The sequence below is a fragment of the Dasypus novemcinctus genome, chromosome 1 (genome assembly GCF_030445035.2).
Source record: "Dasypus novemcinctus isolate mDasNov1 chromosome 1, mDasNov1.1.hap2, whole genome shotgun sequence".
Classification (NCBI taxonomy): Eukaryota; Metazoa; Chordata; class Mammalia; order Cingulata; family Dasypodidae; genus Dasypus; species Dasypus novemcinctus.
The window spans coordinates 67104284-67167762 of record NC_080673.1 but is presented as its reverse complement, the minus strand read 5'-3'; the positions used below and the strand labels follow the sequence as shown (position 1 = coordinate 67167762).

General features: G+C 35.3%; 1 long non-coding RNA gene across 1 annotated transcript; it reads left to right on the top strand.

Annotated features, from left to right (window-relative positions):
- Positions 1 to 21457: 21457 nt before the first annotated feature.
- On the top strand, positions 21458 to 29883 carry LOC139439384 (uncharacterized). Its single transcript, XR_011649305.1, has 3 exons — positions 21458 to 21505; positions 26163 to 26343; positions 29822 to 29883. It is a non-coding gene; the product is annotated as an uncharacterized lncRNA (long non-coding RNA).
- Positions 29884 to 63479: the final 33596 nt, after the last annotated feature.

Sequence of the window (63479 nt, the reverse complement as noted above, 5' to 3'; positions counted from 1 at the left end):
TCAGTGTTACTTTGTATAGACATAGGACTTTTGAAATTAGCAAAGAGACAGTCTTAACAAATAATCACAATGCAACATGCCTTAGTCTGGGTCCTTCTAACGGCTCCTGATGTTTCTTCTGGCCCCTAAACATGTAGAACACCCAGCTCTTTCTAGCTCTCTCCTAAATTTCTATCTCTCCCAATCCGGTCCACCCCACCTCCAAAATTTCATTTAGCCCTCATCACAGTAAAAAAATTTTGCTTTTTGTATGCTGATTTTACTAGGCATTGACTCAACTACCTGATTAAAGTAATTAACATGACAAATTTTTTAACTCAAGTTTAGAGGTGGCATTTGATTTTGAGAGGAGTATAATGAATCTTATAATTGGAGATATATGTGGGGAGCTTAATTTTGTTGACTCATTCCTTGAGCACTAGCCAGTTTCTGATAATTTCTTGTCCTGATTTTGCTATACAGGAGCAAAATTTATGGAATTGACTATTATAACTATTTTTTATTCACAACTATCATTTTTGCATGTAAGAAATAATAAAAAGAGTCACCCTAGATCTAGAACACATATGTGTCAAGAATATAGGAAACCAGAAGTCAGGCTTCTATAAAAAGCGAGGCATACCCATACAAATTTCACCTTTATTATATCCCATATAATGGGATCCATGGATAAATTTTATCTCTCATATTTGTAAATCTAATATATAATTTAAAAAAGAAATAGTAGAAAGTATTGCTGAATGATATTTCACTATATACTTTGCATGAACTATTATTTAAAAAAATAACATATAGTTACATTGTTGGCTAGCATGAGAGCTTTTTGTGTTCTACTTTTACTTTGCACTCCTAAAGAATTTACAGAGAATGCAGAATATAGTAAAAACTCAGTTTTGTTCTGGAAACCTATCACCTGGAATATCTGATTAAGTAGTATTTCTGACTCAATAGTACACTGAAAACCCATGTTTGTAATAATGCCCTAAGGCACTGTAGGATCAGTAAGTACCTGGACAACAACTTTTGAAGACAAAATAGCTATAAATCGAACACGTTTGAGCATTCCAGGAAGTAAAAATTATACTAGAGAATCAGATGCTTATGAATGAGCATTTTTAAAATATCCTGAAAAAAAGAAAGACATAATTAATGACAAATAGTATGCTTTGGTATACATAGGAGAAACATCAAGTAAGTGTCCTGTATTTCCACAATAGTTTTTACTTTTCCTTTTACTCCTGACCATGTGCAAGTTACTTCATAAAAATATCTAATATTATTTTTCAGGCACAATGCTGATAATTTTATGTATAATTTTGAGAGCAAGCTCATGAGTAGATATTCTCAGAATTCTTATTTTTCTGACTGGGGAAACTAAGACCTCCAGTGATTAAGTGTCTGGTCCAAGAACATACAGCCAAGAAGCAGTGGATTTGAACCCAGACAATTCGATTTTGGATACCAGGCACTTGGCTACCATGTCTTGGTTACTGTGATGGCTAGTTTCATGTGTCACCTTGGCTAGGTTATGATGTCAATTACTTTGGTCAAGGACTGGACTGCTTTTTAAGATGAGGGTAAATCAAAATGGAATTGCATCTATAATCAGTTGATCACATCTATGGTCAACAAAGGAAATTGTCCTCAGCAAAGTGGGGAGTCTCCTCATCTAATTAGTTGGAGGTCTTAAAAGTCAGAACTGAGGATTTAAGAGGTCAGAAGAGGAATTTTTACCTTAACTTCAGCATTGGTTCTGGCCAGAATTTCCAATGAGCTAGTTTTCTCTCCAGAATTTGAGTTAAGAATTTCGGCATCATCTTTATTGGAGTTTCCAGCTTGTGGCCTGCCCTACAGAGCTCTTAGTTGCCTGTTCCTGCAGTAATGTGAGTCTGTTCTTTATAATTAATAATATGTATGTGTGTGGGTATGTGTGTGGGTATGCATATCTATCTATCTATCTATCTATCTATCTATCTATCTATCTATCTATATCTATCTATCTATCTATCTCCTGTTGGTTATGTTTCTCTGGAGAACCCTGTCTAATATAATTATGCATCTACAAAATGGAGAAATTGAACCAAGATCTTTTCCTCCCTTATTCTATATAAACAACATGGGGCCCTGGGGCATATTTCCAGGGAATATGAATTTGTTTATCTTGTCATAGAGTGTCTCCTCAGTGGGTGGAGACCCACACAATACACAAGAAAATATTAAACTCCCATCCTGGGAGTTCAAATAGAGGGGCAAGAATATCTTGAATATACAGGCAGTGCCCAAGAAAAGAAAACAGACCAATATGTCAAGCCATCAATATTAGCACAAGTAACTATGAACATTGTTCTTGAAAAACTGAAACTTAGTGGTTGCCATTGGTTCTGAAGGGAGGGGGAGAGAAGAATGGGTGGAATATAGGGCATTTTGGGGACACTGGAATTGTTCTGTATGATCTTGCTTTTATGGATACAGGCCATGATACATTTTATCAGAACCTACAAAAGTGTATGGTGCAAAATGTAAGTGATAATGTTAACCATTCACCATGGTTAGTGGCAATGCCTTGATATTTGTTCATCCATTGCAACAAATATATCATACTCATGTAAGATATTATTATGGGGGAGGATGGTAGAGGAGGTATATAGGAATCCCCTATATTTTCTGTGTGACTTTATTGTAAGCTAAAGCTTCTTGGAAAATAAAGTAGAAAAAAAATAAGAAAATGGAGGAACATACAGAAAAATTGCCAATATACGTAAAAGATAACAGATCTTATGGTGATAAGAGGTACAATGCAAAAAAATTATATTATTTTATTTCATTATTTTTTGGCTTTGATTTTGAAGAGGTTTTAGATTACAAAATGGTTGCAACTGTGGCAGGGGAGGATTACTGGTACAGGATGTCAGTGGTGGGGGGATATGTGGAGAGGGTTGTACCCAGGGCATGCTCTATAGAATATTAATGTGTTCATGTGGTCTTGAGGTATTGTCTCAGTGGGTGGAGACCCACACAATAACCAACAGAAAATTGAATTCCCATCCTTGGAAGTCCTGCTACATTCTCTAGTAAAGTGGCAAGAATCTTTAGAGTACATGGACAGTGTAGCAAAGGAGAACAGACCAATATGCCAGGCCCTTGATATTGATGCTTGTACTTGTGAAATTGAAACATAGCCTAGGAATAAATATTGCCTAAGAGTTACCTCCTGAAAGCCTCCTGTTGCTCAAATGTAGCTTTTCTCTAAGCCAAACTCAGCATATACTCTCAATACCTACCCCTCCAGAACCTCCCCTGGCATAGGACATGACTCCCAGGGATAAGCCTTCCTGTAACTGAAGGATCATTACCAAGCACCAACTAGCAATGCATTTGGAAAAAGACCTTGACCAAAAGGGGGGAAATATTAAATACGAATGAGTTTTTATCGCTAAGGGATTTCACAGTGAGTCAGGTGGTTGTTCCAGAAGTTACGCCAATGCACGTCTCAGAAGCATCTCGCTGACTTCCATAGTAAACAGTGCCTCAAGCAGGGGTGCCCCTGAGACCTCAAAAGACATCTAGACACTGTAGGTAAGGCAAACGCCCCCAGGAAATAAGCACCCTGTCAGTGGGCCTTACCTTGCAATATATGATAACTTATCTCCCCAAAGTATCAGAGTTAGATTCATTTATAATTTTCCTAGACATGGTTCTTCTGCCCCTTTTATTTGAACCCATAATTAGCACTTTATCTATTAAACAGGGAAGAGAGAGGGAAGAATAGGTTTAACATGAGTCATTTTTGGTACATTGGAATTGTTCTACATGACATTGCAATGACAGAAACAGGCCATTATACATTTTGTCAAAACCTATGAAATCGTGCAGTGCAAAGTGTAAACCATAATGTAAACTACAGACTATGATTAGTAGCAATACTTCAGTATGTGTTTATCCATTGTAACAAAGGTACCACACTAATGAAAGATGTTGTTAATGGGGAAAAGTGGGGGAGGGGGAAGGGAGAAGATACATGGCAATCCTCTATATTTTTGATGTAACATCTATGTAATCTAAAGCATCTTTAAAAATAAAGAAAAAAAAATATCATGAGGGAAAAAAGTTCACAAACTCTTCACTCTTATGTGATACTCCCACAGAGAAAACAAGCATTCAAGCGACCCTATTCATAAGCCACTTGCTAAGGGAGACACATTCACTTTTTCCCCATGGTACCATATATGGCAGCAAAGTCACAAGTGTAAATTGTCATTGCAGTAAGTGTACTTTGGTGGTGCCCTGGTGAGCAATATCAGTGCTGTCTCTTAGGATTTATCATGATTAGGTAATGAATCATAATGTAGAAGACTATTATAGAGGAAGAGAACACAGGCTGCATCATTAGTAAATGCTTTTATTAACTTGGGTGTTTTCAAAGATCAAAAGACAAACTTCAGAAGATGTGGAAACCTTGGCATCCAGACTTCACACCACTGAATAACTCGCAATAACTATAATAGCCTTTTATTCTATGTATCAGATACTGCTGAATTTAGCTGTAATTTATTCTAAATTATCTCCTTATAGTCGTCAACTTGTGCAGAAAACCTAAAAATTGTGAATGGTTCTGCTTCCCTGGCCTTAATATTTTACTTTTTGCAACAATGACTATCCTTTTTTTCTCTTAAGGGGAGTATCTTACTTCAAAAATAATGAAGTAGAGTCATCTTTATCAGTGATTTTCAAACTGGATTACAAATCCATTATTGAGATCTGTATATTAGAACCGGCAATTAATTGCATAGAATTGAAAATATCAGAATGAATCAAGTAAATATTGTTTCAATTTTACCTTTTTGTATCTTGTCACAAATTTATATTGTTTGCAGAAAACAAACTTTAAACACTTTTGTTTGTAATATTATCTTTTGGATAATTCACTAATATGCTAGTAACTGGAGAAGATTTGGAGGGGTAGCTCACTACTCAAGTGTATCTAAAGCAGCTTTAAGGCTAGGGAAGTGAGAAATCTGGCTTTTTTCCTTTACTCTTACATTTGACTTTATAAATTAAGAATAAAGTAGATTATATATAGAGAGATGAATTGCATATATAGACTCTCAAATTTTAAATAGATTCATTGGAAGAAGACCCTTTTTCACAGTATATAGCTCCTTCTTTAATCTATCAGTTAAGAAGTTTTGGCTACAAGTAAGAGTAAACTCAACTCAAACCTGTTTAAACTATAAAGGAGATATGGTAGACTTCTGGAAGAGTTTGATCTAGAGACTGATGATTTCATTGTGTCATCAGATCTCTGGCTCTGTTCATGCTTATTTACTTCCCATCTTGTGGGTTATCTTAATCCATATATAAAAAATGACTGTGTACAAGTACAAAATAACTTTCTTTCATGTATATAAAATGACTTTGTTTGTTACATATTTCATAAATATAAACCACAGAATCCAGTGCCATTCTAGATATTGGCCTCATGTTTTAGAAACCTTTGGTCTGTAGAGTTTTTTGCAGTCTCTATTTTGATAACTGCATCACCATGCTTTCATATGTTCATCTGTCCCCTACATTTCCTGTAAATTAGATCTAGAAGCTTGGTCACATTCAAGTTCAATTTTTGGTAAGAATATTTGTGTTTTTCTACAAAGAGGCACATAATATATGCTTCTTTCCTTTTTTTGTGATGTTAGGAGCCTACATCCTTGAATTCATTGGGAATTGTAAAATATTGGTATTCCAATTTGGTCATTATGTCTATATTTCTTTACTGGAATAATTTTGTAAATAAAAATTTTCCTCATTCAACTATTTGGATATGATAAAGCACTGATTTTATAGGAAAGGCAGAAAACATGTTTGATTCTTTTTATTTAGCAGTTTTCAGAATAATTGGTTCTCAAACTCCAAAGAGGACCACTGAGATTTTTTTAAGCTCATTATGAATTAATAGTTTTAAAAATATTTGATTTTTATATATCTATTGTATTTTTCTTATTGATGCCCATGGCCCATGGGATCCTCTTTAAGTTGGCTTTGTCTTTAATGATTTATATCCTATTTTTTGCTAAGGTAAGATATTCCAGGTTCATCTTACACATTGCTTACTGTAGACAAAGAGCTAGTCATTTCTCTAGTAAATCTTTGTTTGCCTTAGTGGCAAATGATATTTAGAGACAACTATTTTTACTCTAAGTTTGTTAGTGTAAGTTAGTGTTAGTAAGACTGTTAATGGGTTGAGCGTTTTTTTAAAGCCTTTTAAAGAGAAAACCTATCGTGATTTCATTTTGATACTTTCTATTTAACCTCATTCATCTTACATCTGTTTCCTTTCTATATGGCCCAAAATACTGATTTTCAATGATTTCAGCATAATTTTTCTCTTGCTTTACTTGCAATATACACACAATAGACTCAAAATAATTTAACACACTATCACCAACAATGTGATTACTGAAAAGAGTTTAAAGAGTATATATTTGCAATTTTTTTTTGAACTTAGAGTATATCCAACCAAGTATATATAGCTAGATTATGTTTTAAAGACACTTGAAAATAGTTCTGTTTGTGTATAAAACCACCAAATTCAATACAGAACTGGGCTCATTGGTTTCATTTCTCTTTTAATTTTTAGAGCAATTTTAAAATTTTAAATAATTTAAAATATTTGCAAGGTTCCAGATTAAATTCTTTAAGTCAAAGAATACTCAAATAAGTCTGGCTTCCATTCTAGTTTCCTCTAACTCATTATCTTCCTCCCCTGTAGATAACCATTAAAAATTATAGTTCATACTTCCATTTTTAAATATAGGCAAATATATATAAACGATCTTATCCCCATCTTCCTTCTTAGATATTAATATCAGGCTTCATGAGCTAACAAAGTACTGGATTGTCAAATTAGAATTACATGAATTAGGGAGTTTACCCAGCATCAAGCTTTACTGATAATTTTGAGGTTATAAAGTTTCAGGTGAAACTGGGAGAGGCCTTGTACAGCCTGTGTGACTACCTCGAATCTTCCTTTCAGCTTTGGACATCCTCTGTAACACCAAGTAACACACAGGGTCTTTTTTTTTTAAGATTTATTTTTTATTCATTTTTCTCCAGTTCCCTGCTGTGCCCTCCACTCGTCCCCAGTTGTCTGCTCTCTGTGTCCATTTGCTGTGTGTTCTTCTGTACCCACTTGTATTCTTGTCAGCGGCACCCAGAATCATCACACAGCTCAGGAGGCCCTGGGTTTGAAGCTTGGACCTCCCATGTGGTAGGTGGATGCCCTATCCTTTGGGTTACATCCGCTTCGCCAGATGAGGTCTTTAAATGAGGTTTGTAGTTGACCTTATATAGTGGGGGGTATTTAGGTTATGAAACATCTCCTCTTTAAACCCAGATAGGGTTTATGTAACATTTCCTCAGGTACCAGGCCTTATAAATCCATCCATTTTAGGGACAATCCTGCTAAGAGCATTCTATAGATAAGAACACTCCTGCTAGCAAACATCTTTAACCTAAGGAAGTCAGTATCAGCATGTTTACAAGGCGATTACACTGGGGCACCTGCCTTTTATCTTTTGCAAAGAATGTTCCTGTGGTAATCAAAGAGAAATAGATCACAGGCCAGCAGCTTTAATTCCTTTATCCCTAGTCCGCGTTCTGACCTTTGTCAATATCTCTTTGCCACAAATTTCTCAGATATATTTTCATTATTTGTCTTTCAACATTTTCTAAGATATTTTAATACAAATGAATAAGCCTATAAACTTTTGACCACCAATATATGAACCTATTTAATAGGGAGTAAGAATTCCCTCAACAAAGCATTTTAGTGATCATACTTCTTCATAGATCTTTTGATAGTCTTTTACCAACTCAGTTACTCTTTTTTCTTATCTTTACCCACAGTTATTTGAAACTTTTTATAATGTATTGATTGAGGCATTTAACTAAGTAAATTTTTCCAAGTCAAAATTTACTTCCATTTTGTAATCATGGGTGAGATAGCCAGGAGTTGTAACTTTAAAAAAATCAAGACTTAGGCCAGAACCTGCTTATTAAGATTTCTTCCTCTCTCATAACTAAAATTTTTTCCTTAGCTTGTTTTACAGGCAGTCAAACTTAGTCACAGGTTAGAAACTGAAGTATGCACTGAAATATAGCTTCTTGATGATCTCTGGGACTATAGGAACAAAAATAACCCTCCTTGGAACCAAAATTATAGGAATAAAAGACATTGGAAGCAAATGAAATCCTGCTTTTAGTAGGATTGTCACTAATGAAATGCAAGGAGTCCCTCAACAAGGAAGGTCTGATGCACAGGCATATTTTTACCATATATGGTCAATTCTATAACAACTGATCAGGATATGCCAACCTGAAAATCCATCACTGTCCCTATCTCCCTTTGTTTCCATCCTATAAAACTCTAAATCTCAGACTGGGGAGAGAGACTTGAGCTTCCCTCCTGTCTCCTTGCTGTTCAACTTCACAATAAACTTTTCTCAAAATCCTTGTGTCACAGTATTGACTCCTGTGTGCATCAGGCAGTAAGTCCTCCGCATGGTAATATTTCTTGGTCAATCAGTTTCTATAGGTATAACATCAATTGGGGGCTTTAATTCAACTTCCTAAAATATTTTCTCATCTTAGGGAATCATTATTTACATGTGTTATTTTTATCAATTATGCAAGAAACTTAAAAATCCTTTGTGACACCATATAGTTGTTGAAGAGAGATTAATGTTTGGCACACCTTATATTGGGTAATATTACAGTACCGTTCCAACAGAAGTAGACTCTTCCCACATACCACATAGTCACAATCATTGGGGTGGTAAATAAAGATTCCATTAGGTTTATTCCACATATTACAGTACAACTTTGTAAAGGTTTCCTTATGTAACATCTACCCCTGTAACAAAGACATGGTGGTGTTCCTGTATCTGAACTACATACCAGTGGTTTCAAGAACTCAGGTACCTAAATCAAGAATCTGATTAAGCTATGAGCCTTAGCATCCAATACCATATCTGAGCTGGGAAGATTTTTTGGTGATCATTCATATGACCCACTTTAGTTCTTCTTCTAAATTTGCAAGGGGATTTCCATAATTGAACGCCATATATAGGGATATTCTTTATTGTTCAATCATCTCAGACCCATTTATCATTAGCTTTGGCCCAAAGTCTGTACAGTAAATATCCAAATGATCTTCCAAGATCAGGAACCTAAGATCATTGCTAAATAAGCAGTTTTTCTGCCAGGTTTGCAGACTTGCCTGTTCTTCCTTTCCTCTGGGTTTTGCCCTATCAGCAAGGCATATGACTGTCAATTTTCTAAGAGTAATGTGGCCTTCCAGCTAGAAACTCCCATCAGTGAACCAGGCAGCTTCTTTATCTTGGCTGGACTTGGACCAAAAGCAATGTGGGGAGGGGAGACTTCTCGAAAGAATCTGTTGTTGGCTATATGAGTGCTTGTGTATGCAGAGAGCTCCCCTTGAACTTCCTTATAGCATTTCTCTTGATCAGTGACCTTTGCTGTGCTACTCTTTCCCTACTCAATGTCTCTCTGACACCATCCAAGACATGATTGACACATTTAGCCTCAGAATTACTTAATGTTTTTCTGTGGTAGGGTTAGTTTTGCTCAACTCCCAGTAACAAGCTAGCAATTGCCTTTCCAATGGGCTAAAATGAGCAGTTGCCTGAGTTAGCTTTGAGGTTGAAGACCCAAGAGGCCTTTGTTGAGTAGTCTATTTGATTTTTCCCAAAGACTTCTGTCTGTATATGTTCTGGGAGGCAGATACTAAGTATAATCTGAGTAGTTGGATCATGATGTCTTAGTGGGTCTCCTTAGGCCACCATCTTTGGGCAAATCCTTTAATGCTTTTTTCTGCTTCGGTCCTCCACTTATAATAGGATTTATTTTTGAAAATTTTGTTATAGGGGATAACAGTATTCTTGAAAGAGCAATGCGATTTTGCCAATCCCAAATAGCCTTGCTCTCTCTGAAATTCTTGCTTTTTTGCCAGGGTCTGTAAGAAACGATAACATTTCTCACAATGTGAGGAATGGCTCTGGTTGCTCCCAGGAATTTCTCACATTGTTTTGGACTTGAATTTAGCTGGATTTATCAGCACCCTCTGTTTCCTAAAGGTGATGATGGTCCTTAATTCCTCTTGAACTTCTTCCTCTGAGGAAGTAAGTGGCGTGATTGCATCAGTGTAGTGCACTAACTCTCTCTTAACGGTTCTGTCCAAGTCCTGTCTCACTAAATTATGATAATATGTCAAGAAATGCAACTATCTCTATGGCAATACCATAAATGTATACTGATTTCCATTCCATGAAAATGAAAACTCTTCCTGGCTGGAGTCTGAAATTGGTATGGAAAAGAAGACCTATGAAGGCATAGCAAGCCTCCATGGTCTCTTATACTTCTCATATAGTTTTCATATTATTAACTATATCTAAGCAATCAGAATAACCACCTTGTTTGATCCCTGACTGTGTATTGTTTACCTTTAGAAACCATCTGCCTTATATAGAATCTAGAAAGACTGTTAAAAAGGGAGTTATTTGGAATCAAAACTCCCACCTCAATCATTTCCATTATTAGAACAGTGATCTATTGTTGCCCTTTTGGAATTCTATATTGCCTAATTTTTACTACTGAGGAGGTTTTAGACAATTCCAAAGTTTCCCATTTAGTATGGCCAATCAAAATTGAGTGAAGAGTGGACTTAGGCAATAATCTCCATGAAAAGTACAAAGACAATATATCCATGTTTCCAGCTACAGGACTTAACACCAAAGGAGCTATATTTTAGTCAATAAACATAATTGCATTGGTTTTGTGACATTTTCCAAGGATCCAGGCTCCACAAATCTTCATCCAGGTTTTTTCACCATAAGCAATCTTAAACCAACTAAATACATCCAGCTAAAAGCATTCCTGAGGTCTTCTGCTAGCAAATATCATTAGTTTGCTTGTCATAAACTGATTTAAAAGGAAATTTGACTGATTCACCTTCTTTCTTTCACAAGACATCCTCAAGTAAAAGAAGATAAGAGATTGCTGATCTGCTGCTTAATCATTGACTTCCCAAAATCTTTTGTGTTTTTGCCAGTCTATCTTTCCATATATCCCTAAGAAAGATATTGCTGGGTCAAAGGGAAAATGCATATACAATTTTACTAGTTAGTACAAAATTACCCACTCTAGGGATATTTGAATTGCCACCAGCATAGTACAACTATTTCTGTTTTCCCATAGCCTTTTAATAGTGCACATTATCACACTTTTGAGATTTTGCTATTCTGATAGGTGAGAAATTGTATGTGAAACAATTTACATTTACCTTTTTTTAAGCTTCTCAGTTGTTATCTTAGTTATATTATCACAAGAATTTGACATTATTGGTCCTTCCTGCCTGGAAGCATTTCCCTCACTTGGCCCTTGGAAATCACTTTCTCAGTCCTTCTAATTCTTCTTGGCTAGTTCCTTCCCTTTTCAAACTTTAAAAATGGAATTCCTTAAGGCTCAATCATCAGACTTCTTCTTTCTATATATTTACTCCCTTGGTTACCTCAGTCAATATTATGGTTTTAAATACAATGTATGTGCTAATAATTCCAAAATGTTTATCTTAATCCCCCTGATGTCTGCTTGAAGATATACACTTCTTGATCATGCCACTAAGTTGTCTAATGAGCATCTTTTACTTACATGTCCAAGATAAACTGTTTTCAGCAACCACAGCTGATCCTCCCACAGTCTTTCCTATCTTAGAAAATGACAAGTCTTTTTGCAGCTTAGGACCAACATTTCTCTAGCTCAACCCAAACCAAATACATCAGCAAATCCCACCTCCAGTTTTGAAATAAATCCAGAATCTCATCAGTTCTTAACTTCCCTGCTAACATCACTCTCTCTCAAACCACTATCATCCTCCCTGGATTATTGCAATATTCTTTAAACTGGTCTCCCTGCTTTTTCCCTTATCCTGCTCCTCCCCCAGAACATTATCCTCTACCCAGAAGCCAGAATCTATTTTTTAAAATGAACATTAGTCAGGTAAAATTCACATAAAATAAAACATTTCCTTTTTAAATTGTACAATTTGATTATTCTAAAATTTCCCTTCTGCATGTCTGTCTGCTGTCAATTACTGCTCCCAGGCCCAGCCCCAGGCAACAACTGATTTATTTACTGTCCCTATAGTTTTGCCTTTTCTAGAAATTTCATATAATTGCAATCATAGAATATGATTCCAGTTTGTGTGTGTGTGTCTAGATTTCTGTCACTATCATAATGTTTTTGAAGTTTACTCCTGTTGTTGCATGAGTCAGAATTTTGTTCCTTTTTATTGCTCAGTGGTGTTTCATTATTTGGATACATCACTATTTATCAACTCACCTGTTGGTGGACTTTTGGGTTGCCTCCATTTTCTGATTAGTACACATAAAGCTGCTATGAACTTTAAAGTCAAGTCTTTTTGCTAAGATAAACTTTCATTTCTCTTCAGTAGATATCAAAGAGCAAAATTACTGTCATATGTTGACTATATGCTTAGATTTTAAGAAAATGGCAAATTATTTTGCAAAGCGGTTTTACCACTCCATGGTCCCAACAAACAGGAAAGTTCTAATTGATTGACCTTCTCATCAACCCTTAGTACTGACAGTCTTTTTCATTTTAGACCTTCCGGTGTGGTTCCGGTGAAAAGCTCAATGTGCTTTTCATTTGTATTTTTCAGCTGACCAATGATTTTCAAACATCTTTTCATATGCTTATTGGCCATTCATATATTTTCTTTTGTGACATGTCTGTTCAAATATTTTGCCCATTTCTTATTTCTCCTTATAATTTAGTCCTTGGTCAGATACATACATACTGAAAATATTTTCTCCAAGTGTATGTTTTGGCTTACCTTTTCATTTTCTGAAATGTGTCTTTCAAAAAGTAGATGTTTGTAGCTTCTACTCTTTGAGCCCCCAGACATTCTGTTACTAGAATGTATTCTTTTACTCTTCTACCACAATACATTATTTTTATTTTTGCTTAAACCAATCAATTATATTTTAAATATATTTAAGCATGAGAGAAAATGTTTTCTATATCAGCCCACATATTTACCATTTCTAGCACTCTTCATTTCTTTGGGATTCAAGTTTCTTTTATCTGGTATCATTTTTCTTCTGTCTGAAGAAGTTTCTTTAACATTTACTATAGTACCAGATGCATTAGGAGGAATTCTCTTAGCTTTTGCTTGTCTGAAGAAGTCTTCGTTTTATTTTAATTTTTGAAAGATTGTTTCACTGAGAATGGAATTCTAGTTTACTTTTCTTCTTTCAAAGTTGTAAAGATATAATTCCATTACCTTCTGACTTGCACAGTTTCTGATGACGTATACTATATTCTTATCTTTTTTTCTTTGTAATGTGTCTTTTTAAAAATTGATCACTTTGTGGTTTTCCTTTTATCGCTGGACTTTGGTTTGTTTGTGATGTGTCATTATATGAATTTTCTGGTGTATATGCTACCTGGGGGGTGGTCATTGAGCTTCTTGGATCTGTAATTTCATAGATTTAATTGGATTTGAAAAGCTTTCGGCTGTCATTTTTTAAAAAGTATTTTTCTGTGTTCCTCTCTCGTCAATTAAGAACACTTGGCTTTGTCACAGGCATCATTGAAATTTCTGTTTGTTTATTTTCCTTTTTTTTTTCTTTCTTCTCTGTTATTTATTTTGGAGAGCTACTATTTCTGTGTTTATATTTACCAATCTGTTCATTTTCACTGACTAATCTACTGTCAATCCCATGAATAACCTTAGGTTAACCCAAGGTTAAGTTTTCTTCTCAGATATTATATTAGTTACCTATTGCTGTATTTTGGATGCTAAGTGGAAGTTCTTTGGGTGAGGGGATGCAAATACAGATGACCACCCTGCCAAGAATGCATGAAAGGAGAACTCTGTAGATCAAAGCCTGGAGGAGAAGGGAGAATGAGGGCAGCAGAGGGGGCCAGGCCTTACCTAACATAGGCCCCCATACAAGGATCAGTGGAGGGTAGTAGAAGAACACATGTGGGTTCTGGGCACTTGCCTTTATTGTGACCTGTGGATACTGGGTCTTGGCAGTTTTAAACTACATGGTGTGAAAAGCAGAAGTGGCAAGAGCTGTTTGGAGAAGTTGAGGGTGACTCTTATCCTCCAAACCAAATGGAGATATAAGCCCTGCTAGTTGGAGCTACATCCAGGACACGGTTAACTGAGGTGGTTACTCAAAAGGGGAATTTATGACTAAGCTGGGCAAGATGATGAGGCACCAACTATAATTTATTTTATTTTATTACAGCCCACTCTGTGGTGCTTTGAGCTCATTTTTCAAGATGCCTATGATCTGAGTAGTCGAGATATTTATTTAAGTTGAGATATTCAAGGACATATTTAAGCTGTTCATTAGGGTTCAAATGGTCAATTTAAATAAGGGCACCATAATCATAATTAAAACCAGTCTCTTCAAGTAGTGGAGCTTAGTCATGAAGAAAGATCCCAGGAAGCCTTGAAGGTAGTGAAGGTTTGAGGGGAATTATACATTTAAACAAAGGGGTTGAAGATACTATTAATAAAGTGCATCAGTTGTTGCATCTTTTGTAAATTATATTGGCCTTGCCCTGAGTTGTTGATGTATATGTAATAAGCCATGCCAGTCATAGACACCCTCCTTCCTCCTTAGCAGATGATCCAACGCTAGTCTGTTGTCATGGACCACTTAAGGTAGGGAGCTGTGTTGTTGTTGTGTTGTTGCATGGCCAGGGTCTGCCGCACCAGTTGCATATGCTGGGCTGTCGTAGCTGACAACTGTTGGTTGGTCTAGAAGATATCTGTTTGTTGTTGTAGGGACATAGCTTACGAATTTGCAGGCTTTAAGGTACTGAATAGGCTCACTGGGCAGACAACTAGTAGTCCCTGCAGGATGTAATTCCAAGTCTAAATCCTAGGGATGCAAGCAGTGCCGTAGGTCCTCTAGTAAACTCCTGTGGAGGATTTGAAGTCCTCTCCAGCAATAAGGTAATGGGTTGGGTTGATGTCATCTGAGGTGGTGATTGCTGGGGGCCAACCTGGAGTGGCTATCCCTCTCAAGAAGCAATCCACAAAGGATGGGGAATTTTGTCTTGGGCTTTTAAATACAATTGGACAACTCTAGTCATGATATCTATGTAGGTTTTATTTTTTAAAAATGGTTGTTGTCACAGAGCTCAATGACTTTTAGGGGATTGTCCAGGATGTTCTGCAATTTCTACTTTCTGATGGCTCTGGTAGTGAGTTCCTGGGTCATCAGCCATGCTCAGTGGCATGCTAGTTGTAGATGCTTGAGGAGTGACTTTCATTAAGCAATCTCTTCTGTCCCATTCCTAGATACATTTTTGGGATTAGCTGCATATTGTTTGAACATTCCTAGGCCTACAGGTGAGGCCTTGTGAGTCAGTAAGTAAAGCAGGAAGAATATTAAAACTCAGAGCCAGGGTGAACATTGACATTGCACTGGGGTCAAGGACTGGCTTGTAGGGTGGCCACTTGCCTCATGACAGGCAGACCTGGTGTTGTTTCTCCCTTGCTGAGAGATTGTATAACGCTTTCTCTCAAGGCTTGCTCTATTACATGTTTGCCAGCCAGAGGGTTGTGCCTTTTGTGGGTAATGGGCCCTCATAGCATAGTAAGAGGTCATTTTTTAAAATGTAACTGGCATCCACCAGAAGTAGCTTTTCCTCACCTCTAAAGATGACCCAGACTGTTCATTACTTGGTTTGGGTGCTATAATCTCTACTTTCTGGTGACTCCAGCAGTGATTTCCTGGGCATTTCTGCTTTAGGTCTGCAACACAAGAATTAAGAAGTTCAGAAACAGACCACAAAATCTGGCTATGTTCTGGTTAACAGGGAAGTAGTTATCACTCTCTATTTTTCAGTTTCTTCACACGGGGTGGACAAATGTAAATTAGTGTACCAGTAATTTGCCCAAACGTGAAAAATGAATTAATGAAATCCTTTTCCTTATTTATACATGCATATTGATTAGATCCTCTCCAGCCATCAGTGTTCTTTTGTCAGTTATCAAATTCCATAGATTTCTCTATGCAAATCTTTCATACTGTACTTTTTATTTTTGCACTGCCTTGTTTAGTGACTCACCAACTAAATTGTAAACTCCTTAGGGACAGGATTTGTGCTTAATTTGCCATTTCCCCTCTACAGGGTAGGCAGGGTGATTTGCAACCACTAGACCCTAAAAGTTATCTTGAATGAATGAAAATAATTTAAATAATGAAGGTCTCTTTCCAATTTTAATGCAGAAGATGTAAAAAATGGTACACTAATGGCTAGAAGCTGATTGCAAGGGTTGCTGAAAATGCTCTCTGTAGATTTATGTAAATATTGAGAAGATAAACACAAAGTTTCACACCATTAATAATGTTCTTGTGAAATTTTTTAAAGAAAAAACAAATTACAAAGAAGTAAGCATTGTATTGACTGTAAGTAGCCTTCTTAGAGATAGGCTAGTGCAATATTTGTCTGTCCACATTGGTCTTGCCATATATTTGTCACATTTATCTGTCACCAATATCAATAAATGCATACAACCAAGGACAGTAAATACTATTAATCATAAAATTTCTGGTAAATAATGAAACTTAATGTCTGAACCTTGATAAGATATATTAAAGTATAAATGGCTTAGAACATGCATTTTTGTTTTAAGCTTTTAAAAATGAAGGCAGTCCTGATTCTAACACTTACTGCAGCATGCTGTGGAGGTGCTGTATGCCACTCTTTACCAAACAGGTATTCGGCTCATATTTGTCATTTTTTTTCAGCCTCTAGGGAAGTGACCATTTGTTAGAGAGAACCATAGTTCTTCCTGTTTTATGAAAATTCTGCTTACGATTTTTTTTATTTTTCACCATGTGTTTATAGTTAAAAGTAGTGTAGTAAACTTTCTATTAGATATTATGGAGAAATGGAATATATTGGTAAATAAATATTTCTAATTGTTAGTGTTTGACATAAATTAACCAAGTTTTATTGTGAAAGGATGCATTTAAATGGTGGTTGTCGAAGTAAGCAATAGAGATATCAACCTTTTCTAGGAGCAGCTGTAGAAATCCTGAAAAAGAATTGCATTTCAAAAGATGAGTAACAAAGCTGGCTGCCAGAGACCCTTTTGCTAGTACGAGCAGAACAATTTGGAACTCTTGAAGAATAGGCAGTACAGTGCCTTGTGCTTCGAGTCATGTAGATGGGTGTAGAAGTAGAGAGATTTGAAATGCTCTAAATAAGTTCTAAATTGATGTCCAGGAGTTTGAGTCAAAACTATAATAAATCTATTACTTCTGATCTTAGAACCCTGTGTAGACTCAGGAAAAAAAAAAAAAAGTAAATGTGTGACAAAGAAAGAAAACCTTTTACTTAGAAACCTAAAATATTTTATAAAGTTGTCATGTATCTTTATGGTCTTGGGAATCCTTCAGAAATATTTTTCAAGAATCAGAGCCTGCATGTTAAAGGCAAGGAGCTAATAATTACAAGTTAACTTCAGAAGAGTAAACAAGAGCGAGTAAGCATATTATGACAAAAAGTCCCTTTTTTTTTTTCCTCATCAAGTATAAAGAATAAAATTTCAAACCTTCCAGAAGGGCTTAGTAATGTATGTGTTCTATCCAGGTATATGAATATGGCTCTGTTCTCTACAAATTTACATAAATTTTTACAGAAAATTTTACCATATTATAGCCTCATTCTAATTCAGCTTTACATGAGGATAGGAAAATTGAGTGCTATAGAATGGCCCTCTCTGCTCCCTTTTTTCAACTCTGGGCTCATGGCTTCATACAAAATATAGGCTGCAATATTTCTGGCAATTCATATCTTCTATTCATTACTTATTAAATGTTTTTGATGACTATTTTAGCTTCGTATTTTTGTCCTTTAATAAATGTTTTTTTTTTCTTTTTATTTACTCACTTTCATCTTTTGTTTTAAATTATATATTTTAAAGTTACCCTGTTTTAATTTTAAGCTTTTCGGATATTATTTGCTAAGAAATTCCAAAACTTAAAAAAAAAAACTTTTAACAAAACTGTAATTACCTGTTTTTTTCTTCTTTTTAAAGATTTATTTCTTATTTATTCTCCCTCCCTACGCCCCCCCCCCCCCCCCCGCCTGCTCTCTGCATCACCTGCTACATGCTCGTCTGTGTCTCTTGTACCCCCTGGGAGTGGGAGAGAGGCAATCCCTCTCCTGCGCCACCCCAGCTCCCCTGCTCTGCTACATTTTCTCACCTTCTCACCTCTGTGTCCCCTGCTGCATCATCTCACTGTGCCAGCTCCCAGCACTCCTGCTTAGGGTGGCTTTCTCCCCAGCGCAAGATGACTCTTCCCCATGAGGCCACATTCTCGCATGAACCAGCATTCTGTGTGGGCCAGCTCGCCGTGTGGGCCAGCCTGCCCCCACCAGTAGGCCCCAGGCATTGAACCCTGGACCTCCTATATGGTAGGCTGGATCCCAATTGCTTGAGCCATATCCATTTCCCATAATTGCCTGTTGACTACCCAAAGACTTGAAGACTTGAAAATTGTTTCATCAAAATTACCACACCTATTACAAAAATAATTCATGGTAAGGAAATATTTGAACCAAAGGGATCACTCTTAAAAATATTTCACAAACATGTTTTAAATAAATGTTATGAGGTAGCCATCACATTATATTCAGGATAATGTGTTACAAATTGCTCAGTATATATTAGGTACCCAGTAGATGATTATGCTCTTTATCTAGCAAGCACTTGCTTCCCAGCTACTTTATATGCATTTTCCCATTCAATTCCTCAAAACAACTGTATCATGTGATCATGTGGGTATTATCATTACCCCTGTTTTATTTGAGGCTCAAAGAAGTTCATAACTTGCCCAAGGTCATAGAGCTGATAAATGACAGTGCTGGGACTTAAACTCCAAGAAATACACTATGGCATTCACTCTCATTACTTATTACCATATAACTTCTCCCCTTCACTCTGATGTAAGATTGGTATCTCCAAAATAATGAATAAAATGTTAATGCCAATGACTCTGTATGTTGTTCGCCTGAAATTGGCTTCTTGGGAACTGAACTTGTTCATAATAAGCTAGGAAATTTTTAAATAACAAGGTGTCTAGGTTTACTGAAACTAATTGTAACACTATAATGGAAGCCCACATAATTCAGTTGCCTATTTTGTGGGGACATATGATGGTAAAGTAAAGGAAATGGCTATTACCAGTCTAGGTTCTTCCACAGGTGCCAGTGGTCCTGCTGGGGCACCAGATTCCATCCTCATCCTGGCTCTTGCTGGCACGATACTGGAAACAGATGTTTGAGTCAATTTAGTTATTGCTGGGAAACCTGAGTAGTGACAGTGACTCCTGCAATATCCCAGTGAGTTGGCACCATTTGCCTGGCTCTATCCTGGGAATTTGGTCACAAGAATACTGGAACATGGAACCACCTTCTGCCCCCTTTCCCTAGGTGGGGATCTTAATGTTCTAATTTCTTTGCCTCACCCTATCCTTTATAGCACTCCTCTCTATGCCCACAAAGCAGAAGATAAAAACTTTAGCCTGCTCCCATATAGGTGGAAGGTGTCTAAGAGGAAGGAAGGAACCAATAGCAAATCCTATTATACTCCAATTGATACTGGGCATCAAGAGTATTGTTTTAGTTTACGAAAGCCTGCCGAGGCAGGTACCAGAAATGGGTTGTCTTTTACAGTGGAGATTTATTAACTTACAAACTTACAGTTCCAAGGCTGAGAAAAATGTCCAAATCAAGGCATCGGGTGAAGCTCTCTCCCTGAAGACAGCTGTGGGCAAGCCTGGACTCTGCACATGGCGTTGTCTGCTGGTCTCTGCCTTATTCTCTGGGCTCTGTGCTTTCAGCTTCTGGCTGCTCTGTCTGTGACTTTCTCTCTCCACTTCTGTGGGTTCTTTTCTGTTCCCGTATCTTTTCTCATTTGGTCTCTGTGGCTTTTTTTCTTGGTATATCCACGCCATTTATAAAAGACTCCGGTAAGAGGATTAAGACCACCCTAGGCTACCTGGAGTAATCTAATCAAAAGCCCTTATCTGAAGTGATCTAATCAAAAGGTCCCACCTACAATAGGTTCACACCTACAGGAATGGATTAATTTAAGAACATAATTTTCTGGCCTCACAAAAGCCTTAAACTACCACAGGTATTATAGCAGGACTTTTTTCTTCTTGAAAATTAGGAAACACACAAAAATTTATCTTCTTTTAATAAAAATTTGGATTTTAAAATATTCATGAAGAGTTTACACTTACATTCCCCCCCCCATAGTCTTGATATATTTAATAGCTTTGACAGCCCTTACATTATCATGCACATTGTTAACTGGTTCACTTGACTAGGGGAAGGGGAAAGTTTGCTGTCTTTGGGAACTTTCTATTTTTGCATAACTCACATTTAACTTTTAAAACATTAATTACATTTGCAGTGAGTCAAACAGAAAGTGTTAGAAGGGCAGTCAACCTCATGTATTAAGGATAAGCTTGTGGCCTTTGAGAGTGCAGAGAATATACAATTATACTGTGCATTGCATATTTTTTTCATTAGTGTCTTTAAAGCAATTCAAACAACGCAGAGGAACTTATTTTACCTCCTTTAAGTTTTGCATCTTACCTTCTCTAGCTGACCCCCTACCACAGGTGTTGAAGTTTTTCAATGTCCATTATTGCAGAAGTACTGTAACTGATAATTCCAATGCAATAATCAATTTCAATGACTCTCATTTGTGAGCTCTCTTGAAACTTATAACAGCTCAGCTCTGCCCTATTATCGAGGAAGAAATGAAATTCTAAATAGTTATCCAACAGTTTGGTAAAGACATATAGCTATCTATACCCAAGAAAATCCATTCCAATTTAGTGCAGGGGTGATATATACCTATATATTCGTAGCAAATGTCTTTGTTAAGATATGCAAATACACATGAGAATTAAAGTAACTTTGGCAGTTCTCCAAGCTGAACATTGCCAATTTTGTAAAATTATGTTTTATAATTATCATGTACTTATAATTAAACCTTAAGTGTTGTACTCTCACTATCAGTAATTTCCTGAAATAGTATTTAGAACCATTTGATCATGGTATTTTTCTAGGACAAGTTTCTTACTGCTTTTTGCCACTAGATGGAAGAAGCAGGTTAACAAAATGATATTTTTGGTGTTCATTTGTCTCTATCTAGAAACAACCACAAAATTGTGTTTAAAATAATGACAGTCTCAGCATTCTTTTATTTATCTATTGTTAATGCAGCATTTTTCATGTGACCCCTACATCAAAGAAGTATTTTTTGAAGAGGTTAATTTTCTTTCCATTATTTTAAAGGACTGAAATTTTCAAAAGTAACCAAGAAAGAAAAGAATTACTGGCTGGAAGAAGAGAGGTAAGAATTATGTAAAAAATGTTGATAGCAGGTGTGTCACAAAGTAATTCTTAGCATGCATTATTGTCCAAAGAAGTCCCCATGCCCTATCCATTCAATAATTGCTTCATGCTACACATATATACTAAGCATGGGAATATTCAAGCAGTAAACTGGGTGCTGTGAGACAAGAGATGACTTGAGTACAGTTGCTGTTAACAAGATTTTTACAATATAAAAGAGAGAAAATGGTGAGGTAAGCCAAATATATTTCTACATACTTTTAGAATAAGGTTGAAATGTATAAATACCAGAATTATAGACGCAATATTTTGGATGTACAGGGTAGATGGGGAGGATGGTGTGACATCACTTTCATCTAAGGAGAACAGGGAAGGCTTCATGAAGAAACTGGCATTAGAATGGGTCCTTGAAGAGGCAGAGGGAGACAATGATATTCCATTAATAGGGGCAGGAACAGCAAAGGCACAGAGGCAGGAAATTCCAAGCTTTAAGATGGTTAAATATAAGAAATTTTTTTCAAAAGTTATTTAAAAGTTTGAATACTTAGACATTGCAGTTTGTGTTTTTTAAGCACATGACCAATGTATGACACAGGCTCACAAGGTAATGTACCATAGGGAAGGGGAGAAGGCATTCTGGGAAAGCGTGCCTGCTCTTCAAGTGAGATCCTGTGAGATGAAAGAACCTGAAAATGGGAGTGCCAGCAGCCATCCGATCGAGGTTTAGAGGCAGGCTTTTTGTGCATGTAGCTTTGTAAGTTGATAGGACTCCGTAAGAGAATTACACATGCTGCCTGGGAAGGCTGTGTTCTGCTGCTTCCACCCACCTTCACCACTGTTGAGCACGTTAAAAAGGAGACCAAGGCGGTAAATGGCAGCATTTGACTCCAAGGAACCAATATTTAACCTTTAAGACAACACATAATACTACCTACTTCATACCTAGCAGTCCACGCACATGAATGATCAAAGAATTCTAATCCAGTTGCTGAAGGCAATGAGCTTGAACCCTGATATTATGAGTGCTATAAAATTATCCAGCTTTTAAATCCAACTACAGAATTTGATTTTATGACCTTCTGTGGAACTGTAGCTACAGGTTAACTAAAGGTTATGAAGTAATATTTCCTTTTTATAGTCCCAAATTCACTGCCTTGTGATTTCAGAGATCACCTTGCTCTATACTGGGACAAGCTTGATATTATTATAGTTTTGTAAAACTCAGTGATGACGTATAACTTTTTCTTTTCCTAATTCAGATTCTTATATTCCTATAAGAAGGTTTATATCTAGCTCATCACTTTTCTAATTGCTGGAAATATATGTAGGAGTCTTTATGTAATTTTAAACCTTAATTTCCAACTTTGTTCTATACCTTAATTCTAAGTAAGATGCAACTGAAATTTAAAATTAAATATTATTTTACATCTTAATGGGGTAAAAATGCTATGCATTAAATACTATTTAAATTTGATATATGTATGATGCTTGCTACAAAGGATTGCTAATTTACCTAGAAATATTTATATATGTAATTTTAAATGAAAAAATTCAGATTATAAACATCTTTTTATTCTGTAAAGCAACTTTGTACCAATAGCTACATATATTTCTATTTTACTGAATTCAAAATGATAACTACAGTGATTTTAATAAGCACATAAAATGGTATTAGTCAAGTTTGGATCTTGCCAGATAAAACCAATAATTATATTTTGTTGATCTTTCCTATACCTTTAATTACATCAGCTTGATTTGATATCTTTTCTGCCCATCTACAATTAAAATCTTTTAAAAACCATAACTCAGTAGTAGTAGGAGATCTGAAAAAATATAATTTCAAATGTATTTATCAGAAGAATAAAAGCCACAGAAGCTGGCATGGATCATTGGCTTTCTTTTAGGGCTATCTATATAGGCAAGGCAGAGAACAGAGGCAATTATTTGAAAAAAAAACACCAAAACTGGGAGAAATTTTTAAACCCTGTAATTGAAGAAACGATATAGAAAGGAGTGTTATCCAGATTGTGTATTTACATCGATTCTATTGATTTCACATAATTGCTCACCTCTTTTTGCCTTTAGAGATACAAGTAGGAAATCTAGAAAATACAATTCTCTGATTGTGATAAAACTCAGTCCTATTTTAAATGCAGCTTGGTTTCCATTAATATCATTTGAAGATCATTGGTGATTTTCCTACAGAGAGTTTTTAAAGGAAGAAAGATGTCAGGAACAGGTTACACAGCTAAGCAAAACAAGTTTGTTAAAAGAACATTCTCAGTTCTTTGATTGACTTTTATAAATTTATTTTTTTCCAGTTTGGAGAAATTTAGTTCTCCCCTTCAGGGGTCATAACATTTTAGTTGAATAATACATCTATTATCACAGGTGGTATAATATTCCTCTGACAAAAAGAAAAAAGTCATTAGGTGAATTCTGTTCTACTTAGTGCTGGTATCAAAAGGGAATTTCACAAATTAACAGAAAGCAGACTTTAAACAGTTGAGAATTTGGTCATTATCAGGCTCTTCTAGGAAGGGGTTGACATCATAATTACCTCAGCTGTTGAACATTATTGTGCCTAAAATGTTGCATATGTTTAATTTTCCATTAAAGCTTTACTTTACATTCGAAGTGGATTTTTAAAATTGGGAAACTTTCTTAAGATGTTCCAGTCCAGAAAACGTTTTTAAGCCAAACTAACTTTTTAAATGGTGTGGTGCTTGTCCATACATAAACGTTTTATTTTATACCACAAATGAGAATTTTCTTATTGATGCTTGATATTTCTAAATTATGTTACAGAACTACTGAAATTCCCTACAAAAATGACAATTTCAACACTTTGAATTTTTACTAAAGGCGGTGTTGTAATTGAAATGTACAAATTACCAGAGGAATGCCTTTGGCCTTTGGAGGTATTAGAAAAAACAGTCTATTTATATAGAGAGAAAAAAAACCTCAGCATAATACATTTTAAAAAATTGTTCTCTTTTTCTAAGTAAAAGTAGCTCAAAACTAGACATAATTTGAGAATACTTAGGAGCAAAAGAACAATCATACCATTGACTATACAGAATTTAAAACTTGCATGCAAATGAATTTCATTTGCTTTTAGGATTGTGTAATTTTCTAACTGGCGGTTTAATCCTGTAGCCTTTAATGTTTAATGTTGGCTGTAAATATTGCTTCTCTTTCCTTCAGTCGGAATCACTTAGGTTATTTTCTTTACATAATGTGAAATGAATAATTGAGAAGGCTTGAGTGTATCTAGCACTAGGAGATTCAAGGAGTATTATGTTATAGAGAAGGAATAACGAATTCCCTTGTTGAATTGAGTTCAATTCTATTCAAGATCCTTTTCTCTTTCTGACATTTCTTAAGAATGAAATGAAGATGATAACTTTGAAAATATAAGCTTACCAACCTAGTAAGGGAAAATTGGGATAGAAAAATAAAATTTGAGTAAGACTATCAAATTTCTTAGAGTAATTTTGTTCTTCTATACATCTTCTGGAGTGATTTTTCTTAAACAAACCTTGCCAGTAAATTCCCTGCTTAAAACCTTTCAGTGGGTCACAGCTTTCAATACTCAGCTCAGTTGTCACTTCTGTGAAGTCTTTGCTGGCACTTTCTATTCTTCAAATTCCCCCATCAGAACTAGAGTCTTCTTGCTCATGTTCCCTACTTCTACTAAACCATTTTATTTTACTTTTTTTTTTCATGTGTTGTCCACACTTCTGTGTTTTCCTCTAGATTGTAAGTCACCTGAGGACAGGGAATATGTCTTGTCTTTGTATCTCCTTCATCTAGTACACAACATGGCAGATGTTTATTACACAGTAAATGTTTGTTGTGTTAATTAATTAGCACTTATAAGTATTTAATGACTACTTAAGTATGAACAACACTCTAATACACTTTGGGGGAATACATAGTAGTCAACAACTAGAATGGATATGAAAAATAAATGCTGACAAATTGATGTCATTGTTTTTATCTCCCCCAAATCTTGAAATTAAATTAGGCAAAATAAATATCTATAAGATAGTTATACTCAGCATATACATTTTCCTTTCCTGGGTAGCTCAAATCTCAGAAGGCGTTTTCTGAGTACTCCATCTCATAGTTATCTCTGTATTACTATTACTTTTCTGTGTTAACCAGACAAGTTTCTAATTGCTTCATTGTACTGATTGTGAGTTTGTAATTTTTGTTTTGTCTTTCTTTCTAACCATAAAGATTATATATACTTTTAGGCCAGGGATTATATCTTCTACTTCCTTTGAATTTTCTCTGCAGGACCTAGTGAGAAGCTGTACACATAATATGCATTCAAAATTTATTTGTGGAATGAATAAAAATGGAATTTGTTCTTTCAATATTGTAAATACTACATAAATATTTTGTGTCATAGGGCACAAAAAGAAATTCCTTAAACTATTTTTTTGCACAGATTTTGCTATGGGTGAGTACTACATTAAAAACACCTTATTGCACTTCCCAGAATACCTTAGAATGTAATGGAGTATTTATTGCGCTGGGAGATTAATAAACAATATATTTGAGCTTAATTTGATCAAGACCAGAAGAGCTGGAAACACATTGCTTTACTTATATCATGACATTGACTTTCTGTCTCATTTTCATAGTTAGAATATAAAATATCCACAACATGGGATAGTATACCAGTGATGCACAGCCCTATAACTCTCAAATTTAAACCCGGGACTGAAAGCTTGCTGATGGAAGTGAGTGCTCCTTTCTTTGATGACCCCCCAGCACCACCAGGGCCTGAAGGACTACCTTTTGATGGACTGTGGGAGTATGAAGGTGAGAGGTTTTCTCTTTCAACTGCCAGAGCTCAGTACAGACGTTATGATATATGCCAACACTCTCTTACGGTATCTGTTGCTCTACTCAATGTCCTATACCTCATGCAACTCAACTGGAATATCTGGAAGTTGCTTGACATGGAAAGCTGAGGTAAAAAAACCTGTGAACTACAATTGAGATTTTGAGAACTTTTAAGTGGGGTGAACAGGCTATATCTTTTAGGCATTTAAAAAAATCATCTTTGAAATGGTATTAAGTAGCAATTCATAGTGGCATGTTAGTTTAAGTAATCAATATAGATATTTATTTTATTTTAGGTGTTGAGTGGTATTTATAAAGCGTGCATCATCAGATTTAGATTAACATTGTTTTCTAAGTTCTAAAACTAAGTTAAAATGGAAGCTATTTAAATTTTATAATAGCATTCAGGTATTTATTTTTTAAAATTAGCTATATATTTTGATTAAAGATTTTATATCTAAAGTGTTTTTCTGTAATTTATAGATTTTATTAATCAAGTTAGGAAAATAAGGTGACCTTTTCAAGGAATCTTAGTATATTCAGACCAAACAAGTCTGAGGGATCCAATTGTTCAGTCTGCCTTTATATATACCTGCATCTACAATTGAGACCTGTTGATTCCAGATCCACAGCCTTTCAAAGTATAGTTATTGTTAAAAATTTTAATTCCTTAAGTTACTAGAATTTAGTCAGGAGAAATTCTCTCTCCAGAATCTCTCATGAAATCATATTTGCAACCTCTATGTGGACTTGAAAATCTGAATATTCTTTCTTTACATCAAACTTTATATACCCAATCTTGAATTCCTCCTACAAGACCACTTTTATACCTGACTTTCTCATTTCTATCAAGTTATTCTCCAAGTTATTAGCCTTGATATAATGGGTATTATCAATGATCTTTCCTTCCTCCCCCCAAACTTACACCCTCCCTAAACAATTGTCAGATTCTGTTGATTCTTCCTTGGGAATGTCCTTTGAATTTGTCCCTTTGTTTTCTCCCTGAGGACATTTCGTATTACCTGAGGATAGTCTAGACCACTAAAATATGTGATCAAATGTTGATTCTATGTATACTATAGACAATGACCTGGGTGTTTGTTCTAAAACATCACTTTGATTAAATCATCCAATTTTTCCAAGAAGATTAGTAGCTCCATTTTGCCTCTTTGGTTAAAGTTTGACTGATATTCAAGGCCTTTAACTGGCTGCTTCCCAAGCTATGTCCTATTATAGTCCTTCCAGAAGCAGGTCTGTTCATTTTCACTTAAATGATTTGAACATCTGTACACAAAACATTTTCTTTCCTTTCTGCCTACCTAAATTTGCCCTTTGGACCTGCCTAAAATGTCACCTCTTCTGTGAAGCCTTCTGTGATAACTGCAGTTCACAATGATTACTGTAGCTTTTGAACTCCTGTAATACATATTAGCTGTACCACTCATCTGGAAATTTATTACATATTGCTTTGTGACATTCACATGAATTTACTGCTGTTTAAACTTTTAGTTTAAACTTTTAGGCACTGTCCTATTTCCGTTGAAGGGAAACAACTTCTTGAAGGCAACAACATGTATTTTCTGCTCCCTGAGTAACTGTGGCAATATTTTATGTCTAGACATGTGAGTGGATTTATGGTGAAACTAATGACACTTGTGCTTCAAGGTCCCTTACTTGCATTGGTCCCTTCTAAAACCTGTGTCTAATTCTATTTTCATAATTTATATTCCTCTTTTTTCAGACTGTGTCACCCAATTTGTATAAGCTTATGGCCTCACAAAACCTGGATCCACTCATGAATGGGAATAATACTAATAGTTAATATTTATTGCATGTTTCCTGTTGAGGCACTCTTCTCTGTAGTATTTCTGTTTAGCTACAAGTAGAAGGAATTTCCTTCCCTCACTGACCCCAACCCCAGTATAATTAATTATATTAATTTCCTGATTTATAATAACAAAAAATAGAGAAATCTAACAGAAGCAATAACACACAAAGCAGAAGATAATAGAGGATATCTCAGTGCAACTTCCTTTGGCCTTCAAGGTCCTTGAAATTACAGTCCCGTTGGAGCTGAGTACTGACAGCTGGGAAAAACTAAATGACTTATTATGCCCTGGCCCTGTGTGGTTGGGACTCATATTATCATCCAAGGAATTCTTATTCTAGCATAATAATATATTCTTAACCTGAAATCTTTACAGGCGTCTGAATTCTCCTGGTCCTTAAATCGAGCTGCATCAGGTCACAGCCTCAAAGGGGTATGGTGGTGAGGCAGAGGCCGGGGAGATGGGGACACAAAAAACAATGCACAGGATGCCTTGACCAGAATTGCTGTCTCCAGCTGGATGGCATTCTGACAAGTGCTTTGCAAGTATTATTCCGTTTGAGCCTCACTGTGTTTCTAAGTGGTAGGATGGTTACTATCCCCCATTCTCCCACCTTTTTTTTTTAACAAACAAGGAAGCAGAGGCTCAGAGGTATTCATTATCTTGCCTAAGATCACACAGTGGGTAAGGAATGACCCCTAGTACTCCAAACCAGATTGTAGGATTTTAGAGAACTCTCAGCTACTGTGCTAGGCTCTGTCTGGGACATAAAAGAAAATTCCTTACTAGAGTGATTACAGTAGAAGGATTAGTTTGTATTATCCTTTTTAAAAATTATTATTTGAAATATCCTTTTTATTTATTTATTATTTTCCTCAAGTCTATTAATTGACATTAGTTTTGCAAAATATGCTGAGAAAAATATAGTTCTATGGTGAAATGAAACATTGTTAAGATTATCTGTCCCTTGGAAAGTTATATTAATAACTCAAAAATCCTTCAGAAGAGAAGTCTATTTAATTTTATTATTAATCCAACATATCACAACCACAATTTAACCATATTAAAGTTTTATTGCATAACAGTAATATTAATGCTAATACAACAATAGCTATTGCCATTTATTGAGTGCCTACTATGTGCCAGATTCTGTTGTAAGTACTTTTTATATACTCTTATGAGATGATATCATGTTCATCTCTACTTCACAGATTAGGAAACTGAGGTATAAATTAAGGAATTTGCCCGAGGTCACCAAGTAAGTGGTATAGCCATAATTTGAACTCAACTTGTCTTAATCTGGAGTACTCACTTTTAATTGCGATCCTAAACTACCTTCCACATTTACTGTAGAAATTCCACTGAATAGTAATGTTACCAGGAAATTACTTTGTAAACAACTGGAAGAGAATACTGTCAGTGGACAGATGATCACTGGCTTTCACAAGGTCCTGCGGGTGTTATATTATGTTGCTTAAAATAATTTGTAATAATGTTGAATACAAATCTTTCATTTAATAAGGGTACTGGTCTTCCCTTTTTTAGAGTGTGACCCTTTACAAATGTTTGCTTTCCTAACTCTTTCTCAATTAAATCTCAATATGATCATTGTTATTTGCTTGCAGTTGTTGAATCATTTTTTTTGAACCACAAGACTAAACAGTACCTTGAGGTGGAACTTTGCCCGTAAGTTCTCTTTTTTTAAAGATTTATTTTTTATTTATTTCTCTCCCTTTCCCTGCAACCCCCCCCCCCCCCAGTTGTCTGCTCTCTGTGTCCATTTGCTGTGTGTTCTTCTGTGTCTGCTTATATTCTTGTCAGCGGCACCCAGAATCTGTGTCTTGTTTTTTTGCGTCATCTTCTTGTGTCAGCTCTCCATGTGTGCAGCACCATCCCTGGGCAGGCTGCATTTTTTTCACACTGGGCTGCTCTCCTTATGGAGCGCACTCCTTGTACGTGGGGCTCCCCTACGCGGGGGACACCCCTGCGTGGCCAGGCACTGCTTGCATGCATCAGCACTGTGCGTGGGCCAGCTCCACACGGGTCAAGGAGTCCCGGGGTTTGAACCTTGGACCTCCCATGTGGTAGGCAGATGCCCTATCCTTTGGGCCAAATCCGCTTCCCTGTAAGTTCTGCTTTAATGCATATAAAAAGTTGCTCATGGCTTTAGGCTAGCTTTCCAAATAGTTTTTAAAATCATTAAATTCTCAAGCATTCTGTTTGGTTTGAAGAATATGCATGAGTCCCAGTCACATTTCATATTGTAGCTATCACACCAAGTTAGACGCATTAAAGTAGACTGAGTATATATTTCCTCCAAAATGCAAACTCACACAGAAGATGGAAAGTATGACGATTCCTTAAGACTGCCACACTTCTGATTTAGGTCCATCATGGCTGGTGCCTTTTCATGAAATTAGTTTCATGCATCTCAAAACTGTAGAGAGCTTTTAGTACAGCTTTGATACTCAATATTTTTAGGAATTTATGACCCTAACTCATCTCAATCAAATGAGTTTTATACATACACAGACACACTCACACACACACACCTTATGTTTATATGCTTTGTCTATGAATCAACAAACATACAAATGTTAGAAGAGAACTTTTTAATAAAGTTAGCTCTGAGCTCCAAAGCCTTTGTGTAAAACTTTAGAATTTCTGTGATCTGTTCAGCTCTGTCCAGGGGACTACTTGGACTTTCTATACAAAATCTATATAAAGATGTAAACCCTTTTAGCTCTCATCAAGTTGTAACATTTCCTCTGGTATTTGATGGAAAAACAATATTGATATCTGTAAAGATGCCTAGTCAAGCATAATGACTTGGAGATGCATTGCATAGCTATAGCTTTAAAGAAATAATTCTTTAGTAGTCATTTTGACAGTTAAATATAATTTCGCTGCATTTTAAAAGCAGCTACTATGTTCTGACAATTTGAAGCACTGTAAATTGTGCCCACTGAAAATGCTTGAGAGGACTTTTCTCTATGGCAATCATCTAAGTATATTCTTTATCTTTTCAAATTAGTCTCAACCACAGACTTCTCTCTCTTCCTTTTGGTAAAACTTGTTCCTTGACGTGTTTATTCATTTTATTCTCACAAGACTTCCTGTGTGATTTTCTTAGATGCAAAAAAATTAGTAAATTCAATTAATCAGTTGTAGCTGAGTCACTGAACCTATAATTTTTAAAAATCACATTTTTTTCTCCATTTTATTCTTTGATGACAAGAAGACGTCATGTACATTGTAAAACATTTGGAAAATAACAATACACACATTAAAAATCATCTGTAATATTACTATCCAGATAAAATCACTATTTATCTTTGGATGTGTGCCCAGATGTCTCAATTAGACTTCTCAATGACTGAAAATGGCCAACAGATACAGTTTTCCTTTTTTCCTTTTAGTGTGCAGAGCTTTTTAAAATTTGAATTTGAATGCTTATACCCAGAGTGGTCCTTGTAGATACAAGGCAGGCCTGGTCCTATACCCGTTTGGCATGAACCCTTTGGTATCACAGTCTAGCATTTTTTGAGCATATTATCGTATTGTAGAAAAAGAGCAGGAGCAATCAGTATTAGAGTCTTTCAGCCTCAAGTCCCAAGTTCCCCGTCAGATAATTTGATTTCCATTGCATTCCTCTCCATTAACAGAAAAGGGCAAGTGACAAAGAGAACCACCCTGCTATTCTGGTTTTGTCACCACTAATATTGATAAAATGCTTCTTCAGTTTGCATGTGTGCATCTGAACTGTTGTACATCTATCTGCCAGTTTGATCCTTATTTTTTAGTTGAAGCAAAGTATGAGGTGATAAAATGAGCCAACCAATGAGGCATTTTAAGTACTGTACTGTTATTGCCAAATTATATTGATGTGATCCAGATCTGCTTTTTGCAAAATAATTTGTTTTAGATACCAACAATGACCAACACTAATACAATGCTTACTCTTTTTCCACATTTCAAATTTTTAAACGATGCAATAACCCATTTTACATAAGAGGAAACATGTATCTCTGTTGAGCACTTTTCCGTGGTCTCAGAGCTAGTAAGTGGCAGAGCCTAAATCTGAATCCAGGCAGTTTGGCTTCAGAGTCCTTGCTCTTTAATTACCCTCTTATACTGTCTCTGTTGGAACTTGCTCTTAATTATGCTAACTTTCGTTGCTGAGATAATGTCCTCAAAATATATTCGTTGTTTTCTTCACTAATTAATTGCATGGAAATTCATATCTCAGAGAGGAGAACTGATATAATGAGTGAAACCCAAATGTTTTGCATTTTTAATCATGTAAATGTATAAAATATTAAACACAGAAAACAAAACTAGGGTCCATAGTTGAAAATCTCAAATATTCATAATACTTGAAATATTTTTATTTATAAACTTATACTGTACCTCTAGATATTTTGTGACTGAGTAAAACTGAAAGTCTACTGTATTCATCAGCATTCTTGTAACTATAAGTGCAAGAATACAACCAATGGAAATTGAGCAAAACCAGAATTGTTGGCTCAGGAACTTGAGAAGATCAGAGGTGGACTAGGTGGTCTCGAGCTTGGCTCAACCCAAAGACTGTTGTGTCAGCAGGCATTTCTCTCTACACTGCTTCCTTCTCACACCTGTACACTCTACCCCCACTCTCTCCTGCATCCCTTCCACATTTCTGAGTGTCTGTCTTAATGTATTCTTTCCTTCTGTAGAGACAGGCTTCCTTCATGCAATGGTCATGAGTGGGGTGATTCAGGCAGTTGAAAATTTGTGCCCATCCTAGCTTAAAGGAAACAGGCCTCTTTCCAGTTCAATAACAGAGGAAACCAGGGAAGGACTATCATTGGGCCTGCTTAGGTAAACAGAGCCTCTTCTTAGACTAATCACTTGTGGCCACAGGAATGGAATGCTAGGGCCCTTGATAAAACTGAGTCACTTGTCCATCGGGGTCTGTGACACTGTAACTGGCAGCTATTCCAGTATCACGTATTTGGAAGGTCAAGGAGCAGATTCGTCAAAGGTAGTGGGGATGTCTAGAAAAAAAGGAGAAAGAAAAGCTGTCAGAGAGAAATGATTGGTGCCCGTTATTCTTTTTCACCTGCAAAGTATTTTATAATCCTTAAATATAAATCTTTATGGGCTATTCAAGTTCTTCATTTTTTCTTTCTTGTTTTCCATCTTGGACCTTACCGTTTTATTTTTCTCAAGAAGTAAATGGAAAAATTATTAAACATGCCTGCCTTACACCAGGAACTACCAAAATATGTTGTTGGGAAATAAGGTTGAAATTTTTGGTATTTAAATTTCTTCTGTTAAAAACTTTTGTTTTGCATGGTCCCAGAGATTAAAAATTAAGGGTTTGTCATTTTTGGTTCTTATATTTCTTATGTGTTAAGGCTTCTTTGAGTGCCTAATACATATGCTTAATTAATACACCCTATTTCTTGCCAATTTGAAGATATTGTTATTTAGATGATATATAAAGGTAAACATTTTAATGTAACTAGTTATTGTCTAGATTATATAACTGATCTTGTCTTCCCAAGGCAGGATCCAGGAAAGAACTAGATTATCTTGATAGAAGTTCTACTTTATTGTTTCTTAATATAGCATTCTTCCATGCAGAAGAATGCTTCATTCGTATTCTTGAAATAAATGTCTGCCATAAAGAAAATTAAATGACTTTTCTATAAAAATATATCTTGATTATTGAGTTATTCATTCAAAACTTTTTTGTAGTTGTTGTTTGACGCCTGCTATGCTTGGCACTGTTCTAAGTACTGGAGATAAGGCAATGAAAAAAAAAGAGGCAAAAAGTCCTTTTCTCATTGAACTTTTATTCAATGATTTTATAGTACATGGATTATAGTATGAATGTTTGTGTAGTAATATCATTTTATAACTATTGTGTAATTGACTTATGGATACAATTTATTAAGGACTTACTACACGGCAGTCTGTGCTAGGCGCTTTATGTATATTATCTTATTCAATCTTCACCTGGGAAGGAAGCGTTATTATTTTGCCCATTTTACAGATGAAGAAACTGAGGTATAAAGAAGGTTCTAAAATACTTGCCATACAAAATATCAGAGCAGGGTTTCAAACACAGAGTTGTCTGATTTGGAAGCCCATACTCTAAACCATGCAGCTGTGTTGCTTCCACTGTGCCCAGGTCATCAGCAGGTCAAAAAATATGCTTGCTAAATAAAAGTATTTCTGAGCCCCATTTAAAACAATGCCACTGTGCTAGGCCCTAGAGAAGATCCAAAAATAAGTATGACATAGGCATTTACCTTATTTGCTTTAATTAAACACTATATAAACTGGAAGGAACCACTGCCTGAGAAGTTTGTAAGTGGCAGAATATAGGGCAGACATAAATATCAGTATGGCAAAAGTCAACAGATATCACATTATAAGTAGGATAGTAAATTACTGCATGATTATAGCATGAATCAATCGAGGAGTCTAAAAATGTTGTTATAAATGATTATGAAAAGGATTTTCAATTCCAGTGAAATTAATTTTGAAAGCATGAGACATAATTTTATTTGTAGATTCTGAATTTAGTGATTGCCCTCTAGATTTTCAAATGTATTTTGTTAGAAAGATGTGGTTAATTGTTTTTCAACCAGTAGGTTAATTTTTTCAACCACTGGCATTGTTTAAGAAATTCTAATTAAAGGAATTTTTTTTTTCTAATTACTAAGGCATATTTCCCAGTAATCTATATCCTAGTTATAAATTAGTTCATTCTAAAAGTTGCCTTTTCATTATTCCTTCCTTTTGCCTCACTCCTTCTGACCTATTATCCTGCCTTCCAACATTTTCTCCTTCTTCTCAACTTTCTTTTCCCTAAAAAGCACAGAACTGTAAAATATTAGGGCTGGAGGAGACTTTAAGGGCCATCTATGAAAATTTTTATTCAGTTCAGCCATCTCTCCTTCCATCTCCTTGGATTATTCAGCTTTTTTTGGAAAGGAAAATCTCATTGGGAAGCTCAATATCTTCTAAAAAATGACATTGATAGAAAGTACTTTCCTATATTTAATTGAAATTGCTAGATATTGTTCCTAGGTTTGCTTTTTAGATTAATGAAACAAGTATTATTTCTCAATTATGTGATAAGATTGGCCAAAACCTAATCATAGAGCCACATCCAGCTGCAAAGGGAAGCTGGGAAATGTCATCTCTAGCCAAGCCAACATTGGCCAGCTAAAACATACTGGTTTCTATTATTAAAAAGTTGCAGGGAAAAATAGATCTTAATGAAGTAGTGCTACCTACAGAAAACAGGAAAACAATCTGAAAATAAAAGTCAAAGGAAGATATTGGAAATTTGAGATCAAATAATACTAAATTGAGTGTCATGGTTTTTGTACATTATTATAAATAAACTTAAATGTGATAAATTATATTATTAAATGAAATCAAATCAACCTATATTGGGAGTTACTTGGAGAGGCTCCCTTTCCAAGAACTGGCAGTGACTTTTTAGAAAATAAAATGCGCGAAGGACGAACAGAGACCAGAAAGTGGAGCATCCCTGGTGAGTTGAAATTTGAGCAACATATAATTATATAATGGTCCTGGTTTGGTAGGAATAGTTTATTAAAAATGGACATGCATACAATGCTAGCAAATGTATATTCGTTTCCTGCTTTGTAATACCCTCCACTATAATGAAAAACTTTAAATGTCAACCAATAATAGTACCTTCCCACTTGAAAATCCCCTAATTGCCTGTAATGGCCACTGTAACGTGCTCCCCATTTTGAGAGTCTCACTCCCACAGTTTGAGATCTCCCAGTTTGAGCAGTTTCTCTTTCCTTAAACCTGCAATTTTGATTATTTTAGTGACTTTGTTTCTTTTTGATAATATACAATTTAAAGAAGTAAAATTAAAATTCTCAATTTAATTTCCTCATGTTACAGATTTTGAACACTATTAATTTATTTTAATATTTTTAAAGCACCATTATTGGTAATCTTACTTCTTAAGAGAAATCTCTGAGATGTTCATTCATTTACTATTCTGATGAAGTGGTTTGGTTGCTGACCTTGTAAATATGACATTGTGCAGGTGTGTACTTTAGGCTGCAGTTGAAATGCACAGTCTTTGCCTGTGAAAGGCAGTACATTGTGGGTGGTGTAAATGCTGCTACATTGTCATCTCTCTATCTTGTGAGCAGAATGCTTTGGCTTATTATGTAGAGTGTTGGACATTATTAACATGAATCCAAACAGCTGTTCTTGAAATTGATTTTCTTTCACCAGGTAATTAACTTCCCCTGTTAACAGAAATAGAACCAAAAATTTAGGTGAAGTTTAGATTTATGAACAATGTTTAAACACACCTTTAATAGTGGCTTTTTAAAAAGTTGAAGTGATGTGTATCATCTCCACAAAGGGAAAAAGACAAACCACTTTCTTTTAAGTGTGTAAATGCATCTACTCTCTGTCCCACCTTTTACTTGTTTTTAGCTTCGATCAATTAAATAGCCTGCAGTTTCCCAGAAAGAGCTTTTAGAAAATCATGACTATGATTAGATAAAAAAAATTTATTTGATGATATTTTAATTTGCAAATGTCTGAGCTAGTGGTTGATTTTCAACTCTCTTATGATAATCCTTTTGTTTGGATAGGCATGGACAGCACCTAGTCCTCTTGCTTGCCAATGGTGATGCATTTGCAGTGAGTAATGCAAATCTTTTATTTAATCATTTGACCTTTGTTTTACCATGACTGTATGAATTTTAAAATGCAGGTTTAAATGTTTTTGGAAACTTGAATACTTATATATTTCTAGTAATTTGGGAACTTATATAATGGAATTTGTTTTTAACCTCTTGTGCAGTTTGAAATTATTTTATGAATACCAAAAAGAGAAAGATTATGTTTTAAAACTAATTTATTACTATGAGTATAGTCTTTGGTTGCATGAAATTCAGTTGAGGGTCCTTTGATTAGATTACTTGGTAAGATTGCTTTAGGGCTTTTGATTGGACTTTGTCGGTGACTCAGGTTGAATCTCTGCCCCCTTGTTGGGTCTGATACAAACCCAGAGAGAGGGGAGAGACAGACAGACATAGGAAAAGGAAGCTGCCATATTTGCCACATGAGAGAGGACTAGAGTTTCACTTAAGCACAATGCCTCTAAGAGTCTGGACCCACGGAAAGGCCAGAGTGAAAGTCTGAGTCTGTGGCCATCTTGCTTTGCCACGTGCCCAGACAGCAGGATCAACAGTAGCTGACTTTGGTTTCAAAGCAAACCTCAGTTTGCTCAGTTTGCCTCAGTTTGGACTTTTCACAGCCTTGGAAATGTAAGCTTTACCCCAAATAAATCCCCTTGGTAAAAGCCAACCCATTTCTATTAATTTGCATCAGCAGCATTTTAGCAACTAAAATACCTTTGTTTCTTCTCCAAAATTGGGAAAGGAAGCAAAATAAGAGAATTGAAGAGCGTGAATCACTCCACCACCAACACCTGACATTGTGACACATTTGTTACTAATGATGAAAGAACATTGTGATAATACTGCTATGATCTCTAGTTCATAGCTTGTTTGTTGTGTTTTTCTCACAAACCATCCTATTATTAACACCATGTATTAATATTATGTGTTTGTTATAGTATGTTTTTGTTATGAGAGAACGTTCTTATATTCGTACTGTTAACCACAGTCCATCAACCTTGGAGTTCACTGTATTACATGATTCCCTGCCTTATTCAGTCTATCCAAAGTGTATACTCTGTGGCTCTCAATTTCATCACAGAGTTGGGCTGTCATCAGCTCAGTCCATTTGAAGCTCATTTTAAAGAAGTGAACCACTGATTTGGATTGTTTGTAGGTCACTAATAATACCTATTTTACATGTGCCTTTGCACATTGGAGTATTAATGATAACTACTCTTCTGGGAACTGCATTTTGACTCAGCATCCTGGAAGGAATAACAGAGAACAGAGAACAGTGTGTACTTGATTGGAAATCTTATATAAACTTAGGACATGTTCAACAATGCAGAAGCAGTAATTTAAAAATAAATTGAATGTGAAATATTTTAAACTGATTGAAAAGTACAGAAAATAATATGAAAGCTATTATTTAGATTAAACTTTTACCACCTAGACTTAAAATAAAAATAAATAAAACATATATACAGAGTTAAAACCCTACCTCCTGTTTTTTTTTCCTTCCCTCTTTCCTTTTTAATTTTGTCAACTTCCACTATTCTGATGTTTGTCTTATTTTCATAGTATCTTATGCTTTTCCCACATATGTGTAGCTATAAATATATGGCTGTTTTGTATATTTTTAAAGCTTTTGAAATGGTATCATATTCTTAATAAATTGGGAGAGACATTAACTAATATGTTTTTATAAACGACATAATCTAGGGTGCGTACACATGCACATGGCAAAGATCATATATTTTTAAAATTTGCATTTTTATCCATTTATTATGCTTTTGAAGTTTACATATTTGATACATGATATCTAATTTGTTCATTTTAATTGCTGTATTCTATTCTAATGTAGGAAATTCATGTGGTTCCTCAAAGTTCATTAGGTTGTTTCCATAGACTTCTTAAAAAGTTTCATTATTTTTTCAAATTATTAAAAGAAATTTACACAATTTAAGAATCAACTGAAGGGCTTGTGTTTAAATGCGGCATTCCCTTGTTCTAGTCCTCCTCACTCCTGTCATTTCCCAGACATAACATCTTTCAAGAGTTTTTGCTGTCTCTTTTACTTATTTTCATATTTCTGAGTAATTTACACATACTGGTATTTCTTAATTTATCAATTTTTAAATCTTATCTATTAACTTCCTGTTATTGTGGCTAAGGATTTAGCTCTCTTTTCTCATCATGTTCCCTCCCTACCATCCTTTCAGGAGCGTCACATCACAATGTTTGGTTATCAGTGTTTCTGTTATGACTTTGTAAGTATTGTTCAGTACAGAGTCAAGCAGTGTGCTCAATAACATTTCTTTTCTTACACAACTTTTTTCTGACATTAATTATGGCCTGTGACAGTTTGAATTTTGTGATTCCCAGAAAAAGATTATGTTCTTAAACTAATGCATTCCTATGGATATGGGGCCTTTTGATTGGATTAAATTTGGTTGAGGGGTATTTGATTAGATTACTTGATAAGATCAATTTAAGGCTTTTTGATAGGGCTTCATCGGTGAGCTTGGGTTACCCTCCCTTTGCTGGGTTTAATATAAATGGAGTTACAGAGAAAGATACTACCACTTTTGACCTGGCTATGTGAGAAAGGGCTCGAGGAGCGCTAGCCGTCAACATATAAGCCAGAGTCCCCAAGAGGTTTAGCTTACTGAGCAGCTCAAGAGGAGACAAGCCCTGCCATATGCCTGATTGCCACATGGCGAGATACCAGGATTACCATTAGCTGACTATGAGGAGAAAGCATCTCTGATGGTGCTTTGATGTGGACATTTCACAGTCTTGGAACTGTAAACTTTTACCCTAAATAAAAACTCAATTATAAAAGTTAACTCATTTCTGGTACTTTGCCTCAACAGATCTGTGGCAAACTAAGACAATGCCTTGGTTTTTTCATTTGCCTATGATTAACTTTTTCCCAGATGTTCCCATGGATCTGTCATACTCGTTATAATTTTTTGCAATACTCAAATCCAGCTCCAAATGTCAGTTTCATTTTTTCCCCTTAGCTCTTGTTTCTCTTGCTCTATCTTGGGTTAGCTGTTCTCAAGCCTTCTGCACAATTGTCACCCAGGAGCTTCCCTTTAGTACTTTCTTGTGTTAGATCTCCTGTTTCTTCAACAGTCCTCTTTCTTGGTTTACTACCATGCTTTGCGGAAGCATATCATCAAGGAGCTTCAAGGAAAGAGGTGTGGGTTGTCCAATATTTGCTCATTCTGTAACTGAAAATGGCAACTTAAAGCTCATTGTCATATTCATCAGGATTTTAAGAAGATTGTGCTATAGTCTTCTAGCTTCCATTATTGTAGATGAGACGTTCAACTCTCTTATGATTCCTAGTATTTTTTATGGGACAAAAGGTTTTATGATCTTTTCCTGCTGTTCTGAAAATCTGGAAACTCATGTCCTTTAACTCTGGGAAAATTTTCTCCCATTATTTCTTTATTCATTTTTTCCTTTCTATTTAATTTTTCATGGTTAGTTATTGGACCATGTGGATTAATTCTCTTTCTTTTTTAAAAAAATTACCCTCTTATTTTCCATCTTTCTATAACTTCATATAACTTTGAGATTTCCTGGACTTCATTTACCAAACTTCTATATTTAAATTTTTACTTGGCAAACAAAATTTTAATTTCAAAAAGTTGTTATTTATTCTATGGATATGCACAATCCATAATAGCATCCTGTAATCTTTTAGTGTATGTTATATCTCTTCTCATCTCTCAGAGATGAGATAAAAGTTTTTGATAACTTTTAAAGTTTTTTTTTGGCTACTTTTATTGCTCTGTTTTCTCTGAGTTTTGTTTCTATGCTTGTTTCTGAAATCCCCATTATTCATATTAGAGGCTTTCTTCAAATGCTTGATGATTCTTGACTGTTTATTATGATAGTAGAAGCTGTGAGTGCATAGACTTTTCACCGGAAGACCCCCAATAATCTGTTTCCACAAGTGTTTTCTCTGGGACTGTTCTAGTGCTTGCTTAGAAGAATCCCTTAGTCTCTCTGTTAGGTAGTTGCCTTCAGGACTTTGAGTTGGGCTATTAATGGGGCTAGGATTATCATTCATTATGTAGACTTTTATTTAATCCTTCCACATTCAGTCTACTTTTTAAATTTTAAAAATTTTTTATCTCCAATATTCTCTGTCTTGTGTCCCTAAGAATCCCACTGGTTTAATTCTCTAAGGAATAAATCTATGGTGTCCTGAGGATAGACTAGGTTGCTTGGTTTTACAGAGTTCTGGCGCTCTAACTGCTCTTCCTTAGAGATTGGATCTATGTATTAACCAGTTATCCTTTGTGTGTTCTGTGACTATAGATTGAACTCTAACCTCTGTCAACTTTTTCACATCTGTTTTTATTGTTATCAGACATACTCAGAAAATAAGGAAGCAAGGAAAATACCAGAACCTACTGTAAAGTTTCTAACAGTGGTAGAAATACAGAATTTAGGAGCTGAATCTTCCACTGAAATAATGACCTGTCCATAGACAGTATAACAAACAATTGAAGAGTTCTTTTCCAACTCTAGAAACAAAATTCTCAGCAGCAGACAGCCCCCAGGAACAGATGGTCTCCCTGCTGGATTTTATAAAGAATTGCACACTCTATTAGGAAGGTTTGTTTTGTTTTGTTTAAATTTTGGAGAAAGGAAAAATGACAAAAAGTGACTCAATATTTATTGGCTATTGTGTTTAAGAAAAACTCATCACATATCTTTGTAAGTTGGGTACACTTACTTAATTGATCTCACATTGTAAAATATTTCCAGGATAATTGTTGCCAAGTGGTAATTAGTAGAAAAATTCACAAGGCTTAAGTGTTGGTCATAAAAAAGAAAGAAGGTAAGAAGGAAGATAATCTTAAGAGAAATAGCAAAACATACTAAAGATTGATTTATCTACTGAATCTTCTAGACCATCTTTAATAGAAATTTCTGAGATGAAAATGTTCTGTAACTATGCTGTCCAAGACGGTAGCCACTAGCCATATGTGGCTACTAAGCACTTGAAATGTGGCCATCACAACTGAGAAAGTGAATTTAAAATTTTATTTAACTTTGACTAATTCAAATTTAAATTTAAAAAGCCACATGTATCTAGTGATTACCATATTGAACACTGCAGTTAAGTAGCACAGAGATAGAGTCATGGAATCTTCTTTTTTCCTTTTAAATATATTTTTTTCTTTCAACCTTAAATGTGTTTAAGAAGATACAAATGAAACCAGCATTCTGAGTGAAAGTAGAAAGTTCAGAAAAGTCATAAAAGGAATGTAGTAAAAATTAATATATATATTGGCAGGACACTACTTAATATAAAGGCATACTGCTGGTTCGAAACCATTAAATTACATATGTCTATATTATACAAAGAAAAAAGGAAACATATTCATACTAAACTATGTAATATAAAGATATACTGCTGATTTAGCATTAAATAGTGTATATATATTTATATTTTATGTAACATATATTTGATAAAAAAGAAAATACATGCAGTTAAATATGGTATGTGTGGAGTTTGCAATATTATTGAGAAATAAGTATTTTTCAAGTTGTGATGATTTTATGCACATTCATCACTATCAATACAAATAAATTCAGAAAAATTAAGATAGAGAAAAGAGTGGAGGGAATGATAGAGAAAAAGAGCTACTGAAACAACACATTTCTTTTAGGAGACAGAATATTGCTAAGGGTGACAAGAAGACCAAAGAAAGACAAATAGGAAACAATTCTTGAATTTTATCCTTTGAAGTGTATTTTGTGATGCCTCCTTTCACAAATGAGAATTTAATTCTTTTTTTGTTCAGATTAACAATTAAAATGAATTGATTAATAATTGATAGTCCTGTAAATAAAACTAAAAAGACTGAGATTTTTAACAAGGAAGACAATGAGCATTGGAGTCAAATGGATGTGGGTTCAGACCCCAGTTCTAATGCTTATTTGCTTTGTGACTTTGGATTAGTTATCTAACTTTTTTGGGGCTCAGTTTACTTACCTGTGAAATGGAGAGAATTAAAATATTCACTTCACAGGTTTTGGGGGATGATGAAATATGATAATGAATGAAAGACACTAAGTATAATGTTTAATACATAGAACAAGTCCTCAAATTGTAGTTGATATTAAATATTTACAAAATATTTATAAAATATTTATAAATTAGAAGAAAAGAACATTTCAGAGTTTTTGGCACCTATGTAAAGTATGGTGATGAAAACATAATCAAGAAAAGTGATTATAGAAAGGAGATATACTAACAAATACAGGTGAAAGGACGCCATAGAAATCCCAGAAGAAAAGTGTGAGATTTAAAAGTTTGAATTGTGGGAATTATTAAAGAAGTTGTGGAAATTTTTTTTAACCTATTTATTTATTTATTTATTTATTTGTCACCCCTACCCCCACCTGCCATTGTCAGCTCTCTGTGTCCATTCACTGTGTGTTCTTCTGTGTCTGCTTGAATTCTCATTAGGTGGCTCTGAGAACTGATCCTGGGACCTTCCAGAGTAGGAGAGAGGCGATCATGCTCTTGCGCCACCTCAGCTCCTTGACATACTGCATCTCTTATTCTCTCTGCTCTGTGCCTCTTTTAGTTGCATCATTTTCCTGAGCTAGCTCTCTGTGTGGGCCAGCACTCCTGTGCGGGGCAGCATTCTGTGCAGGCCAGCATTCTGTGCAGGCCAGCACTCCGCATGGGCCAGCTTGCCACATGGGCTGGTGCGCCTTCACCAGTAGGCCCCAGGCGCTGAACCCTGGACTTCCTATAAGGTAGATGGGAGCCCAGTTGCTTGAGCCACATCTGCTTCCCAAGTTGTAGAAATTTTATTAGAATTTGAAATTTCAGCAGGAAGACAATTAAAATGAAGAAAAAGCTGCTTCAAAAAAATTTTTTAAAGTTTTATGGAGTAGAAATAAAGCCTGATTTCAAGGGAAGTAGAAATGGAGAACCTACTTGGTTGCAGAATTCTCAAATATTCTTAAGCTTTCTGGTAATAAGGAAAGGAAAAATAACAATCCATCATGATCCTTGAGGTCTTACATAGAAAGAGTGTAACTTGCATAAAAGACTTATCTGAAGGCTTTTTGATGCTATAGAATCCCAGTCAAGAGAAAAGTAATCTTAATTCTTACCAAGTGGCAAAAAGTCAGAAATTAATAAGATGGATAAGATAGATACTTATATATATTTTGATGGCTACTATTTAAGACATTCTTCTAATCCATCTCTGAAGTATTCTCCGAAGTACCTCCCTGTTTTGTTTCAAATAGGAAAACTCTGCACTTGCAGTTCCTTTTTCTTAAATGTGCTTATTTCTTAAACACTTATAGTTCAGTTTTATCTACTAAAATTATCTTCGTCATCAGATTTAATGGAATATACTCATTATTCTTGATTTCTGGGCAGGATGTGACATTTGTGGCCATTCTTTCTTTTTGAGATTCTTTTCAGGATTCTCCTGGTTCTCTTCTGATTATTCTTCTTGATCTCATTCTTTTCTCCCCTTGGCCCTCTAAATATTTTCTCTCCTTGTTTTTGCTCTCAGGTCACTTCCCTTTATATTCTTTGCCATGACCGTCTTATCCTCTCTTATGCGTTAAACCTTAATTTCTATTCATGTATTCCCAAATCTATGTCTCTGGTCCTACCCTTCCTCCAGAGGATTAGTCCTATATTTCTAAAATTACCTACACCATTATGTTCTGCCTGCAACTGAATTTAACATTTCTGAAACCTAACTTATCAATTCCCAGCTTTTGGTTCTGCCTTCTCTATTTCTAAAATTGCACCATTGAAGACACTTCTGTCATCTCTAATTCTTCCATTTCCCTTTCCCCTCATATTTAATCAGTTGGCGTGCCTCCTAGCAATTTTGCTATAAAGCAGTGTGGGTGACCTCAGCATGAAATTATTATAGATTGAACCAAGCTTTGCAAGTACTGATTAGAAGGCCTGTTAGAACCCTAGGACCAGTCATGCAAGTGAATGGGTGTTGGAAATAAAGCATGACTTGACTGTTGAAGTAGGAAGTCAAGAGAGATAGAGGGAGGAATGGGCCATGGTCCCAGCCAACAGAGCAATCACTTCATCCCAAATTCCTGACAGCTATAATGTTCAAGCATGTCTCTCTCACAGTAAGGGCTTGCTGTATAGCTTTGTTAGCACCCTGTGGACAATGCCTCTATAAAGGTCTTTGACTAGTCAAACAGATTTCCAATATGTCAGCCATATGTCAGCTGCTTTCCTAAACCATGCTTTCTGGAATTGCAAGGATAAGATCAGGTCATTTGTTTTTTGAACTATCCTACCTACTACCCCCAATGGATTGATAATGAATGTAGCATTTTGATATTGTTTGTGAATTCAAAAAATAGAAAATTGATTATGTTTGTGAACTAGTCTGTCCCTCCGGGCATATTAGATTATATTGGATTCAGAGGTTTCACTTTTACTTGATTAAATTATGATCAAGGCTTTGATTGGGCCATGTCAGTGGAACGCTGAGTGCCCACCCCCTTGGTGAGCAGGGACTTACAGAGAAACTGCCCTACAGAGAAGGGAGGTGTGAGTTTTGATATTGGAGCCCTGGGAAGTAAACACACAGAGAAGTGGATATGTGAGGAAAGAGAGAAGGAAGGCTTTGTTGGACACAGCAGAGGCCCCAAAAAGAGAGATGAACTATTTGCCTGATACAGCTGGCCTTGTGGAAAGAGCAGAGCTGTTGAGCCCAGAGAGAAATGAGCCCAGGAAGAAAGGAACCCAGGAAAACTGAATGCTTGTAGACGCCAGCAGCCATCTTGTTCCAACACTTGGCAACAGGCTTTGGTGGGGGAAGTAACTTATCCTTTATGGCTGGTAACTGTAAGCTTCTACCCCAAATAAATACCCTATTTAAAAGCCAACCAATTTTCAGTATTTTATGTCAGCACCCCTTTGGCTGACTAATTCAATATAGTATGGACCATTTATGCAATATCTTTTTTTTTTTAATAAAGCAAATGGATTTTTGCATCTTGCCTTACTGATATGTTTGCAAATTGCCAATCTTTGCTCTTTTCTCTCCCTCCCAATTTTTCATGGTGGTAATTAAGGACTGTAAATTTTACTTTATCATTTGTGTTAGGAATAGTGGCATAAATCATAATAATAGCACTGTTCATTTCAGTAATGCCAGCCTGCCTGCAAATCACTTGTAAATTGGTCCTATGGATATACCTCTATCAAATTAATCAGGGAACCACCTGCATATATTTCCTAGGCTTATTTCAAAGGCTTAGTAACAGTGAGGATGAAAGACTATTGCTGACCTTTCCATTTTTATTTATTTGTAAGTTCTGAATAGCTCAAGCATATGTTTTCATTTTAAGTCCTGGCTAACAGCTAACTGAACATTTTAAGTAATCCCCTTCTTCCCTCTCCCCACTTCTTAAAAATAATATGTCTGCCAGATGGTCCTACTGTGGTCCAACACAATAATAATGTTTGATTGAACATAAAATTATGTAGCATTTGAGAATTTGTGAGAATTATTTCTTTTGTGCTGACAAAACGTTTTTCAAGTGAGCATAGTAGTTTTCCTTATGGGAAGTTAGGCAACAGTCCTATCTGTCTTCCCTCTTATACAAGATGATATCACTCCGCCATTCTGAGTTCAGAAGAAAGGAGAGATTTTTTCTTTACATGCTCTCCTTATGAGCCTGCCTTGACAACTCAAGTTCCTGTGAGGCTGGTTCCAGTGTAAAATTATATAACAGCTCTAGGTTGTAGATGGCATGGTCCTTATGGAGTCTTCCTGACTTACTATGATTGTGTCCAGCTTACCTTCCTGACTTACTATGATTGGGTTCAGCTTACCACTTACTCATTGGTTCTGCCTTAAGGGAAGGTAGGGGGAATTTGCATTTTCATAATGGTCTACTTTTAATACTACAACAAACTTTTTAGGAAAATACAGCATAGGTTATTCATATTAATTTTACACTTGGAATTGCAAATCTGAGGGAAAATCAAGTTAAGTTCTAGGGCTCAGGTGATAAAAATAAGCAGTAAACACAATATATAGATTTATATTTTTTATATTAATTCTTTTCTTATGTCTGTTTCTGGTATATAAATTTGCTTTTCACAGGAGTTGCTGAAGGCAGGGAGAGGGAAAAGAAGGTGTGATATGGGGACATTTTTGGGACTTGGAGTTGTGCTGAAAGAAACTGCAGGGTCAGATGCAGGACATTATATATCCTGCCACAACCCACTGAATAGACTGGGAGAGAGTGTAAACTACAGTGTAAAGTATAATCCATGCTGTGCAGCAGTGCTCCAAAATGTATTCATTAAATGCAATGAATGTATCACACTAATGAAAGAAGTTATTGATGTGGGAGAAGTGGGGGGTGTGTGGAGTGGGGTATATGGGAACCTCTTATATTTTTTAATGTAACATTTTGTGTGATCTATGTATCTTTTAAAAATAAATTTTAAAAAAATATAAATTTGCTTTGATAAATCATTATTTCTCTGTATTCAATATTTTGGTGGGTTTTATACCTTGTAGGTAGAGTCTTGAAGCTTAACACAAGGAATCAGAAATTAGTACAGGAGGGCTTTGTTTTCATAACAGTCTGTTCGTGCAGCTAATTAAGAAGATAATGACAAGTTCCCTTAGATTTTTAATAATTATATTTAATTTCAGTCTTTTACTATTAAATAGTCTGAAAATCTCACGTTTGGGAATTCAGAATAGCCTTTTGAGCCAATCTACTATTCTTTTCTCTTCACTCCCTGGATAGCTGGTGAGTAATTGGCAATAACTTGCTTTGAAGAATTTCTTTTTTTCAGAAACAGAAGAGATGAGCAACAGACTGCTTTGAATCTTACTATTCTCTAAAGAAATTAGTCTAAATATTTTATTTCTATGTAACAAAATCAGAGGGTCCAGAATGAATTAGATGCATTTTGAAATACTGTTGAATAATTGTTTCAGTAACTATTATATAATATACTCCCAAGTATATAGGCAGTAATTCTTACAGAGAGAAAGCTTGGAAGAAAATGGATTAAAATGTCAGGATATTAAGTAGAGGGTTTTGAGAATGAGAATTCTGATTAGTATGGATTCTTTGTGTGGAAAAAGCTAGTTGTTAAAAACATCTGAAAGGACATGCACAGAATAAATAAATATTGGTTTATATATAGATTGATATTTGACTAAATATAAATATGTTTGTAAATATGTGAAGGCTAAAGCATGTTTTAAATTGTCTGTTGTTGCAGTAATTCATTTTACCCTATTAATGTGGGAGAGAATAAGATTAATTTAACCAGAGAGAATTGGTTAGCCTATTGGATCTACTCCATGAATATCTTAGAATATCTTAATGCTACTTCTTAAACAAAGATAAAAGCAATAAAATTAAATGTTGAAAGCCATCACATTTCATTTAGCAATAAATCTAAGATTAACTGATAATCAAGTTCTCAAAGATGGTGGAATAAATGATCTTTCTTTCTACTACTTTCACCTCTACTCTCTTCTAAAATAAATCATTTCCAGACTGTCAACAAGCGTGAGAAATTTCTAGCTAAAAGACATTTCTTTCTGTAAGGCTCTGGAAAGAGGGGTTTAGAGTGAAAAGTACCATAACTACAATCGTAAGTGCATTCTACCAAGAATAAATAAAAATTGCAAAGCCTGACAGTGAAGAATACGGAGAGGAATTCAAGTGACTAAACCTCAAATAAAGGATTATCCTTGTTTGTGAGGAATCCATTCCAGTGAGAAATCGATCTAGGAACCTCTGCATACAAAAGCAGCTGGGCAATTTTTTGAGCTATAGGGAACTGCAGCTGAGACCAGTAATCCTAAATGGACAGTGTTCTGACAACAGGTCTTCAGGCCCCAGCAATAGCTATCTGCCCTTCACTTTTCCTGTATGGTTATTAGACCCTCAATTTCTGTTTATTCAGAGAGCAGCTGAACTAAATCAATGACACCCACACTGTCATTAAAATAAATTTGGTACTATATTTTTTTATAGCTCTATTAACTTTACCACTTGACTTTCTACTTTGTCAAAGGGGAAAAAGAAAGAAAATTGAAGACTGTGGGTATATTGTTTGTTAAGTGGATCTCAACTGCATTAAAATCCCACAAACAGTAGTGGAGGTAACGGAAACAAAGAGTCAGATTTGACGTTGCTGTCTATTTAAGTGTCAAGTAGAAGTGTTTTGGCTGAAGTCTCAAAAGGGGTTGGCACCATATTACTGTTGTATCAACATAGTCAACATTGAAAATTGGAGCACATTTTTGTCTTAATATGTGAAAAAAGCTGTGTGCCCTTTAGTGTCAAGCAAATTGCTACTGAAAGTGGTATGTTGCCAGATTTTAAAAAATGGGTTTCATTAATGAAAACAAAATGACTCATGGAAATGTATTTTTCAGACACAAATAAATCCTCCGTCCCTCCCTCCCTCCCTCCCTCCCTTCCTCCCTTCCTTCCTTCCTTCCTTCCATACTCCCTCCTTCCTTTCCTTCCTCCTCTCTTTTTTCCCTCTCTCCCTCCCTTCCTCCTTCCCTTCCTTCCTTTCATTTATCAAACAATATTGAGTACCTACTATGGGCTGGTACTGTGCTGGAGGTAGAGGATACAAAGTTAATTAATATGTGGTCTCTGCACTCTTGGATGGTTCACTCTAATTAAATACATTCCCCTTTCAAAATGTTTGTTGACTTAGTTAACATTTATTGGATTTCTTAATAACAATGTAAGTTATGGGCTGTAGCTAGTAGTAACATTTTGACAATGCTTCTTCATAGTTTGTAACAAATGCTTTACAACGATGCAAGGTGTTGGTGGTGGGGAGATGTATGGGAGCCTGGTATGATGATATGCATGTTTGTCTTGAAATTCACAAATTTTACTATACATTTATTCATGTATGAATGATATTTGCCAATAAAATTTTACAAGAAAAGGTTTCTCCAAATTTTTGAGTATTGTTTTATATATACCTTAGATATCTGTTTCTATTTTGTAATATAAATAAGTAAAACACGACAACTAACAAGAAGTTGTGCTACTACATTGTAAGTCTATTGAATAGGGAAGCTTCTTCAGCTCTGAAAGGAAAAAAAAAAGTTCCTTCTATGTTAAGGAATGTGTCTTGGAATCTTTTTTCCTAGAGTGGCTCTTTGCCTGAGAAGTTTGCCAAAATACTTGCTTAACCTGTGAGATCTGACACAATGTTAGTACACTAATATGTTATATATTTTTAGCTGTAGGTATTCAATTCTATAGGACTTTATTTTAACAGGTTTTATGAAAATAATTTGATCTCAAATTGAGATATATACCAGTCTTCCCCAAAAGCTTGATAAATATTGTTTGAAGAAAGACAATTGAATGCCATTAAATGCATTGAAACAATCAATGACAACTTTTAATTTTTCTGAGAGGGGCTCACCTGTGTTTTATATTTTGAATTCTAATCTGCTCAACACTCTTGGCATTCTATATGGAATTTGATATATTCATAGACTTTTAATTTATTCAGCAAATTTTTTTAGCATCTCTCATGTGTAGGGCATTGTTTTTGTGGCTGGGGCCTTAAATGTGAACAAGGAAGTCAAAACTTCTTTCCTCAAGTTTCCCATATTCCAGGGAAAATTTAGATTAGTGGAGAGTGAGTGGGGAAGATCATAGACATTGTATCTCAAAATGAATTGTCTCTATTCAAGAAATGAACTGGTATTGCAATATGACACTATGAGGCTCAAAACCTCAGATACTTGTGCATCTACTGTGGGTCAGGCACTGTTCTAGGCACTGGAACTCCCCTTGAGATTCAGATGCAAGAAGCCTTGAATCAATTCCTGGTATTTGTATTTTTATAAGTACTGTGGGTGAGTTTATAATCAGACAAAATTTTAGAAATGACCACTTTAATTCCTTTTGAATACGTATGATCTTATCTGGGTTTGTGATAAGAGCGATATAGCAGAAAATTCATAGTGGGAAGCAACAGCAAGCATGCTCTGAGCATGCCTTCTATTAAGTGTGGCTGACTGATAGAAGATGGTTGTGATCTTAATCAGGCAAACTGATGGCTAAGATGGTCTTTCAGGGGAACCATTCTACCCATCCTACCCCTTTTTATGCCTTATACTTGTTAAAAGATTACATGAATAAAAATTAATAAGCATTACTAAGTCTATGAACAGTTTTTAAAAAGTAAAAAATAAGATCAGCAAAGAAATATTTACTGAAAAATATATGACTGATAAGATATTAAAATAGATGTTAATGAATGAGACCAATATAATAAATAGAATCAGTTCTTTTAAAGCATGAGAAAGGATGATTAACTCAAGCACCTATGGTAATATAAAGTCCATTAAATATTGTCTCTGTGAAACACATCAGTTCCCTTGGGCTAAAGAGGCTGCTTAACAGGTCTCCAGAATCTGTGTTTGCCTATGAGGAATTAGCATAGATATTAATAACCCCAGAAGGTGAGAGCTGTTGAGCAAACAAAGCAATTTCAGTTGCTTTTCCTTTTAGCAACAAGCATGAAGAGCCATTGTCCAGGTCAGCAGTATCATTATGACCCCTTTAAAAATCAGTCATTGATACAAATTGAATTTGGCATTTTATATTTTTCTTATACCAGGCCATAAATACTTTTAACTTTTTATAAATAATAAAACAATGATCAGAGTGCTTTTCTAATGGTAATGTTAATAAATCTTCAACCTAGGATCCTTACTGTTCAATTTAATCCTTGGTTCTGTTTGTATAACACATTAAATTAGCCTGTTTTATATTATGCTGTTTTTGGTTATTTCCACTGAACCATGAAAGAAAGAACTGAGCTTACAATTTAAAGCCAACATTACTGGAAACCAGTGGACTGGGATTGCAGTTCTTCCTTGGAAATATTTTCCACCTGGTATTGACAAAATGAATTCATATGCAATTCATGGATCTGGAATTGGAAGAATGTATGAAGCCCTTTATCCAATACCACGTGAAGAGATTGAGGATGGACAAGGCCCTAATTTGTGAGTATACCACAATAGTTTGATTACTATTACACTTTTGGCTTTTAGCTACATGTGGTTGTGAGGGGGGGATAAAGGCTTTAACAAAAAAAGTTTAGAAACTCCTTAAATTTCCAATATCCAAGAAGGATCTTCATTGTGTTTCTGATAATAGTATTCTATTATCAAATAAACAAGATTTTTGACCAAATTTATTCTAAAATAATTTTTGCTTACACGGTATGACCAACACAAGCTAATAGGAACTGAAAATGCCAATGGACAATTCAAGATTATTTAAACTTTTTAAATGTAGAGTTAAATCTACCAAGTAAATTTTTGTGGAATAATTACATTATTTTCCCAACCCTTCATAAACACAACCAAAAATCCAGATGCTAGACATTCATAGTATAACTTTTGCAAATATCTCATATATTAAATTTTATGAATATTTGAGATTTGGTTTGATATAACATTTCAGATAGTACATTTTTTGGGGGAAAAATAAGCATTTATTATTTTTTAGGGTGCATACAATTTTAAAAAATTATATAGACATTCAAATTAAACAAGTAAATATCTATGTACTATATATAGGTATATAGTTTTTATATTTTTAAGGTATAGCACAGTTGGATTAGTTGCAGTTTCAGCTATTTTTCATATTTTCTAATTTAACCACTCTATCATTTGGGTCAGCTCCAAGCCAAATGAAAGTTAATCTTTACATGGCAGTGGATTTGAATCAACATCCTTCAGGCTTTTTTATTACCAGAGTTTGTAGGTACTCAGGGTCAGTCAGGCTCTCTGTATAGGGCTGCACGAATCCTGTTTGCTTTTCCAAGTAGTAGTGGTAACATTACTGCTGGTAGAGAATGCTCATACACTTTAATAATCTATTGGTGAAGCTCATACTACATGAGTGGTGTGTGAGTGAAAGCACTTAATTAGTGTACAGCACTACTGTCAGAATAAGTTAACTTGTTTTGTAGTTATTAGGGACTCATAGAAACCAGCCATAGATAGGACATGAGAGGATACCTTTATTATGAAACCATGAGTCTTAGAGCTGGAGCATACTGACATGTCAAGGTGTGAATTCAATAAACTGCTCATGTAAATTTTTAAAAGTGAGATCCCACTTAAAATATGTATGTATTGTTAGGGGGTGTATGGGAAAAATATACCAAGTATATGCTGTGGACCATGATTAGTGAAAATAGTCTGATCATGTTTTTTCGTAATCTCTAACAAATGTTCCACAATAAAGCAAGGTGCTGGTGGGCTGATGTTGTATGAGAATTCTGCACATTATGCACGATTGTTTTGTAAGGTCACAACTTCTCTAATAAAACAAAATGAAAAAAACCTGCATTATATGTATTATTAGATAGTGTAGATTGGTGTCTCACTCGAGTATGTGGCAAGTCTGCTTATTGTTACATAAGAAAAATTATATATGTATAAGTGATACATAATTTATATAATTCATTTAAAATAATATAAAATAGATGTATATTATAAACAATTAAATTAAAGGTAAAGTACATGTATAGTATGTTTTTTCTCTATATATTTGCTTTGTAGTGAAAAAGCAAAACATGTAGAAAAAAAGTATGTAGAATATTTGAAATTTGAAATTTTTTTTCAATTTTCCCTTAAGCCATCGCCTTGAGTATTTTAAACCTTTCAATCTGAAGTGGATTATGGGAGATGACTGGGAGCAGCCAGACTCAGAGCTGTGGAGGGAGCTTTGCTGTGATATGTTACCTTCTGACAACAAAGGTTATAACTCACAAAGAAAGGCAATTTAACAAATAGAATTCTATGTACCACCACCTTTTGTTTGGATAGCTGAAGTAAAATCCTGGTGTGCTACCACTATCAATATTCTAACAACATGCCAAAAATAAATCATTTAATTGAAAATGACTTTTAATCTTTGTGTTTTACTATATAATGATTCTTTCAATAAATGATAAGAGATAATTGTTAGGATGCTTTTCCCCCATCAACTTATCTTTCCTGGCAAGTTTTCTGTTTCCTGAAATCGTTCTTTGAAAAATCAGGAAAGAACATGCCATACTTCTTTTAAAATGCCAGTGATACATTGTGTAGTACTGAGACCCGATTTAGAAAAATGAGCTGCAACAAATTTTGTGCTTTTGTACTTTTGCTTATGCAAGCGCATGGAGGTGAATATAGCTTCTCTTCTATGTTTCCCTTTAATACGTTATGTACTTTCTAAATATAACCTTTCTTGGTTGGAATGGCATGCAAGTCTTCTGTCAAAATAAATGCTAACTTAGGCTGAATGAAACCTGAAAAAATAGTGGTTTAGGGGTCTGGAGTAAGTGCATTCAGCATTATCGGCATGGGCACTTGTAGGATTCAGAAATGTTTTGTGTAGTGGAGATACACCTAATCTTCCTGCAGCTACCAACACTTTGACTCTCTGAGGAAGTAAGGCCATCAGTTGAAAGGTAGACTATTTTTTCTCACATCTGCTTTTGAATTGGGGTGGCCAGAAAGAGAAACACAGGATAGCAACACTAAGCAGTAGCCATAGAAAACCACTGAGAATCTTATGGTGTCCTGGCAGAGAAGTGGAACCTGATCCTGAGACGTCTGTTATTTATAAATTGAATACTTGCTTAGTTAAAACTTGTTCTAAGTAACACATTGGAGTTCTAATCCTGTGGCAATGTTAGAATCAGCTCTGGGTTTCACAAAAAGTGAATAGTCTTAACAAAACAAACAACAGCAGTAAGCAAACATAATGCAAAGAGAATGAATAACAAGTTCACTTGGAAATTTGTATGATGTATTCAAGTCCCGAATAAATGAATAAAATAAATTCCATTATTTAGCAGTACCTAATATAGTAAACCGTTTCTGTTATAAATCTTAAAATTACCATCACTTCAGATGTAAGTTTGAAACATACTATCATTGAAATATATGGTATGGTGAAACTTAAATGTGAAATCACCCCCTCCAGACCACTAGCGGCCCGGATGGAGTGAAAATAACATATTCTTACGTCCTGATTCATCAAAGTCCGGTTTTCTGGTGTTTTGATGATTGAATCTGTCTAGAGAGAGACCATCAATTTCATACAAAGATTTCTTTTTCTGTGGAGTCGCCTTGTCATATACTTCTGTAAATGGGAGCTTGAAAACTTTAAATGAAAGTGTGTAAAGTTTTCTTTGTTGAGTGTTATTAACCGAGGGACTCTGGATTAATTTAGCAGCCAGGTCTGTTCTTTCAGCCATAAGCTATGCTGTCAGGGAAACTTAATTACACTTTAAGTGGGATGCAAATGAGTTGTGACACTACATCATTTCACATGAAAGGTTCATTACTTACATTAACTTGCACAATGCCTAGGCCTCATTACAATATTCCTGGGGTTACTCTTCTTTAAACATAGCTAAATGCAAGCAGGGTTTTAACTTTTAATAGCCCGTTTCTTTCTTAATATTTAAGACTACAAATGTTCACTTTATGAAGTGACTGTGAATTGAACTACTGGATACAGAGAATGTATTAATTCAACCTGCATCTGCCATGTGTCCTCTCTGTAGCACATTGTCAGTATCAGATTATTCTTTAAAATAACTCTTATGAATACCTTCTTTGGCATCCCTTTAAGTGCCTTGAAATGGGAAATTTAATAAGTGTTAAAATCAGAAATCTAAGGAATTTTATCCCTGAGCTTTAACAGATTACTCTCTGCATCAATTGGGTGGGGAATGTATAAACGTAAACACACATAACACGTTGCATATTGGTAGCTCAGACTTTGGGTGATAGGGATATATCAGTTATGACTATCTGATGAGAACAAGTACAAAAATACATTTGGTCCTCTTTTGAAGAAACAGTCAAATGCTTCTGGAATTCTAAAGAGAGAGACAATTCACTTAATTTCTCCCTCTGTTCTCTGATGTGTTGATGGGTAGGTCTGAGGGAAAATAAGTTGTTTCTTCTTACCATAAGCCATGACCATGGTTAATTAAGGGTATTTGAGAGTTATTCTCAGGGATATCAGTTGTTTATTAAGTATTATGTTCCAGGCAAATTCCTAGGTATTTTACTTCTATGAGCCGTTATAATATAAACAAAAACCCTATTAGTTAGGTGTCCCATCCCTTTTTTATAGATCACAAAACTGAGACGGAAAGTGTTAAATAAGTTCCCCAAAGTCACACAAGTAGTACAAGAGCCAGAATTCAAACCTACTTAGTCAGTCTATCTCTAAAGTTCATGCTTTTAACTACTATGACATTACTGCCTAAGTTGTACAAGGGATTTTTGTCTTTATTACTTATAATACGAAATTTTTGTAGTCAGCGAATGGCGAGAAAAGAGAAAATCATAGGAGAACAGATCTTCATTCTACTAAGTGAGGACCATGTCATTTTAGGGCTAGCACACTATCTCTGTATTTTTTTTGAGTAAGTTCCTAGAGGTTAGAGTCAGAGGTTTATTATATTATTATAGTATGCCAACCACTGGATCCTGTTTAATTTTAAGTCACATGTCTGCATTTTTTTCCCCCAAAGAATCACTCATGGAATTTATTTAAAATGGACTTTGATATCAAATTAGAACATACATGGAAAGAGGAAATAGATTTCCCCATTTGAAAAATTATGGAATAAGCTAAAATCATATAATGCCCTGAACTGCTCCACTACAATATAATATACTGACATTGTGGCTCATTAATTGATACTTTAGTGGTTGGAAAGAAGTAGATAATTTTTTAATCCAAATTTACCTCCTAAAAATTTGACATTTTAACATGAAATCTGCTTCCTGATTAGCATATCTGCAATGAAATTTATATCCCATATTGTGCCAGTTATCAGTTTATTGGCTCTTAGCTACAAATTCACCCTTCATTGTCTGCTTTATGATAATGGAGCTGGATTCTGTAATCATTTCTCCTTTTCAGCTTGCACAGTGTTAATTTTGATGGACAGAGGGCCCAGGAAGGATATTGTAGGAGAAAGTTGTTACTCTTCCTGTTTCCAGTGTCTTCTATTTGCCTTTTCCCAGCTTCTTTTGTCTGCTTTCCAGCAGTGTGAATATGGGGCATCCATTGGCATTGGGCCCTAGTTGTCCACCCAGAGAATGCAATCCCTTGGTGAGCTCATTGTCAGCACAGACACTATGTGCCCTGCCTGATATACATGTGAGAATGTGAATCTTAACATACATATATATATTAAATTTTCATATATATATATTTTCCATTTCAACCACTTTCAGGTATAAAATTCAGTGATAATAATTACATTAACAATGTTGTGGTTCCATCACCACCACCCACTAAAAATCATTTTCATCATCTTGCACAGAAACTGCCCATTAAGCAATAACTCCCCATCCCCTTCCATCACCTACCTCTCCTCCCCTGTTAATCTTTTTTTAAAAGATTTTATTTATTTATCTCTCCTCACCCCTTCATTGTTTGCACTTGTTGTGTCCATTCATCTTCTTTGTTTCTTTAGGAAGCACCAGGAACTGAACCAGGGAACTCCGATGTTGGAGGGAGGCACTTAATGGCTTAAACCACCTCTGGCCCCTGCTTTGTTGTGTCTCTCACCATGTTTTTTCTCTTGTGTCTCTTGTTGCATCATCTTGTTGTGTCAGCTTGCCCAGCCTGCCTGTCGTGCCAGCTCACTGTCTTCTTTAGGAGACACCAGGAACTGAACCACGGACCTCCCAAGTGGTAAGTGAGAGCCCAATCACTTAAACTGCATCCTCTTCCCTTCCTCCCATTAATTTTTAAAAATTAATTTATTTTTATTCATTTATCCCACCCCACCCCCCCTTGCAGCTTGCTTGTTGTCTGCTCTCTGTGTCCATTTGCTGCGTGCTCTTCTGTGGGTTTTTTTGTCTCCCTTTTTGTTGTGTCCCCGTGCTGAGTCATCTCTCTGCGGCACTTGCGGGCCGGGTGGCACACCATGGCGCTTCCCGGTGAGCCTGCCTTCACAAGGAGGCCCCAGGACACTAACCCAGGGCCTCCCATATGATAGACAGGAGCCCAACTGATTGAGCCACAGCCTCTTCCCCTCCCATTAATTTTTTATATACTTTCTGTCTCTTTGAATTTTAGAAATATTTCATATAAGTGAAATCATACAATATTTGTCTTTTTGTTTCTGGTTTATTCCACTGAAAATAATGTTTTCAAGTTTCATCCATGTTGTAGTGCATATCAGAATTTCACTCTTTTTTATATCTGCTTAATATTCTGTTATATGTATATATCACATTTTGTTTATACAGTCATCTGTTGATGGCCACTTAAGTTGCTTGCACATTTTGGCTATTGTAAATTATGTAGCTATGAACATCAGTGTGTAAATATCTGTTTCAGTTCTTTTGGATATATACCTAAAATTGGGATTGATAGGTCATATAGTAATTCTATGTTTAACTTTCTGAGGAACTGCCAAACTGTTTTCCGTAGCAGCTGCACCATTTTACTTTCCCACCAACAAGGAAAGAGTGTTCCTATTTATCCACATCCTCATCAACACTTGTTATTTTCCATTTTTTGGAATAGTAACCATTCTAGTAGGTGTGAAGTGGTATCTCATGGTTTTGAATTGCATTACCCTAGGTTAATGATTTCAAGCATTTTTTAATGTTCTTATTGACCATTTGTTTATCTTCTTTGGAGAAAACTTCTTCAAGTCCTTTGCCCATTTTTTAATTGGGTTGTCTTTATCTTTTTTAAGATTTATTTTATTTTATTCTTCTCCCCATCCCCCCCATTGTCTTCTCTCTGTGTCCATTCGCTGTGTGTTCTTCTGCGTCTGCTTGCATTATCCTGTGGCACTGGGAAACGGTGTCTCTTTTTTGTTGTGTCATCTTGCTGCATCAGCTCTCTGGTGTGGCACCACTCCTGGGTGGACTGCGCTTTTTTTCATGCAGGACGGCTCTCCTTTGCGGGGTGCACTCCTTACACCTGGGAGATCCCTATGTGGGGACGCCCCTGCGTGGCATGGCACTCCTTGTGTGCAGCAGCAGTACTGCGCATGGGTAGCTTACCACACGGGTCAGGAGGCCCTAGGGATTGAACCCTGGACCCTCCGTGTGGTAGATGGATGCTCTATCAGTTGAGCCACATCTGCCATTTGCTTCCTTGTATTTTTATTGTTGATTTGTGGGTTTCATTTTATATTCTGGATATTAAACCCTTATCAGATACATAGTTTCCAAATATTTTCTCCCATTCTATAGGTTATCTTTTCACTTTCTTAGTAAATGTCCTTTGATGAAATGCAATTTATATATAGGTCCTGAAGATTTTTTCCTATGTTTTTTTCTAAGAATTTTATAGTTTAAGCTCTTATTTTTAGGTCATTGATCTATTTTGAATTAATTTTATAGACAATGTGAGGCAGATCACTTCCATTCTTTTGCATGTAGTCATCTAGTATTCCTAGCACCATTTGCTGAAGAGGCTGAACAGTGGATTTGAGTGGATTTGGCATCCTTGTCAAAAATAATTTGGCCAGAGATATTTGTGTTTATTTCTGAGCTTTCTGTTCTAATCCATGAAACTATAAGTCTGTCCTTATGCCATTACTACACTGCTTTGATTATGTAGATTAGTAATAAATCTATTGGCGATTACAATAAATTTGTGTTGGTTAAGCGTGAGTCTTCCAACTTTGATCCTCTTTTTCAAGATGTTTTGGTGATTCGAGGTATCTTGCCCTTCTAAGTTTGATGATTAGCTTTTCCTGAAAAGAAGGCTGTTGGAATTTTTATTGGGATTGTGTAGAAACTATGAGTTTTTGGATATTAGTGACTTCTTAACAATATTAAGTATTCCAATCCATGAAAATGGGGTGTTTTCCCATTTATTTAGATCTTTAGTTTCTTTCAGCAAGGCTTTGTAGTTTTCTGGATACAAGTTCTTTATATCCTTGGCTAAGTTTATTTCTGGATATTTTTTTTAGCTGTTATTATAAATGGAATTGTTTTCCTGACTTCCTTTCCAAATTGTTCATTGTTAGTATAAAGAAAAATCAGAGCATATTAAATATGGAAGAAACCTTAGATAGCATCAAATCTAGTCCGCCTTTTTATAGGAATCAAGAGAGGTTTATTCTTTGTGTTTGGTCACACATTTTATGTTACAGGTCATGCTTCTGAATCTTCTCTTTATGTGCTTATATTTTGAATAACTACACTACTTATAATAATTATTTAAAACAATCATTTTGAATTGCAAAGGAGCTTTTATTTATTTTAAAAAAATCATTGTGTATTTATTAATTTTCTACAAATTCTTAAAGAACTTCATGGAATATAAGAATTAAAAAAATACAGCCCCCCCCTTTTAAAGATTTATTTATTTATTTATTTATTTAATTCTCTCCCCCCCCCCCCCCCCCGCCTGGTGTCTGTTCTCTGTGTCTATTTGCTGCATCTTCTTTGTCCGCTTCTGTTGTCAGCGGCACAGGAATTTGTGTTTCTTTTTATTGCATCATCTTGTTGTGTCAGCTCTCCATGTGGGCGGCACCATTCTTGGGCAGGCTGAACTTTCTTTTGCACTGGGCAGCTTTCCTTGCCGGCGCACTCCTTGCGCGTGGGGCTCCCCTACGCAGGGACACCCCTGCGTGGCACCGCACTCCTTGCGCGCATCAGCATTGCACATGGGCCACCTCCACACAGGTCAAGGAGGCCCAGGATTTGAACCGCAGACCTCCCATGTGGTAGACGGATGCCCTAACCACTGGGCCAAGTCCGCTTCTCGCCTCTTATTTTCTAAGCTAAACAAATATTGACACCTTAATAAAACAATAACAGAAGACAGAATAAGATAAAAATGAAAAGGGTTATTTAGAAGGAGATTGGATATCATATTTGGGACAATAAGAAGAAGTTTTCTTTTCATGGAGATGACAGACATTTGATGAGCCTTTCAAGGATGTGTAGGGCCTTGAGAGTTAGACTTGAAGAGTGGGGGAATGAGGACTTCTGGATAGATGAAAGCATAAGCAAAGGCTTTGAGGCAGAAATGTATTTTACCTGTAGATGGAATATGCCCTCCACTTTGCTTTACTGTGTTGCCAGGTATGGGGAATAGTAAGAAAACTTGACAAAATAACTGAAGTAATGTTTTGAATCCTCTTAAATCATGAAAATGGTAGTCAAAAATCAAGGAAATGTAAGATGAATTGAACGATCATAATATATATCAATTTTAAATAATAGATTTTTGAATGCAACCAAATTCTTCATCTTTGGTCTTTGCAAAAAGGGGCAAAACATAGATCTAAGAAAGAGCTAAAATTATAAATGTGACATCATTATAAAGATTTCTCACTGAATCATATATGGCAGATTTGATTTCATTTTTAATAATCATAACATTTTCTCAATCATTGAATTCAGTATTAAAAGTAATATCCAGTATTGGCTCATCTGAAAACTACTTAAAAGATGACTTCATTTCCTTGATAGTGAGGGTTGGATAACCTGAAATAGATTCAGTTTTTAAAAACCTAGAAACAATGTATAAAATGTAACAACTATCCACTTAAATATTCACAAGAAAAAAAAAACAAGAAAAAAAAATATTCACAAGATAATCTGGGAAAACCCAAGGTAGATGAACAATGAGGAAATAAAATTCCATAGCAAAAGCTGATGTGCAGCTACTTGAGAGGCAAGGGTGCGGGAAGGTTCCATCCCTTGATAACCAATAATTGTAACTTAATGGCCCTTTGGAGACAGAAAATGATTTCATGGATCCTCATGAGACAGAGAGTTGAAAAAATAGAAAATAAAATGAAAAATCACCAAAGGGTTGAGACAGTAGTGAAAAGGTGAACCAAAAAATATTTACCTGCAGGCTCAGGAAGCCAATTCAACAATAACCTATGTCATTTGGATAGGGGGTCAGGGTTGCCGAATTTTTCAAATGAAAATTTATAAATATGGGCCTGCCTTCACATTCATTTGGTACTCAACTTACACTATCTAGGTGATTTGTAATTTGAGAAATTATTGTATGATTCCAGCTGGTAATATCCCTTGGAACACTGGGTAGAAGCAACCATTAATAACCGTAGAAACCTGGCTTCATAGGACTTAGGAGAATTTTAAGTATGTATAGGATTTTTTTTTTTTCCGAGGCAGAGTACAGATGCAGATTACCTTCATACTTTGTTAAATTGGTTATCTTATGGGAACAAAATAAATCCATTGGTTATTATCTAAAAAAATCAAGTCCAGATGGATTAAACATGAAATGAAAAACTGAAACTCCTTTCAGAAGAAAATATACAAGTAGTCCTTTCAGAAGAAAATATGGAAAAAATATTTTTGATTTCAGGTTAGGGATGGATTTCTTGAGTGAGACCTAGAAAACATAAAACAGTTGGATTAACGTAAGTTAAATATTTTCTGTCCATGATCAAACACCATAAATCTAATAGTGAGAGTATATATTGGTACAATTACTTTGGAAAGCAATTGGAGCCATCTGTAATAAACATGAAGAGGTGCATAACCTTAAAACCCAATAATTTAATTTCTACATGTATAATCTAAGGATGCTTTCTTATAGGTGTACAAGGAGATACATACAAGAATGTTTATTGCAACATTATTTGAAAAATTGGAAACAATTTAAATGTCTGTACACAGAAGAATGAATGAACAAATTTTGACAGATTCATTCAATAGAATACTGCAGTTAAAATTATGAATTATAATTAAGTTTTCAGTATGGATAATCTCAAAATATAACTTTGCATAGGGGAAAAGTACAGTATGGTATTATTTTATAAAGAATAGCAACTTGCAAATAATGCTTTATGCTTATATGAAGTTATGCACTAAAATTTTTTGGGGAATGGTAAAGACCAAATTCAGCACAATGAATAGTTTGGGGGAGTGAGTCAGATGGTGGAATTTTTTCTTAAACTGATTGGTGGATGATTATTATAACTTTAATTTTTTAATATGGCTGAATAATTTCAAAATACTTAAAACAACCTAATGACAGATTATTAATTAATACTATAATTTTAATATCAGATAAAAACATTATCATGCAAGCTATACACATCTTTCCTCCACTTTTTATGAAGTTTCTTTCTCTATTACTCCAACTCATTTTCTAGTTACATGAACTTGGTTCTTAAATGACTTGTTGGACTTTGTTTACTAAATACTGAATTCCCACATATTAGGTGAAATACAAGTTTAAACTTGTTAACATAGCATGAAGTTGCTGAGATGCCTCTTTAGGATCCTGTATGTACCTTGGCCACATGGTCTGAACCACATGTTCAAATTCTTTTGACTTTTCTTTCATTGGTCTAGCAGTGTGACTTAGATGTGCATTGAGCAGCCAAAATATTAAGATAATACTTTTGCATTTTTTTTGTAATTACAAAGTTTATATATATGCATTTTGAAAAGAAATATTAAAATACAAAAAAATAAAGAAAACATCCTATTCAGAAATAATCTGTCTATGGGCATAT